This window comes from Hemicordylus capensis, chromosome 3 (assembly GCF_027244095.1).
Source record: "Hemicordylus capensis ecotype Gifberg chromosome 3, rHemCap1.1.pri, whole genome shotgun sequence".
Classification (NCBI taxonomy): Eukaryota; Metazoa; Chordata; class Lepidosauria; order Squamata; family Cordylidae; genus Hemicordylus; species Hemicordylus capensis.
This window is the reverse complement of record NC_069659.1, coordinates 38,600,619-38,672,707: the sequence shown is the minus strand read 5'-3', so window position 1 is coordinate 38,672,707 and position 72,089 is coordinate 38,600,619. Positions and strand designations below refer to the sequence as shown.

Here is a 72,089-nt window from a genome sequence, read left to right as displayed (position 1 = left end):
GGCCTGAGCTGGCAGTCTTCATCATTACATCTTGTGCTGGTGAGTTCCACATGTTACGCGAGGAAATACTTTCGTCTCTCTGTCTTGCACCTACGGCCAATCAGCTTCCCGCGATGGCTCTAAGTTCCAGCACTGTGCAAAACTTAACTATGGCGAAGCCCATTACGTACTACAGCCCATGAGCCATTCACTGGAATAATTTGTGCATACATGCACATAGAAGCACATCTTGAATTACTTCAGAGAGGGGGGGTAGTTAGGGAGAGGAGGTATCTTCGCCCCTGGCCGCTGGGAGAGGGGTGGAGCTGTGAGGCGCTCAGGAGCTAGGGGGTCAGGTTCTTTGGACCCATCCGCTCAATTATAGCCCCCCCCCCACACACCCCACTTCAGATCAGGGATTATTTATTTATTTATTTATTGTTGCATTTATATACCGCCTTTCATTAAAAGACAACCCCAAGGCGGTTTACAAAAGTTAAAACATACAATAAAAAGGCAATAAAACATCAAGCTTATATATATATATATATATATACACACACACACATACACACACACACACACATATAATACAGGCATAAAAACAATACAACAGATAAAAACCAAACTTTAAAAACCAGCTCCAAAAATAGCCAGCACAGATGCACAAAGACCAAGTTAAAGGCAACTAGTAAATAGCCACACCTGGAAAATGTGAGTGACAGAGAATTAGCACAAGGCCAGTTATAATAGCAGAGAATTTAGTTTGTTGGTTGTCCTGAATCTATTTATGGGAGCCTCAAATCCTTACTTACTGCAGACCACCAGGGATCTGGCCGGGCTTTCGAGTCTACTTTCCAGCCAGACCCTACTGTAAGTGGAGAAACGGTTCACCTTGACCCATTCTCTCCATACATCATTCATAATTGTATAAACCTTTGTTGTGGGGCGGGGGCCTGCAGGGAGAAGTGCATGCTTTCCTTCCATTTGTATCTTTGAGGGTCAGGTGTCCAAATTATATGATGATGAATATTTATATACCGCTCTTCAACCCAAGTTCCCAAAGTGGTTTTTACACACACACACACACACGAGGGATGGGATGCTGTGCTGGGGATGGTTAGGACCAGTTGCTCTCCCCCTGCTAAATAAAGAAGATCACCACTTTTAAAAGGTGCCTTTGGGGTTGATTTAGCGCGAATTATACTCGTGCTTGCTTGATCCCATCTGTATCCTGCCCAGACTGACCAGAACTGTTAGGAAACAAAATGAAAGGAAAGGACTCGTTCAGATCATGTTATTAATGAAACAGAAGAACAACAACTTCCTAGCCCTTGCAACCTCCTTCTCCCACCAAGCCCGCTGAAATTTTTTTGCCGTTCCGGAAAATGCTTGGAGTGGGGCTCTGGCGGATCTCCTCTGGAAGAAAACACGTGAGCATCCCAGCACTAGGCAGGGCCTCCATGCCACCAGTTTAGGGGCTCCCCTTTCGTGAAGGTGCTTTGCAGCTTTTCACATACACGCAGGTGGAAAGAATGAGGAATTCCCTCTCCCCTTTCCGGCCCTCTAGTCATCCTGTATGGAGGATAAAGCTGCAGACGGTGTGTTGACCGGTAAACGCCGCCTAGAGATGTACACAGATCAGGTGGTATAAAAATAGGATCGTTAACCTAACTAACTAAATCGGCCTCACAGCATCTCGACCGCGGCATCCCCACCGGTTTTCCTTCTGGTTTTCCTGCCTAGCTACCATTGGCCCGGGTTAGTTTGCAAAGCTTAGCTGGCCCCAATTTATATTAACAGGGAAGGCTCATGTTGTCCCGACAACCATAACACGAGAGACTCGGGAAGCCAGCGGCAATAAACATTCCAGTTGCTGTTCGCAAGTGCCTGGTTCGAGGTCCTGAAGAGATACACCATCCACAGGGAAGGCGGGTGGGGCGAGATCCGCAACTCAGTTGAGCGGGTGTACTTCCTTCCAAGCCTCTTTAGCCTCTTATCCCGGCTGAGAACCCCTGCTGTGAGTTCCAGACACTAAGTTTAAGCTTGTCCTTTTAATTTCAATGGAACTACTTTGAGTAATTTCCCTTATCCTGTCAGCCAGTAAATACAGTAGAGAGGGGTGTGTGTGTTTAGATCTCCCTCTTAAGTATATCCAACAAATTCCCCCCAAAGTGCTTCCAATGAGACTGAAGCTCGGTGATAAATCATCTGCCCTCAAGGTCCCGGATTCAGTTTCTGGCATCTCCAGGTAGGACTGGAAAAACGCTCCTTGGCAGTCAATGTGGACAGTGCTGAGCTAGATGGGTCCATGGTATATGACAGCTTCCCATCTTTCTGTATTTTTCTCTCTTCTACCCCAAATGTCTTTATTCCCCCTCAAAAAAATTTAAGTAAGGAGTTGGTCCTCAAGCTTTGCCTGCTCCCTGCATAGGCCAAAAGGCCATGAAGCGCAGGACGGGAGTAGTGGTGTGTGTGTGGGCCAGATAGGTTCTCTCAAATAATCAGGTGTGAGAAAAGCGACGCTTAGCACTTTATAGAGTTCATTTTAAGTATTCAGACAAAGCAAGTCACCTCTCAGTAACAATCCTGCAAGGTAGACCAGCATTATTCTTCCCATGGAGATGGGAAAAGCTAAGAAAGTCTTGCTTTACAGCCAGCTACTAAATTCTTGGCAGAGATGAAGCTTCCTGCTTCCTCCGTTCACACGTGCAACGCAAGCCTATCCATGCTTATATCATCAGTAGTAAGGCCCCCCAGTATTCACTGGGGGTTACTCCCAGGTGAGTGCACAGGACTGAAACCTTAGTCTGCTGGGCTTTGCACACATACTTAAGACCCACTGACGTTACTTCCGAGTAAATATGCGTAGGCTTGCGCTGTTTTAAACACCCTGACTCTTTAACCCTATGCACACTTACTTGGGAGTAAGTTGCTTTGTTACAAGTGGCTGAATTGATGAAGGGAATTACTCAGTGCCTATATTGCCCTTTTTAATTTAAATGGGAATACTCTTGAGTAATTTTCCCCATCATGTCAACCAGTAGAATTTACTTCGGAGTAGACTTAGAATGATTGGGTCGGCACAGCTGCAATGCTAAATGCATTTACTTGATTGAAACAGCTACTGAGCTCAGCTGGACCTTCTAGATAATAAACAGCCTCCACAGGATCTGTCTGCAGGTGAATTTGAGCTTCCAGTCCTGTGCAGAGTAATCCTACTCATTGTTACTCAGAAGCAAGTCCTTCTGAGATCAGTGGGACTTTCTTCTACGTGTGGTTAGGAGTTCAGCTCTTGAAACCCAAATGTTCCAATTTCATTGGGTGGACTGTCGCTGAAAGGTGTACAATAGCAAGCTATATAAATCATCTTTTGCTGAGAGTAGCAAGCCTTAGAGTTGCACAGAAGTGCTCTCCTGAAAAGCCCCTTGCCTGAAGAAGAGTGCCGTGTTGTGCACATCAAAAGCTTTGCCCCTTTGCAAAGCAAGCACACTGGCCTAAAATTTTCAACCAGCGCCAACCCACAAAAGCAAACTTGGGAACAGTAATCGTTAAATTCCGGGTGGGACGAAGCTCTGTGTCTTCAAGTAGCCGCCAAAGGCTAGCGTGGATGCGGGGGGGGGACCCTATTTCGGTGTAACGCATGCAAAAGACCCCGACGTCTCCAGGCAGGGATGGGGAGGGAGATTCCTGCCAAGCCCTGGAGAAGCAGCGCTGCCCGTCAGAGCAGGCGACATTGAGCTAGATGACCTGAAACACGTGTCCTACCTGCGGTGAAGGATAGACGAGAGTGAGTCCCCTTGAACTGGGTTCAGTGCAGACAATCGGCCGGTTCCGTGTGGTTCTGAATGAGCTGTGAAAAATTCCTTTCAGGGAAAAGCGCTTTGCTCAACACTGGAACTTTCAGTCACTACTGCTGCTAGGAATACTACCTGTACGTATATTTATATACCGCTCTTCAACCAGAGTTCTCAAAGCGGCTTACACAGAAAAATGAATGATACATAAATAAGATGAAACAGTTAACCTACAAGGCGCATTTAAAGGGGCTCCGTTTTGCTAGACCGTAAGTCCCAGAGACTAAGGCTGCCTTCCTAAGAACACATACTAGAGAAAGTAATCCTAACTGAATGCTTTGATTGACTTCCGAATAAATCTGTTCATTATCAGAGGTCATTTAACTGACTTCCATCATTTATCTCGGGGTTCTCAAGCTTAGGTCCCCAGATGTTTTCATTTTATTGTTAGATTTATATACCGCCTTTCATTAAAAACAATCCCAAGGCGGACTTTTTGGACTGCAATCCCCATCATCCCCCACCACAATGGTCAAATGGATGATGGGAGTTGTAGTCCAACCACATCTTGTGACACAAATTTGGGAGCCCCTGAGTTAAAAGAAGCATGAGGGTATTAAACGGATTCCAGATCCCGACCATAGTTATAAGGCAGTAGAACCCGCCGGCCCCGTCTTCAGTGAGGTTCATTTCCTTCATGCCTACTACTGCGACCCCCATTCTCCGCAGATTTGTGAAGAGAAGAATATTTCCCTTTCGAACTGATTGCGAAGGTGAAGGAGAGCTTCCTAGCAATAAAAGGAAACGTACTGACGCCCCGGTTACTGAACATCGGGGCATAAGACTTCACTTGCAAGGTTAGCTCCCTTGGAAAATAATAAAAATAAAAATAAATAATAAATAAACAACTTTATTAGTTAGTCGCCCCATAACAAATTGTTCTCTGGGCAGTTCAGGATTAAAACATACAATAAAAACACATACATTAAATCACAACAGGCAAAAAGAAGAAGGTAAAAAGAAAATACAAAATACAATACAAAGCATCTTAAAAACTCACTTTAATGTTAGCCAAAAATCAGATCAAATCTGAAAACCCGAATTTAGAAGGTCTGGGTGTACAAAAAGGTCTTTATCTGGGAATCAATGGGAAATCAATGGGAACAAATGGAAGGGGCACGATCCAGTTATTCATCACAACAAAGTTATCACTTTTTAAAATGTCCCATTGATTTCAATGACAGACTTATCCAACATAGAGGATTTAAAGGGGCTTACACCTATATCGGGCAGCAACGATAAAGGAAGATGCTGAAAAGGTATCATCTCACACTGCGCAGGAGATGGCCATGGTAAACCCCTCCTGTATTCTACCAAAGACAACCACAGGGCTCTTTGGGCTCCAGGAGTCGACTCGAAGGCACACTTTAACTTTACATGATGTGCCTGGTAGTTCCCTCTGCAGAATAGACCTTTCTTCCACCTTAGTTGCTCTGACTCTTTTCCCAACAGAGAGAAAGGTCACCCGGATAACTGCAAAGGCTAATCTCTCCAAAAGCAGAATCTCGTTATTTACAGAGGTTTTATAGATATTTGAAGTGCTTTTTAACTCCTCTCGTATAATTCTCACGGTTTCCTGGCGCAGAAAAATGATCCCTGCTCAGATATTATTGTCGGTTCCCCCAGGTGTCTGTACAGGTGTAAGTGTTTTTGTGTGAAGTACGGGGCCTGCGTCCAGTTTCCAAGCGAACCTGGGTAGGGGCCTCCTTCAATACAAAGTACAGCTAAGAAGTGCACGATGTACTCTGCTGCAGTTGTGTTGAAGGCAACGTGTGAACAGAGTTATGGGAGATCCACAACGTATTCTACGCTCTCCAGCGATTTGGTGCGACTGGAGTCAATGTGGAATCGTTACATGCGAACCGTGCATCCTATGTAGATTTACGCGGAAGAAAGCAATCAGTGGGACTTACTCTCGGGTAAGTGTGCAAGTAAAGCATTCCAGCTTAATGGAGCAGGGACATTCAGAAAGCCGCGAAGGCTCTGATAACGAAGACAAATTAAACCCCACACCACAATACTTTGGAAATGGAGAGGGGGAAATATGTAATGCAGACTTGATGCTATACTTCTCTAGTGCTGAGCTGTTAGGGTTCTTGGTATCCTCATTCTGAGCACATCCAATGTCCTTATTGAATCGTCTGGATTTAACTGGGGTTACTGCACAACAAAGGTAGAAAGAAGAAAGACAGAGGGTGATAATGCTTTTTGTTAAGATACAATTCACGATCTCGCCGAAATGGCATATTTCAACTCTCTTCTATTTCAGCGGGAGATATTTAAGCAGGTGCTTAACTCTTTCACTGAAATCGGTGGGGTTTCACCTTGGATGGATCGTGGCCTCTGTAAGACTTGACGCACACCTGAGCTGAACCGGGCCTGACAAAATAAACGTTCTCCTGATTTCTTGTTTTTCTCCAACCGCCTTGGACAACTCTCTATTCACCCAGATAAATATGTATTGCAAGTGTGGATATCTCATGCATGCTTCTAATATTAAAACTCACACGTGCAAAATAATAAAAATGTAAGCGCTAAAATTAGGAAAATGGGAGATATATTAATATTAGCCACCCTTCTTATATTCGCTTGCTATTTATATTCGCTTGCTATTTTCTACCCCTCCTTTCACGGCAAAAGGCCTCCCAAAGGCGGCTTACCCCCAAAAAGGATACAATTAAAATTAAAAGGCCAACAAAAACATTAAAATAAAAGCAAAGTTAAATCATTGCAGCTGGGAACATTGTCCACTCATACATGCAGTCCTACAAATATTAGTACATTGAGGTGTTGGGGGAGGGATCCATAGTTCAGTAGCAAAGCACATGTCCTATACACAGATATTCCCTCTCTCCAAAGCGATTCTGCGGTAAAAAGGCTGAGAGAGCTGCTGTCAGTCAGTGCAAACCGTAGTGGACTAGACGGACCCGTCGTCTGACTCAGCACAAGACAGCCTTCTATATTCATATAAGAGGTATCCTGATACCTCGATCGTTGTGAAATTATTTACCATTTCATGCAAAACATGTGGGCGATGTTTAATGGAGCGCTTGTGCCAACTGGTGAGGCAGTCAGGATCCTGCTCATCATTGGTCAGATCACCACATCCTGCAAAATAAAATAAAAAATGACCACAGTGATAGCACGGTGTCAAATTCTTTTTAATATAGTGTGATCCTCTTAATTGTGCCTACGACTTCATTCCTATGAACACTTACTTGGGAGTAAGGCTTAGTTCTAAATAACATAGGTAGGATTTCAACATAAATCTAATTTATTTAAAAAAACTCTCACTTCTGAATAAAGTTGATTAGAATGGAACATTGGAATAAATGAAACCCCACTGCCTGTGTATTGAATGAAGCTCCATATCACACTCGTTCCTTGGTCTAATGCATCATACATAACACTTGAGCACATAATACGATAAGGGTTGAACAGTAGTTTTTTTCCTGTGGTTTCCAAAGAAAACAGATCTGGGATCCCAAGAGGAATTAGCCGTTACTCGTATGGTAGGAGAGTGCAACAAGTTTTCCTACTACACTAAACTTGTCTTGACTGGGGGAAAAATTCTGTGCAAACCAAACGCTTGCAGCCCTTATCTCCCACATGTATGAGAATTGCACCCTTTGGAACCCACCCCCCTTAATTCTACGTTCATGCACACAGAATTTAGCACAATCTCTTATGACTATTAACCGACTACCGGTGGTGGTGGTGGTGAAGAAGAAGAAGAAGAAGAAGAAGAAGAAGAAGAAGAAGAAGAAGAAGAAGAAGAAGAAGAAGAAGAAGAGTCATTTTAGTTGGTTAATCCCCTGCCTTTGAACAGATTAATTGATCGATTACATTAAACATATAGGCATATCACCAAAACGCCAAAAGATGTGCCTTTTCAAAATACTGAGGGAACTGTAAGGAATCCCATTTTTAGAAGGAAACCCCTATTTGATTTTTTTTTATTATGAGAATGCTGATTATTCCCCATTATAGAAATACACCAGAATTGTGCCCTACGCTCAGCCCTAGCCATTAACATTTGCCCTGATCAAATAAAGGTGAGCAGCCTCAGGACATTTACTCGGAAGTAAGTCCCACTGAGTTGTTATTATTATTATTATTATTATACATTTATATCCCGCTCTTCCTCCAAGGAGCCCAGAGTACTACATACTTCTCTTTCACAACAACCCTGTGAAGTAGGTTAGGCTGCGAGAGAAGTGACTGGCCCAGAGTCACCCAGCTAGTATGGCTGAATGGGGATTTGAACTCGGGTCTCCCCGGTCCTAGTCCAGCACTCTAGCCACTACACCACGCTGAACTGACTTCCAGATGTTTGTGCAGGAGGAGTTTGAGTTTAGGTTCATAATCTACCGAACAAAGCTTGATTTCAGCCCTCATTTTTCATATCATATATTTATATTTTGGTTGCTTACCCACCTGGCAGGAACTTTGACGGAGGAGGGAATTTAAAGAGAGAGGGGGCAAGCATTGATAGGCATAGAGCAAGCAGGTGGTGAGCTCTATCAATGAAGCAGGCAAGCCAGGGGTTCTCAAAAGTGGGCGCCCAGATGCTGTTGGGCTACAACTCCCATCATTCTCCAGCCACAATGGACAAAGGTCATTATGCCCAGAGGTAATGGGAGCTGTAGTCCAATAACTACAAAGCCCAAATTATGACCCCCCTGTCACGGATTCTTCAAAGCCCCCCAAGTCGCAACTCAACTGGACCAACTAAGACCGCTTCCAGCAGGAATCGCTCCTTTTGGAAAGCGACGATGTTTCTGAATCTTACCAAGAGCAGGAGAGCGGTGCACCTTTCCAGGATCGCTCTTTTTTGAGCTCCACAGCAGCAGAAACATGCTTAGAATTCCAACAAGAATATTCTGGCAGTGGGCAGAGAGCGAGATTTAAAAGTATGCCTTTATTAAGCCGGGGGTATTTGACCCTAAACCGGTTCACACCATAGAACGAAGCACCTTGGGGGAAATAATCGCTGGAACTCATTTTCCACATAGAGGTCTTCGGAAGCGAGGCCATCAAGCCTCCCTGGAAGTCAGTTCCATTGTCTTTAGTAGGATTTCTGCTTTCTTTCTCCTTCTTTATTCACCCAAAGAAAGAAAGAAGGCTAAATATGGATATCTGAGTATATGCATGGAGTTCTTTCCCAACTGTTTCCCTCTTAAAAAACAATTCGATGTTTCTGGAAACAGCTTCATCAAGTTCGGGTTTTAGCGAATATCCAAGCAACTGGGATTCCAGAGTTGTGAGCAGATAGCCTGTGTGAGTTTGCGAGGAAGCCAACAGACCGATCCTAACAGCATTTACTCATAAACAAGTTTACTCATTGGTTTCCACCGGACCTCCTTCCGATTAAGGACTGTAGACTTCAGATGCAAGTCTAGAAAACTCAGAGACAAAACTCTCGGAGTAAGTTTTAATATCGTCTTTCAGATATTATCCAGTAATATTGTCCCAGTTGTTGTTTTGACCTGGGAAGAGCTCCTTTCACTTCAGTGGAGCGGACTTTCATCCAAACAGCTGAGGGTTGGGTTTTGTGTTCTCTCTCTCTCTCTCGGGTGGGTTAGGAACATAGCCTATAGGAAGCTGCCATACTGAGTCAGAGGGACTAATGGCCCATCTAGCTCAAGGCAGAAGACTTTCCCAGGCCTACCTGCAGATGCCAGGACTTGAACCTGGGACCTTCTGCGTGCAGACCAGATGCTCTTCCTCTGAGCAACACCCCGTTGAACGTCAGCATTTCACCTAAGGGGATTGGGAGTGGACTATCTCAGGACCAGAATCTGTTGTTCATTCCACAATGTGAGAAATAATAAAGAAAGGTGATACTGCTGAGCATGTACAGGGTGCATTCTTCTTCTCCCCACACAATAACGACTCCGGGACAGGTGCGTGGCCTGGGGGGGGGAGGGGGTGCTGAGCCCCGGCTGGTCTCTAAAAGAGTCGACCCAGCTCATGCAAGCTAGTGCGGAAGCAGGCCCTCCTTCAAGGGTGCTTCCTCGCGCAGGCAAGCATCGGACCGCAGAAAGCAAATCTCTCCCTCTCCATCCGCTGCAGGGCTCCCTTTCAATTATCCAGTTGTGATTGTATTGTGTTTGGGGCATGATATCATTTGAAACTGATCACATACTTGGTTTTGCGATCCCCGCTGAGAGGCGGAAGATCTGGCAGGCCTGCAGGCATCAAACAAATAAGCTCTCTTTTACCCGAAGGAAGGAGCGGGATGTTTGACATTAAACACCCACGAACGCAGACCCCACGTGCAGTCGCGCAGAAGCCTGCGGGGGCCCCTTTTAATACAAGGTGTCGCGAGCTCTGTCCGCTTAATGGCCTCGTTCCCCACTTTATTGCTTCATGAAATGCACTCGGTCATAGATCAGCTTTGTTCGTGCTTATCGGGAGAGTCGATTACATGGCCGGGTTTTCTAAGCCTGCGGTAAGCCTCTAGTCAGGGGAGCGGGGCACGTGTGGATTGCGGGGGGGGGGCCTTAAGGAAAGCTCTAAAGCTTCCCCCTTTCACCAAGCCACAGGGAGAAAACAAATCCGAGAAAGAGGGCCCCGCGCCTTGACCGCCGCTGTGTCTCAGTCGAGGGGAGAGCTGAGCGCTCCAGATGATCCAATGCCCAACGCGAGTTCTCCTAAACTTACGTGCAACCTGCACATTGACTAGGATTCAGTGGTCTGAGACTTGCTCCCAAGAAAGCGTGCCTAGCTATTGTGCCTGGCCGAGGTCGGTGTCCACTCCTGGCGACCAGAGAGCACAGTGGTTGTCTTTGGTAGATTACAGGAGGGGTTTACCATTGCCATCTCCCGCGCAGTGTGAGATGATGCCTTTCAGCATCTTCCTATATTGCTGCTGCCCGATATAGGTGTTTCCCATACCAGCGGGAATTCGAACCAGCAACCTCTTGCTCCCTAGGCAAGTTACTTCGCCGCTGTGCCCTTAGGTGGCTAGTAAAGTAAAGTAAAGTAGAGCCTTCACGTCGCTTGGCTCCTGGCAACCACAGAGCCATGTGGTTTTTGTTATTAGAATACAGGAGGGGTTTACCATTGCCATCTCCCTCACATTATGAGATGATGCCTTATCCTTATTTGGGAAGTCAGTCTCACAAACGTCTAACAGGAAATCCTCGCCTGTAAGTCATGGTGGATTTGCTTTTCTTTTTTTTTTAACCACTTCCAGCACTTAGTTGAAAAGAGATATATCAATATTTGTAGTAATAGTAATAATTGTTGCAGGTACAAGATGGGATTGGTGGGAAGCAGCCGATGGACCCGATGCAGGGGTTCTCAGCCCTGAATTCTCAGATGTTGTGGGACTACAACTCCCATCATTTCCAGACACAATGAATTGGGGGGGGGTGATAGGAATTGTAGTCCCACAACATCTTGGGACCCAAGACTGAGAACCCCAGTCTGATGTAATAAGGTAAAGACTGCCTTGCTGGTTCAGGGGTGACACCTCGTTCAGCTGTTCTGCTTCCAAGAAGCTCACAAGCTGGAAATCTAGTGTTCAGATGTACACTGTCTCTGAAGCTTCCCCCTAGCTATTGGATATTTTTAATTACTTTTTTAAAGGGTGGTGTACATTTCTTCCCCGTGTTATCCTCATCACAACAGTGCTATGAAACAAGTTAGGCTGGAGACACATTGGCCTAAAATCCTCTCCAAGAAACCTCAAAGCAGAGTGAGGATTTGAACTCAGGTCTCCCTGTTTCTAGCCTACAATTACTATACCATACTGGTTCTCATGACTTAATTTTTTTAAAAAAAAGAGGTTTATTGGATGCATTTTTCTACCTCCCTTTTTCGCATGGCTCCAGGACAGTGTACATAGCAATATGAATGTATGGTACTAAAAACATCAAATTACAAAAATATATAAACCATACAGTGAATAAAAGCATAACGACAATGAATAAAACAGTCCAGAGGCAATTGACAGTCACACTCTGAAGACAGAAAGCTTGGGTAAAAAGGGCCATTTCCGCACACTTCCAGAAGGCAGAGAGAGTCAGGAATACTACCGGTCTGTTCTGGGAAGGAGTTCTACAATCCAGGGGCTACCATGAAGAAGGCCCTGTCCCTGCTGCAGGTGGGGAAAGATGCCTGCCTAGGTGCTGGAGCAGAGCCCTCCTAGCAGAACTTGTCAGGTAGATTCAGCTGAGATCTGGTACCATAACTTACACAGGTAGCTGCCTTATATCAAGTCAGTCCATTGGTCCATCTAGCTCAATCTTGTCTACTCTGATTGGCAGTGGCTCTTCTGGTTTCAAACAACAGTTTTTCCCAGCCCTACCTGGAGATGCCAGGGAATGAACAGAAGAACAGCCCTGTTAGATAAGGCCCAAGGCCTCATTCTAACCTACTTCACAGGGCTGTTGTGAGGAGAAACTCAAGTATGTAGTACACTGCTCTGGGCTCCTTGGAGGAAGAGCAGGATATTAAATGTAACAAACAAACAAACAAACAAACAAATAAGGCCCATTGAGTCCAGCATCCTGTTTCACACAGTAACCCAGCAGATGCCTGTGAGAAGACTGAGAGGGCACACCTTCTCTCTTGCTGTTGCTCTCCTGCAACTGGTATTTAGAGGCATCTTGCCTTTGAGGTTGAAGGTGGCCTATAGCCACCAGACAGCCATTGATAGGCCTGTTCTCCATGAATTTGTCTAAGCGCCTTTTAAAGCTATCCAAGCTAGTGGCCATCACCACATAGAAAATTCCATAGATTAATTATGTGCTGTGTGAAAAAGTACTTCCGTTTGTCGTCCCTAAACTTCCTGACCTTCAGTTTCATGGGGTGACCCCTGGTTCTAGTGTTGTGGGAGAGGGAGAAAAATTTCTCTCTGTCCACTCTCTACTCCATGCAAAATTGTATACACTTCTCTCATGTCTCCCCAAAGTCAACTCTTTTCCAAACAAAGGTGCTCCAGGCCTCTGATCATCTTGATTGCCCTCTTCTGAACCTTTTCCAGTTCTACAATATCCTTCTTAAGATATGGTGACCAGAACAGCATGTAGTACTCCAAATGTGACCACACCATAGGATTTTTATAGGGGCATTATAATATTTGCATTTTTATTTTCAATCCCCTTCCTAATGATTCCGAGCATAGAATATGCCTTTTCCACAGATGCTGCACACCAGAGTTGACACTTACAAAGAGCTCTTCTCCACCACAATAAACCTTTCCCTTTTAGTCAGTCCCTGACAGCTCAGTCCCCATCAGCATATATGTGAAGCTGGGGTTTTTTGACCCAATATGCATCACTTTACACTTGCTTACACTGAACCTCATTTTCCATTTTGTCTCCCACTCCCCCAGTTTGGAGAGGTCCTTTTGGAGCTCCTCACAATCTCTTTTGGATTTCATCACCCTAAATAGTTTAGTGTCATCTGCAAATTTGGCCACTTCACTGCTTACCCCAACTTCTAGATCATTTATGAACAAGTTAAAGAGCACTGGTCCCAGAACAGATCCTTGGGGGACCCCACTTCTTACTTCCCTCCATTGTGAAAACTGTCCATTTATTCCTACACTCTGTTTCCTGTCCCTCAATCAGTTACCAATCCACACATGAACCAGTTCCCTTATCCCATGACTGCTAAGTTTACTGTAGAGCCTTTGATGGGGAACTTTGTCAAAGGCTTTTTGGAAGTCCAAGTATACTATGTCGACTGGATCACCTTCATCCACAAGACCTCGAAAAAGTTAGTGAGGCAAGACTTGCCTTTGCAGAAGCCATGCTGTTTCTTTTCAGCAAGAGCTGTTCTTCTACAGTGTATGCTTAATGTTGCCCTTAAGTATGCTTTCCATCAAATTACCTGGAACAGAAGTTAAGCTGTAATTTCCCAGATCACCCCAATCCCTTTTTGAAAATCAGAGTTACATTAGGTACTTTCCAGCCCTCTGGTACAGAGCCTGGTTGTAGGATCAAGTTACATATTTTTGCTAGGAGATCAGCAATTTCACATTTGAGTTCCTTCAGAACTCTTGGGTGGATGTCATCTGGTCCTGGAGATTTGTTAATTTTTAGCCTACTTTCCACTAGGCTTATGAGATCACCCGGCATTCTGTGCATGTGTCCATCCGTGTGCCCTATTAACTTTGCAATGTCTGGATGGACCAATATGTACAAAATCAGGTACAGTTGTAGGGACATATAGGGACACCTCAATGGCATAGTTTGCGATGATGTCACCCACCCTGATCCAAGGTGGCAGACACGTAAACTTTTGAGGCTCAAGTGGGCGAACTTGTGAACCGCCTAACTGATTTTAACGGTTTGGGCCCGGGGTATTTCAGAGACCGCCTGCTCCCAAGGGTTGCTGCCCGCTTGACAAGGACATCTGAGGAGGCCCTGCTCTGGGTGCCGACAATGAGGGAGGCCCGGCTTTCGTGCACTCGGGACAGGGCCTTCTCTGTTGCTGCCCCTAGACTCTGGAATGCTCTCCCGGTGGCCATTTGTTCCTCAGACTCCATCACGGCTTTTAGAAAGCTTTTAAAGACTTGGCTTTTTACCCAGGCTTTTACGTGATCGTTTTTACTGCTGCTTCTCTGTTCTTATCTGTTATCTGTTGTCATGTTTTTATGCTTGCTTATATGTTTTTAGCTTGATGTTTTTATTGCTTGATGTTTTTACTACTTTTATTGTATGTTTTAATTTTTGTAAACCGCCTTGGAGTTTTCTTTTAACGAAAGGCGGTATAGAAATGTAAAAATAAATAAATAAATAAAATAAATTTGAACCAAATTTGCTACCACTGTAGGCTGTACACACCTAATGGTGTGGTGTGTGATGTTGTCATCCACCCCAATCCAAGATGATGGTCGCGTGAATGTCTGAGGCACAAGCCAGCTAATTTGTGGACAGTCTAAACCCATTTGAACCAAATTAGGTACAGTTGCAGTGAGTGACACACAGGGTCAACACCTCAATGGCATAGTTTGTGATAATGTCATCCACACCTATTCAAGATGGCGGACGCATAAACTTTTGAGGCGCAAGTGGGCTAAGTTGTGAAGTACTTAACCAATTTGAACCAAATTTGCTGCAGCTGTAGGGACACATAGGGACACCTCAATAGCATAGATTGTGATGATGTCATCCACCCCAATTCAAGATGGCATACACATAAACTTTTGAGGCTCAAGTGCACTAACTTGTGGACATTCTATCCAAATTGAACCAAATTTGCTACAGCTGTATGGACACATAGGGATGCCCCAATGGTGTCATTTGTGATTATGTCATCTACCCCGGTCCAAGATGGTGGACGTGTGAACTTTTGAGGTGCAACTGCACTAACTTGAGGACTGTCTAACCGATTTGAACCAAATTTGGTACATTTGTAGTGAGTGACATAGAGGGACACCTCAATGGTGTAGTTTGCAATGATGTCATCCACCACAATCCTAGATGGCAGACTCATTAACATTTGAGGTGCAAGAGATCTAACTTGTGGACCTCAAATTGAACAAATTTAGTCCAGTTGTAGAGACAGTGAAAGGAAAGTAGGCTGATTAGTTCTTATTAGAACAATTTGCTAGTTTTTCAAAACGGTTTAGAACATTCTTTCTATCATCTCAAATTGTTCTTAGCTGGGACTCGTTGCATACACAAAGCAGGTACCCTGCCACTGAGTTATGGTCCCATCCCCTGATAGGTATTTGGGACCACACAGTTTAGAGATTTAAAGGTAGTAATCAGCAGCATCTTGAATTGTATGCAAAAACCGATGGAATATGGAAGTCCCTCAGGGACTGATGAAATACATGCACCATCAGTACCCTGTGATGTTGGAATTTGTCTCTGTTCTCACAATGATGATAACAATAGAGGAAAGCGGGAATTCAAGCTGGGCATTTTCCTGCTTTTGTGTCAGTGAGAACCCAGAAATGTAGGACTTGCAATTTGGCCCAGCCTACATCAACCCCAGAGCAGCCTCTAGAGATCAAATCCTAGTTCATCGGACTGTGATCAATAGGGGTGTGCAGAACTGGTTCGAATTCAGCCGAGTTAAAGTTGAACTGGCCCCATTTATCCGAGTTAAAGTTGAACTGGCCCAATTTATCCGGTTTGAACTCAAACCAAACTGGCCTCAAAAAAGGTGGCTGGTCCAAGTTAAAACCAAACTAGGCCCGCGCATAATTATGGACTGGTTTGACCCAGTACAGCAGGCTATGTTTGTAAAGGGTGTTTTTGATTAATAAATGTATGTACGATTGCAACATAATTTGAATCCTTGTCTGTAGGCCAAAAATCACAATCCATTTGCTTGCCAGAAATTGACTGTGTCTTGCGGTTTGTTAAGCCCCTCTGCTCCTAACCCTCTTCCTGGACAACATTTATTACTACTAGCAGCATTTATCATACAAGAAGGATAGATTAATATTTCCTTGGAACCACTCAAGACTTGACTCTCTGCTAGGGTGTTAGCAACTGTCAAGGAAAACAAGATTCTGACATGCTTCTGTCCTTCTCACAGAGATCTGATATGCAACTATTCGCTTAGCCGTGCATTTTTTAATGGCATGTGTTAAGAGGGCAGCACAAGGGCTGGTTCCAAAGCTGACCGCACTAATCTTCCCACCTGCTCATTAAGAAATAATGCTTGCATTTGCCAATAGCATAACAGGGAATTAGATAACTATATTTAAGGAATATAACCTCCATGGCTCTCAGTCTCATGATAATTTTTACCACGCTGGATATCTTTCTTGGACTATAAGTCAAAAAGAAGTCTAAAATGACTCACATAAACCAGAACATTTGAAATCCATCCTCATTTATAAAAAAAGTCACACAAAATGACTCCTAGGCTTACAAAGATATGATACATCACTTGACATAATTTATTATGATCTTGTTTGAGTTTTCGTGTTTGATAACTCAAAAAGATAAAAAGAACAAAATAAAATTTAAAAAAACCCAGAACTCCTGGGGACACATCTACACTCCAAGAGACAAGTGTCAGTGCCTTCTGTGCCAGTGTTATGGTTTCTCACACAGAGAATCCTGGGAATTGACAGCCACAAGGAATACAATTCCCTTTGGAAAGGAAATTATTAAAGCAGTTGAATTTTATGGGGTAGACTTCTTGGTCCTCACAGTTTCCAAGTGCTTTGGGGAAAGTTTTAAACCACTTTTATCCCGGTTAAATGTATCTTTTGGATGCACCCGTTAAAGTGTGCTGAATAGCATACCTTGACGGAATTCATTTATCTGTCATCCCACATAATACTCATATCCGTTTGTAGATTGCAATATCGATTGACCTCGTCTTCTAAGAATTTTGCTCGATCGTCCAAGCTGCTGTTGACCCGTTAGACATGGCAATACAGATCTCTGAATTATTTCCCCAGCACTATGACCGCCCAAACCACATTAGGTTTGATTTTGTTTTAATAGGAATCAGGATGGAGGTGGACAGCAGGAACATCAGGAACCAACTTTGCAAAGGAGCATAAATATCAAGGGCCGGCTTCTCTCGGGTCAGAGAAAAAGAAGTTGCTAATAAAACGGTTCGCGAACCGGTCATTTAATTTCAGATTTAATCCGTTCCCAGCTACGATGGCAAGAATTTCAGACAATATATTCACATCTCTTGATCCCTTTCATAAACTAAATGGCTTGTTTGTGTTCTGGAAACCCTGCTTGCAATTCCCCACTCATTTCCTCCAGAACAGCTCTGTTCACATCAATGGGATCTGCTTAGAGTTGGGTGAGCGTGGACTCTGGCTTCTGTTATCTGGTTTCAGTGCTGCTTGTTTGTTTTTAAGTTGTACGGATGGAGAGACCGGGGCATTTATTTCGATTGGTTAATTGGGTTTGATTAATAGGCTTAACGCGAGACAGTTGAGCGTTTAATAAAGGGCATCGTTTGACTGTCCAACAGGCATATACACAGGATACCCAGACACCTAAATTGATACGTGACTGTATATCCACACGTACTCAAAAATCGATTCTTTCATCTCACAAATGTCGCCGAAATCTTAATGATAAGGCAGGCTACAGTCTTACACATACTTGCCTGGAAGAAAGTCCCATTGGAAGTCAGCAGTATTCTTACCTCGTGCGCGACTGTGCGTGTCTGCTCGACTCGAGTGTGTGTTTCTCACGCATGCACTGAAAAACCGTGAAATGGGGGGGGGGCGACTCCCCTACAGACTATTCGTGTCATTTTGTCGTTCTCTACCACGCGGTTGGGGGTGGTGGTGTTCTTTCTCCCTTATGTTTTCTGTACGTAATAAAAAGGACACGATCCATGAATTCGTATGTCCGATTTGGATTAAGAAGTGCGTAATGCTTGATGGTTCGCGCATAACAATAAATGTATGTGCGATCAAGCCATCAGCCGAGACAAGCAAGGTTGCGTTAAAGTGGCGAGATCTGGCTAGATTAGATCTGATCTCACTGTTTGCCTGCTTTTTTCTCTTTAGTTGTGTGTGTTGTACGTGTGTGTGAACGGAGGACAAACACTTTATGCAACTGACAAAATGAGTTCTAATCACGGGAGTTTATACCACAATCAATCTTGTAGTCTTTCAGGTGCCACAAGGCTCCTTTTGTCCGGATCGTGCCCTTAGTAGTATCTCTCCAGGGCTTCCCCTAAGGGCCTCAGAGCGCTTCACCTTTGTGATCGCCGCTGACGCTCCTCCTGAGACGGCTCTTGAAGGTCGCGAGGCTGGCGCTGCTGTCAGCCAGGCTGGAGTGGGAAAAGGGGAAAGTTTCCACCACGGGCAGTTTTATCTGTATGAACAAAAGACTGGGTGGCTGTGTGTATAAAGAGATGCAAATACCCAGCGCCTCCTGCATTGTTCCTGGCTCAAGGTGAAAAGTTAAAGCATAAAAGCAATGAGTGAATCTGATGGGGATTGCGGGGGGGGGGGGGGGGGGGCTGTCGCATCTTCAAAGGGCAAACTGTGTCTGCGCCAGGATGCACTGGAGGGCGAAAAGCGAATTCTCATATCAAAGTGACATTTTCCTATCTCCTTTACAGAGGTCAGGAGATTCGGATCGTGCTTCAAATGTGCCCGAAGCTCCGCAGTTCATGGGTTTAACAAAATTAAACCTAGACTTGGATGTTGTATCTTTTCCTCCCGTTTATATTGGGTCAGTTGGAAATAATAGCTTCCGTTTGCAACTCTGGTTTGTGATAGCGAGAAGAGAATAATTTTCTTTTGGTCCCTTGGGGAGACTAATTTCCCCCAATGTTCCGCGTTGCAATTGTAGTCAGCTACTGGGTTTCTTGATTTTCGAGTATAAAAATATAAATTCAGATTAGTCTAAATTGGTATATTATAATCTTAATCTGTACTTATTAAATCGCAGAGAGATGAGTATGCTGGGCGATATAGAAATATTTATTTATTTGATTTCTATACAGCCCTTCCAAAAATGGCTCAGGGTGGTTTACACAGAGAAATAATAAATAAATATAAGAAGATGGATCCCTGTCCCCAACGGGCTCACAATCTAAAAAGAAACATAAGATAGACACCAGCAACAGTCACTGGAGATACTGTGCTGGTGGTGGATAGGGCCAATTACTCTCCCCCCTGCTAAATAAAAGAGAATCATCACGTTAATAGGTGCCTCTTTGCCAAGTTATCCGTTTTATAAATAAACCCGCATTTAAGTGCATCGGTTTAGATTTAAATGGTATGAAAACGACAAGCAATTGACTTCCTTACCCTTCTACTTGCCTACTCTGATTCTGTCTCTCATACTCTGTTTTCCCCCACCTCTACATCTGTTTAATCCAGCTGACTCGAAAATAGATTGATTCTATTTACAAGTCTCGACTTCGGATGCTTTTAAAAAGAAAGCCCACTTTTTCCCACGATCTTAAATATGGATAGCTTCAGAGAGTAGACGGAAGCCAATAGAATTGATTTATCAAGTATCAGCTCAATGGCCTTGCACAGGGGGAAATGTAGAAAACAAACCCTCATTAACTTTTAACAACAACCAAAGCATATGGCCTCTGATGAGTCCAATTATTCCTGGGTGTAGTCCATTCGCAATCAAAGGGGCTTTCCTAAATGTGATCAGGTTCGCAAGCTTGATAAGCAGGAACACTTTTCGACAACCCTAAAGAAATTAAGATAATCCCTTTACGTTCTGAATTCACTTTTTTTGCCCCTTGCCTCCTCTTCTCCTTATCCGGGATTAGGCTGGCGAATTGGTTATTAACGAGTAAAGGGCTTTAAAATGAGAAGGCAGCACCTTTCTCTTTCGGGAATCCTTGGGAGTCTATAAAGAGATTATGGACAAATTTTAAAGCGCTTCTAAACTTAAATCTCCCCCTCAAGCCAACAGAACCGAAACATGCTTTGGACTGGACATTTCTCTGTTTAAATAGGTAGGCAGTTTCTGAACCTTGTTTAGTTTGAAGGCCTTACCAGATCTTACATTTGTTAAGTTTCTTAGACCTGCTTAACATGGAAATGTAGGACTACCCGCCCCCCCCTTTTAAGGTGCTCTACTCTTCCCAGATCTGGCTACCCTTTGGTGTGTTTCCATGTACCCACCTTGTTCCCCGCTCCCCCTCCCTTTCTTTCCCTCTCGCAAGTTCTTCGGATTCAATTCTTTGAACCTGTGATTGGAGGTTAAAGTGCACCAGGTTCCAATGAAGGAAGGAGGAGGAAGCTCTTAAACAATAAAAGCCTGAATATGTCGCTGTGATCAGGTCGCTGCCCTCTCCCTTATCTTTTTAAATGCAAATCTTCTTCGGGATATATTACCCCCGCGCCTCTCTCTCTCTCTCTCTCCCTCCCTCGCTCCACGTCACCTGCCCTCGGTGGTGGGCCTGGCCGGGCCATTCCTAAGAGAGCCTCTTGTCAACAATCGCTCATCCTCCTCTGCGCAGCGCTGCTGGCTGGCTTGGCCGAGGGAGCCGGCGGCTCCCTGAGGGACGAGGCTCGGCTCCTCTGCGCCTGGAGACAACGGCAGCCACGGGGTGGGGGCCGATCCCCGCACCCGAGCCCAGCCCCCACCCCGGCCCCCAGCAGTATGTGGAGAAGCGTCGCTCGTCTCCGGCCACCATGTACGTGAGCTACCTGCTGGACAAAGAGGGGCCCTCCATGTACCCCGGCTCGGTGCGCCACGCAGGGGGGCTCAACCTGGCCGCCGCCGCCGCTGCCGCCGCCGCGCAGAACTTCGTGGGCAGCCCCCAGTACACGGACTACGGCGCCTACCACGTGCCCGCGGGGATCGGGCTGGACAATGCTCAGTCGCCTGGCTCGCCTTGGCCCGGCGCTTACGGCGCGCCCCTCCGCGACGACTGGAACGGCTACGGGCAGGGGGCGGCCCCGGGGGCGGCGGCGGCGGCGGCTGCCAGCGCCATGCACGGACCCGCCGCGGCAGGCTTGGCCTACAGCCCCGCCGGAGACTACCACCCGCACCCGCACCCGCACCACCACCACCCCGCTCAGGGCCCTCCGGCGCCCTCCTGCGGGGTCCCCCCTTCCGCAGGGCTGATGCAGCCTCTCAACCCGCCGCCCGGCTCGGAGCAGCTCTCGCCTGGTGGCCAGCGGCGAAACATCTGCGAGTGGATTCGGAAACCCACGGCGGGGGGACCCGGTAAGGCAGAAAGGCAGGCGGCGCCGTCGGGGGTTGCGGGCGGCGGCTCTCCTCCCAAAGGAGAAGCCCCGAGCGGCTGAGGGTTGTTGCCTGGAGCTTGCACCTTCCCCTGGAGGGTGGGAGGAGGACGAGGACGAGGACGCAGATCTGTCCCTTTCACCCGCGGCGGGGCGAGGGCAACACGCTCTGCATCTGCCGAGAGGCGCGCTTGTCACGCCTTTTCCTTTGTAGGTCCCAACCGAGGAGAGAGAGCTCCGTTGTAGGGGCTGAGGTTTCGGATTGCCGAAGGCTTGAGCGACCCTCTCCTTAGTGGGGGACTGACAGCAGGCCACTGGGGTCCCTGCAGGGGGACGCAGGGATCTCTTGGGCCAGTCCTTCGGGAGAAGGGGCTGCTGCTGCTGCTGCTGCTTAGACACAACTCTGCTCCGCGGACTTGAAGAAAGGAGCCCGCGCCGTCGCCTGCGTTGCGCAAGAAAGGGTGACTCAGGCCGACCCTTAACTCTGTGAAGCCGGAGCACGCGCGTCTCGGCAACCCAGTAGTAGGCTGTACTGGTGTGTGCTTAGCGTCCGGCTCCCTTGCACCGGTGCAAATATGCCCCATTGAAATGACTAGGACTCCTTTGCTGCCAAGTCAGCTGGCGGGGTGGGTGGGTGGGTGGCGTTCAGTTTGCCACCAGCCGCCTGATGATCGTATGCGCACAATGTTCAACTGATTAAGATTGAGTTTACTCTCGAGTAAGTGTGTGTGTGTGTTTAGGATTGCCTTCCTTCGATTTATAGGAGCCGGTCGGAGCTTCGATTTATACGCCGGTCTCTTGGCATTTCTTGGCGCTTAAGGCAGCAGTCCTATGCACACTTCTGCATGCAAGTAAGCCCGGTTGAACTCTGTGAGGAGTGGACATGCTTAGGATTGGGCCCTTACATGAGCCAGGCTTGCACAGTTAACGAGGCTTAGGTGTAAATAGGTTTACTATCCAAGCCCACTCGGTTATAAAATCGGCTGATCGTTCTCCAAAGGGGAATAGGAAACAATCCGAGAGCAAGCGCGTTCTTTCTCCCTTTGGGTCACGATTTTGGGTGTAAAGCTGCAATCCACAAACCGCAATCCACAAAACTAGAATAACTGTCGGAGGCGCCCTTCTGAAGTCTGGGATGACCACGCCAGAGAGGACTTATCCTTTAAGGGCGCGCTCCGGGGCCATTAAAATCAATGGATGCTTTGCCCTTAATTTCAAGGAGATGTGGATCCCAATTAAAATCTACCCTGTGGGGACGTATTTGTGGTTTGCAGGCCTATATCTTTCACGAATATCCTGTGCAGAGCTTCCTGGAAGTTGGAAGTAAATTTAACGGCGGCCAGTCCAGAAGTACTTGTTCTCCACACATTCAATGTGTTCAAGATCCTATTGTATCCAGGGCACACGAGCAACACGGTCCCTAAAAGTTCTTTATTATAAGCAGTATTCACAAGAGTTGGGTTTTCTTTTGACCAGTTCTCTTCACAAATCTCAAGTGGCGACGTTACAGCGACCTAGGCAGGAGACCTGTGTTGCCTTCGGTGGCCTGGTTTGTATTCTTGTTAGGCGAGTGCGTTGGCTGATCGTACAAAACTATAAATCTCAATGGAGACAGGCAACTCTAACCCCCGAGTCGGCCACACGGAAGCATGTGGGCACTAAAACTGCCACTCTACAGCCAGTTCCTGGGAAATCCGTTCCATGGAGATGAATGTATGTACGAACAAATGAATGAATGAATGAATAGACTTCTATTTATTCATTCATTCATTCATACATACATACACACAGCACCCCAAACTTCCATCTCTGGGCAGTTTACAGCAAAATAAAACAAATTTAAACCTCAAAACAATTTAAAACCACAAGTCTAGTTGAGGTTGGATGAATAAATGAGTCTTTAAAGACTTTTTAAAAGTTGTCAGAGTGGGAAGGCTCTTATTTCAGCAGGGAGTGCATTCCAGAGTCTCGGTGTAGCCACCAGACCAGCTGGTGGCAACAGCAGACGGACCTTGGGGCTCATAGTGAAGAAGAGCTTCTCTTGAATACCCAGGGCCTAAGCTGATAAGGACTTTATAGGTTATAACAAACACCTTGTATTTTGCCTAGAAACTTATTGGTAGCCAGTGTAGTTCTTTTAATACAGGGGTAATATGAGATGACCAGAGAGCAATCTGATTGTTGCATTCTGTACCAACTGCAGTTTCTGGACTGTACAAATACAGACACACATAGAGTGCATTGCAGTAGTCGAGTCTGGAGGTTACCAGCATATGTACCATTGTTCTGAGGTCATTTATCTCAAGAAACAGATACAGCTGGCATATCAGCTGAAGCTGATAGAAAGCACTTCTGATCACTGCCTCAAACTGAAACACCAGGGAAAGGCTGGGGTACAGAACTACTCCCAGATTGCATACCTGTTAATCCTGGATAAATGCGACCCCTTCCAGTATTGGAAGATCAAAATTCTCGTGAGTTCTGACCTGCACAATAAGTATAGATTCAGTCTTCGTTCATTATCCCTCATCCAGCCTATTGCTGCCTACAGGCAGGCATTTAAGGACAGGCCTTCTCCTGATGATATTGACATGTAGACATACATTTGGGTGTCATCAGTATACTGATAACACCCTGCACCAAATCTCCTGATGATCTCTACCAGCAGTTTCATGCAGATGTTAAAGAGCACTGGAGACAGTATGGAGCCCTGAGTGATGCCATATAAAAGTTCAGATTTTGAAGAGCAACAGTCTCCAAGCAACACCATCTGATATCTGCCTGAGAGGTAGGATCAGAACCACTGCAAAGCAGTGCCTCCCACCCCCAACCCTCACAGACTGCCCAGAAGTATACTATGGTCAATAGTATGGAAAGCCAACAAGAGGCCTAAAATGACCAACCCACTCCCTTTGTCAATTCCCGGGTTAGGAAGTCTCCATCAGCCCAGGCTGACCAAGATAGTCTCCACCGAGTAAAGGTAAAGTGTGCCATCAAGTCCCCCCATAGCCTGCCAAAAAGCCAGTTTGAAATGGATCCTTCAAGACTGTCTGGAGCTGGGAGGCCACCACCCTCTCAATTACCTTGCCCAGCCATGGAAGGTTGGAGACAGGCCTATAGTTGCTTAATTCTGAGGCAGCCAATGCAGGCTTCTTCAGAAGAGGTCTAATACTTGTCTTTTTCAGCGTGCTTCAACCTTGGGAGAGCAAGCAATGCAAAATAAATCCAAGCAGCGTGGCTGGCAGGACATGGCCTCAAGGCCTTTGAAATCTGTACTCTGGAGTTCTTGTTTCCAGCAGTGCCTTTCCGTTAATAATAATAATCAGCAGCTTTTCTGTTGCATTTTGGGTATTCAAAGCAATTCACATTCATGGTACTGTAGTCTTCAGAACAACTACCCGAAGTAAATTAATAGCATTCTAACTGAGGCGGTCTGTAATCTTGGAGAGCGTAGATTAGCCGATAGGTGTTCCCATGCAGCTTCACAGAACTTAGATTCCTCTTCTCCTTTGCTGTTGGATGTTACAGGCATCCATCCGGCCTTGCCACCGCACATCCCAGAGGTCAGGAAAGGGCTGTATTCCAGATCTGCTAGGGTGCAAAACTGGCGCAGTGGGCGGGGAGCAACCCCAACGCAGAGTTAAATGCGTTTAGATGTCTTGCAACAACTGAAATTTAGGTTTCAGTCCACACTAGGCCATTAACTGAGCTCGGTGGGATTTACTGCCATGTAAATGTGCATATATAAGCGGTTTTAACTCACTCGGGGATTGTGTCCCTCTGGGAGACTCCAGAATGGAAGAGTCGAAGGAAGGGCGCAGGCCCCTGACTGAAATTGCTCAGAGCCAAGGCGGGCCAGGCTGGCTCTGGATTCCTAACGTGCCAAGCGGCTGGGGATTTGTGAGATCGCGGAGGAAATCCTCCGGGAGCAAGGATCACGACCCGCTTGGAGCGCGAAGGGCCTGAACGGCAGTGTTCTCTCTCTCTCCCCGCGATTTTTGAACCCGGGGGGACCGGAGACGCGTGTGTCGCCGCCGGTGGAAGATCCTACTGAACGCCACCTGGCCGGCGTGTCCTGCGCCAGAGAAAAGGCGAGCGTAGAATAGGAGGATTTTCGAGGACTTCCAAGCGCCACGATCTAGGAATGATATTAGTTTTTCTTAGGGCCAGCCAAAAGGACCCTACACTTTTGAGCCGCTAGGAGAGCTGCCAGTTTCGCTGCAGACGCCGGGTTGTTGTTGGAGGAGGCTTGCTTTGGGACCTTTAGTGTATTTGTAGGAGGCGACCTAAAGAAACCAAACCCCTTACTGCGGATCTTGGTTCGCATTTCCAATGACCCCCCGGATCACTACATAATTCGCACAAACGGGGCCTAATTCTTTAATAGGGAAGGCTGCGATGCGATTCCAGGCCAACATATTCGGAGAACAGTTGAGCTCAATGTGACTTATTTATTCTTTCTGTCTGTCCTTTCAGATTTTTATACTGCCTGCTCTCTCTCTCTCTCTCTCGGAGCTTTACATAAAATTTACTTCCAAGTAAATCCGTTTAGAACTGAAGTGTAAAGTATATTTCAGATCCAAGCCAAGCAGATTCAGACACTTCGAAGCTAAACGTCACTTAAATCGCTTGAAATTCAAATTCTTTTGCTAGTCTTAAAACAGTGACTGGCATCCTAACTAAATTACTCGACGGAAGTTATGTTGAAAGCTTAACTAGTCCTTGAGAGTAACTGCTGAGAAATAGTAACTGCCTTAGTCTGGATGTGTCAGCCCATGTGGAGAAGAAGGTTCCACGGAACTTACTCTGAGTAACGCCTGTAGGACTCTTGAGTTTGGTGCGCTGGTGGGGACAAGGCTGGTCAATTATGTAGAGATTCACTGAGCAAGTTTTTGAAGTTCAGGATAAAGTCAGAGGTCAGGTGAATTAAAGTTCCGTGGGTTGCTGTCCCAAATATGCTGAGATGGAAATACAATCGAATTAGTTGATAAAGTTCATTTACCATCTCGTTGTCAGATATATTAATTGCTTTAATTTTTTTCTCTTTTATATTTGCCTTGAACAGACTGTTTTGTTTTTATTTTTGAAAGGCAGAGTTATGCGAATTTGTTCTGATGCAAGACATTCGGGAAGCCTTCACTCTCGTTGTCACATGTTAATTGGGCGCCTTTTACTCGGAAAGTAGGTTCGGTTAGTTTCAGCGGCCCATGAATCCTCCGGTTGCTGCTTATAGGGAAGGTCTCGATTCTAAGCCAAACATACTCAGAGTCAGCAGTACACTTGGAATCAATTGCTAAGGAGCTTCGTCCACAGGGAAGTGTTTTTGTGCAAACTCTTACAATGAATTGGAATTTGGAGCTTTGCAAAAAGGCACTGAGGTTTCAGTGAGGCTTGCGCAGAGCAACTTCCTGGAGACTATTGCCAGGGTGTTTTGCTGAAAGGCATGCTGAGGATCGAGCCCCGCAGCTGGATGTACATTTGACTAAAATCCTTGTATTTTAAAACCGATATAATCTTTTTCTGAATTTCAATGGGTCTGAGGTCAGCCTGAAGCCAAGTTCTCATCGATACCTATGACTTCAGACTGTGAGTGAAAGCCTCACATAATTGAATGCTCTTTCATTTTAAAATGCTTTCATGCAGAAAACTTGCATGTCAGGGAGCAAATTTAAATTTAAATTAATTTCATTCCTGTATGAAGGAGCATTCCTCCATGTGAACCTGAAGGCTGAAACGATGCAGCCCCAACCAGAGAGAAAAGTGTGGTCCAGTGTATAACTCGTACAAATCCCAGCCACGATCTGAGGGCACATGGAATCCTTATTAAAGCTAAGCAGGTCTAGATCTGGTCAGCGCCTGGATGGGGGGCTGTTTGGCAACTCCAGGACCTTGCCTTGAACTCCATGATGGAAGAAAGGTGAATTATATATGAATAAATCATTTTTCCAGAGCAAATTCTGTTTGTGCATCATGATCCTCGGGAGACCCAAGGTCCCTGGGCGCAATCTACATAACTGAGCATCAAAATCCATCCATGTGAGTGTAGAATAAAACAGGCACTGCCTGTTTCAGAGAGCGTGTGTGCTGGTTGCAGGGCTAGTGCCTGATCACTCCGTCCTCCAGCTGATGTCCGATTCCATCCTTAGTGGAAGTGATGGCTTCTTGCTGCAGCTGCCCAAGGCCTGATTACAACCACTTAAAAGATTTTTATAACCAATTATGGTCCTATAAATCATCGGTTGATGTGTGGTTAGTTGTGCATTGGTTTCTGACTCACTGGGTGCATAGCTGTATATTCCCACCTCCAGGTTGCAGCCAGTTCCCCTTGCTTCTCTCCCTGGCCCTGCTAGAAATAATAATCCCAGACCAGGAAAGGGCTCAGGGTAGGGAGGCTAGGAATTGTTCTGCCTTGTTGTCATGACTAAGGCTCCTCAAATCCAGGTGGGAGAGGGATGAAGGTCTGTTTGTTTATAGAAAAGGGACCCATTCTGGGTACAAAGCAGGGTTGGAGTTTGATGAGATTTATAACTCCTATTAAAACAAGGCTGCATCTAACAGAACATCCCACAAAGTGTACCAGTGCAGTGGAGAAGTGGCCATTTCTGATGCTTTCCCCCTACCCAGGAAGCCCTCTCTGTGCTACCCCAAAAATGGTCCCTGAAGGTTGTGCAACCCTTGGGAACATATTTTCAGGTGATGCAGAAGGCTTCCAGGGGAAGGGGAGGCCATCAAAAATGGCCACTTCCCTGCGGCAGTTGGTTGGGAACTTCTGTTAGACTGCTCTCTCCTTGAACCAGTGCAGCATTGCTCTGTATGCCATTGCCACCCATTGTCTCTGGCTGCTGTAACACTACTGAACTTACTTGAGAGCAAGTGCCATTGGGCACAGTGGGCCTTACTTATGAGTAAACTTACATAAGCTCGCTGTGCAGCAGCTCTAGCAATGTCTGTTAAAGTAGGATTGTTATTCACCTGGAAGGGAAGCACTGTAATGCTTCCCATCCAATGAGCATTCAGGCTAGTAGAGGTTTCTAGAGCTCTCTTCAGATGTAACGTTGTACTGGAGTTCAAATGTCTGCACCTACATACATGCTTTTTGTGTGAATGGCCACACCTGTGTTCAGTGAGCCTGGCCGCAGTCCTCCTGAAATGTAGGATACAGATAGGATTAGGGTGCTGCTGTATCTGCCTTCAAGGTAACATGTGAATAACTGTACCTGCATACAGATCTGTGTGCACTGTACATGGATTGCATAGGCTGAACCTAAGCTGTGAATAGGACTCCTATCTCCCAAATGAAGCAAGAGCTGCTTTAAATCTCACCTGCAAATAGGGGTTGCATCAGTCAGGAAGTCCCCAGTTAAAATTTGGACTAAGCCATGACCTGGCAAGGTGATCTTAGATGCGTTGCTTCCTCAGGGTTGCCAAGTCTGACTGAGGCTATTCCTGGAGATTCCCCTCCCTAACATTGATTTGAAAGATCAAACCATTAAAATCTCCAAGAGGGCTTTTGGTTATCACCTGGAAATTGGTGCCAGTTCCCAGAGACTCCAGGAGGATCATGGTGGGTTGGTTTAGGCTTTGATCTGCAACAGGAGGATAACAATACCGACCCATCTTGCAATGTTGTAAAGCAGGGGTGCAGATCCACCCACAAGTATTTGAGGAATTCCCATTTTACTGAACCCCCCTCACAAACCTAATTGCCCATATCTCCCCTCTAAAGTGTCTTTCCTCACCTCAACCCCCCACCCCCATTGAGGAGTTGCTCCTCAGGCTTTTCCTTTATCATACAGCCTTGGAATTTTAGACAATGCATGTGAACATTTTGAGGGGCATAATCCAGGCAAAAGGAAGCGATTCCAGCAGAAAGATTTATGCACATGCCTCATTCTCACCGCTGGAATCCAATGCAAGGCTTCGCCAATAGAACCCCTCAAACATGAGGAAGTATTTTTTATTCTTGACTTCTATGGCTATAATCCTATGCTAGGGAGGCAGGGCCATTGAAATGAGTGGGGCATAAGATCTGAAACAGGCATAAGACTGACTTCTTCCTGGGGGAATAAAAAAACATTTCCCCCCTGTGTGTGCCTACTTGAATTTAAACCTGTTTAGGTTGAGGTTCCAAAACAATGGCTGGCTGAGTTCACATCATACATCCCTCAATCCTAAACTCAATCATGGGAGAGTAAACCCAGTGGTACTTTCTTCTGTGTTAATATAGTGGGGTAACTCTGTGCAGGTGGCATTAGTCAAATCCTAGCTCTCAGTTCAGAGACCCCCACCCCAAATATGGGATTACTGCCCCACATAATATTGAAAATCCAGGGTGGGTGAGTGTGTGAAAGAGGTGTGTGTGTGTGTGTGTGTGTGTGTGTGTGTGAGTGAGTGAGTGAGTGAGAGAGAGAGAGAGGGAGAGAGAGAGGGAGAGAGAGAGAATAGCATGTGGTATGAACTCTCACTACAAAGTGTTTTATAAACACTTACACCCGAATCCAAAGCATGTTACTTAGCAGTCAGTCCCACTGAGTTAAATGGGACATGGCTTAGTAAGTGTGCTTAGGGGTTACGCAGCATTGTATTGGCAGGGGTGCAGATCCCCCTCCCCCCCAGCATCCCCTCCTATTTTATTAATTCCTCCTCCTATTTTATTCCCTCCTATTTTCCCCTCCTATTTTATTCAATTCCTCCTCCGCACCAAACCTAATAGGGCCCTATTCAACCCCCAGCACAGACTTCCTCGACTAGTTGTTGCTGGTGTCTACCTTATATTTCCTTTTAGGGACAGGCAACCATCTTATTTATTTTTTATGTAAACTATTTTGAGCACTTTTGTTGAAAAGTAGTGCATAAATATTTGTCGTAGTAGTAGCAGCAGCAACCCACATCCCCAAAAGTGTATTTTCTCCCCACCACTACCACTGCTGGGGAAAGAAAAGTTTGAGAAATTGCTCCTCAAGCTTTCTGTCTGCACCCCTGAGTATTGGTATCTACTGGTGGTGCCCTCCAAAAAGGTTGCTCAGAAGAAGAGGGTCCCATTCTCCCTTACTCAGTTGTGATGTTAATCTACCTCCTAGCTCGCCCCTCCTCTCTCTCTTTGCAGACCCTCATCTGTCATGGTGAGGGGGCTTTAAACCCATCTCCCTTTGATATACACCTTCCTTGCTATTGTTTATCTTTTCCTTGACCGGAAAGGAGGTGGAGGGAGCAGAAACTTTAGCAGTCAATACTGAAATCTGCCATTCTCCTCTCATTCTCTCTCCTTCCTGGGAGGGGGAAAAGGGGCTATGCCAGAGTGGGAGCAGGTGGGGGGGGGGTTGTTGCAGAACATTAGATCAGCAAGAAAATCTTTCGTCCCCCTCCTCAATAAACCAATCGGCTGCCTTGCTCCAACGGGTGGTGATTTTCATGTGGCTCCTTTTAGGAATCGAAACTTTGGGATAAATAGAGATGCATAGATTTAAATAGTAATTTAAACATTTAAAGAAAGGTATTTAATTTTAAAATACTGCAAAAAAAAATTCTGTATTTAATTGTAAATAGTCACAATCCATTTTATCCATCAGAGGAAGAATATTATAGATTACTCTTTTATTTTTTACATTGGCCTGTTAAATATTTTAAAACGGTTAGCTATTTGAACACAGCCCACCGATCACAACTTCTGGATTGCATTTGCACCCATCATGTTCTATTTTCCGTTGCTTGCCCAATTTCTTAAGGTTGATGACTTTCGCCCCTGGCCAGCTCCTGTGCCTGTCAGTTGTACGTCAGACAGAAATTCAGCTGGCAAAGTCTTTACTATCACTGGAAGAGAGCCTGGTGTGTTAAATGTTGACCTACAACACAACAGGTGTGAAAAACTGATTTATAAACCAATAAACAAACCCAGCAGTTAATCCTGCCTTGGATCGTTTGTCTTCTGAAGTGTTCTTACGGTCAAGAGTCATGGCAGCCAATAGAAGATTAAATCACTGGGGCCCTAATCAGACATTATGCTGTGTTCAGATGTCTGTACACACAAGTTTTTGTATGAACACTGTACCTGCATTTATTTTAATAGTCAGCTTGTCTACAGCCTCTGTGCATGGTATAGATAGGAAGTGCATATGTAACATTTTACTACCTGTGAGCAGATTTGTACCTATGTACACTGTACACAGGTTGTACATTTTTTTAACAGAATCTGACCCACCACCAGCTGAAGACAGAGGAGTTGTAAGGATTACCAAAAGAATGTGAAGCACTTTGAACTGTCAAAAGTGCTGTAAAAATGTGACCCACTTGATAATGCATGCCTAATTGTACCTGCATACGGTACCTGTACCCAGCACTGATCATAACATGTGTATAGATAGGGCTTATGTTGGTTTCATTGGTGGGATCGTGCAATTTGTGGTCATTTTCTACATTGAGAGCGGGCAGGCGAGTTTAGCCTCTCAAGAGCCCGGATTTTTAATTAGCCATATTTGCATCCCACCGAACATTCCTGTAACGAGCTGAGCGGGCAGTCGACATGCAGTTGCTGTCTTACTTAATCAGATCCCGGTTCATAACCTCACCAAGGTGCCGCAGCAGTCACCAAAGAACAGCTAAGAAGCTTCAAAGCTGCGAGCTGAATGCCGGTCTTTCCGGTCAAAAGTCAAACACGCACTCCAGCTCACAGAAAAGATACTCATGGAAATTATTATTATTATTTTTACATTTATATCCCGCTCTTCCTCCAAGGAGCCCAGAGCGGTGTACTACATACTTGAGTTTCTCTTTCACAACAACCCTGTGAAGTAGGTTAGGCTGAGAGAGAAGTGACTGGCCCAGGGTCACCCAGCTAGTTTTCATGGCTGAATGGGAATTTGAACTCGGGTCTCCCCGTCCTAGTCCAGCACTCTAACCACTACACCGCTGGCTTGAAATGCAATGGGCACATACTCAGAGGTTCTTTTCTTCTCCAAAACCAGGATATATATATATATGTGCGCGCACACACGCACACACACACGGAGGGGCAAGGATTCCTGGTGTGAATTAAACCAGGAGTGATCTTCAAGGGAATAGGCTGCATTCTTTAATTACTATTTATCTGAATCCAAGATTAGTCCCACCGTCCGCCCAAGTTCTTTGATGTTAGATAGGGGGGTGGGGCCGGCAAATTTGCTATCGGGGAAATATGAAGTCCTCGCTCAGTGCCAGCTTCAGCCCCTGGCATCTTCTTCAGTCGGGCTGGGAAAGCCAAGCCTCCTGCCTGCAGCAGTCCTGGAGAGTCGCTGCCAGTCAGTGTGGACAACACTGAGCCAGATGGCCAAGGGTTGGACCCAGTAAAAAGCCGCAAGTTCCTAGGTCCCAGTGGATGTAGCCGGCCTTGCTTCAGGGGTTGTCTTCAGTTCAGCACCCTCTTCCTTTCGGGTCAATAAGGTCCTGCTGTGAGGAATAGCTGTATGGAGGACCGGGGGAGGCCCGCGCGGATCTCTCTCCCCGCCAGCCCCCAGCCCTTCTGGGCTGAACAGGGGATGGATGGTGGGTGCTGCTGGCCCGGGGAGCTCTTCTTTCCCACCACCGCCTGGGTCTTCCTGCCTGGGAGGAGGAGGAGGAGGAGCTGCTGTCTCCATGCCCAGCCAGGCCTTGGAGCCAGGCGGGCGGGGCTCCTGGTCATCGGCACCCCCCGGGGAGGGACGGAGGGATGAAAGCGGCCGCCGCCGCCATTTGTTCAGGCGGGGCGAGGCAAACAGACGGCAGGGGCGTTGCAGCCGCGGAGGCCCTGGCTTTGATAAGATCGCCTGGCTTGTTGTCCTGCATTGTTGGCGACGCTGCTCGCCATTCAGCGGCTCCGGGGCCTTCTCTCTGATCCGCCGTGTAGCCTTCGCCAGGGAGCCTTTGTCGCTGGCCGGCGGGGGAGGAGCTCTGGGCCTTTCCCTTTGTCTTCTCTTCTACCTGACCCCAGCCAGCCTGCTGGCCATTAAACACCTACAGGCAACCAGCCACCACCCGACGCCTCAGATCTCCCTTCTATGGGGCTGGGGAACCAGTTCCACAAGAAGCAAGCAAGCGAGAGGGCCAAGGGGGGTCTGGCTCTGAAACCCCAGGCACCGGGGTGGGAGTCGCCAGGGGTCATCGTCTCATCTGGGTGGGGAACGCTCCGGTGTCCGTTCCGAATCCCGAGTGCGCGGATCCAAACAGAAACGGAATGATCATTCCTAATTCGAAACAACGGCGCCGCACCTCCAAACTTTTCCGCAGTTAAAAGGCGCTGGAGGCTTTGGGAGTGGGGAGCGCCGGCTGACCTCCGGACTAGTAGTATCTTTCAGGAATGACGCTTAAGGGCTTCTTCATTTCAGTAGGACTACTCAAGAGTAACTTAGCCTGGATGTCCCTCGATGTGTTTTCAAAATTACTGGATTTGGCAAATTGATGCGGTGTTGGATCGCTTACAATATAGTTCGGTTTTTCAAACTATTTTTAAAATGAACAGTATCCCTCAAAGTTAATGTTCAAAATAAAATAAAAAATAAATAAAAATAAGTAGTATTTTATTATAAATGGTGTAAATCGATTCCTGGCCAAAATGTGTATTTGGATCTACCCTATTTGAAACCAGCTGTATTAAATTATTGCAAGTTGTCCTCTCTGGCACCAGAGATAATGACTCCGGGGATTTCTCTCTTAGTCTTCTCTGGTTCCAATGCTCTGGCAGGTCGAAGGGCTACTTGGAAGTTATAGGTACTTATGTAAATTAAGGTTACTTCCAGTGTGCTTAGGTGTGACTCCTGAGTAAGTCCTACTCTTGGGGTTTGTTCCAGACCAAGCAAACACACTCCACACCCCATTATTCATCATTTTTATTATGATTAATTATCCTGAGATCCACTGAAGTTACTTTCGAATTTAAGATGGGGTTCCACCTATGGTTTACATTTATAAGGCGTAGTGTTTAGAGTGGTTTAGTTTCTTTGAAGTCAAAAGGGCTAAAAGACTGATCCATAACCCAGATAGGCAAATGTGACTGGATTTAAGCCAGTTTAGCCCTGTTGATGTGAATGGAATTAACACTTCCACCCTAAACAAGTACTTGGAAGAAAAGTCCATTGCTTTAGGTGGAATTTGGGGCAGGTCATCTTAAATCACTTTAAATATTTAACTGGCTGTATATTGGGCTGTTCATAGTCAGCACAAGTACTTGGATTTGAAATTTAATTTGTTTGTGGATTCTTCAGAGGCCTTGCCTGGAGGACTATTATACATTCATACATGGGTGTTCAGAATATACAACTATATATTCATGTGCATACATGGATGTATAGAAATCATATTTGTTTGTTTGATTGATTGATTGTTAAGTTTATATACTGCCTTTCATTAAAACAATCCCAAGGCGTTTTACAGCAAAATTTAAAAACAAGATGGTAAAAAAGACACAATTAAAATATTAAGTGAAAAATATTAAACAAATCTGATTAAAAATTTAAAACGAAAGCATAAAAGCAATACAGACTATAAAGAGCAGCAGCAGAGAATCAAATAAATGCCTGGGCAAAAAGCCAAGATTTTACACTTTTTCTACAAGCTGTGATGGAGACTGAGGAGCGAATAGCCACCGGGAGAGCATTCCAGAGTCTGGGGGCAGCAACAGAGAAGGCCCTGTCCCGCGTGCATGACAACCGAGCCTCCCTCATTGTTGGCACCCGGAGCAGAGCCCCCTCAGATGACCTCGTCAAGTGGGCAGTAACCACTGGGAGCAGGAGGTCCCTCAGGTATCCCATACATACATACACGGATATGGGGTGGGGGGAGCTGTGGGAGCAAATACAGTAGTCATGAAATGCAAGAAGGGCAACCATGTTACTCTGTCACAGCAAATGTGCACAGAAGAGTCCTGTGACATTTGGAAGGCTATGGGTTTTATTGTGGAGAAACATTTGTGGATAAGATCATTTTGTAAATGGTTGCTGTGCTTATCTTGTACATATCTGAGCGTTGTGTATGGATGTGGCTGACATGCAGAGCAAGAGAGCAGCCTAGCAGAACTTTCCAAATGACTGCACCAGTGCAGTGGGGAAGATGTAATTTTTGATGTGCTGACCTCTGTGCCCCTCAGAAATATGTCCCCAGGGCTGCATAACCCTCAGGGACATATTTTCAGGTGGCAAAGAGTGCTACTTGGGAAGGGCAGAAATGGTTACTTTCCCACTGCACCCCACTGGGAAGTTCTGTTAGGCTGTTCTCTTGCTGCATGGGGCGTTTCCTTGCTCTGAATGTCAGTCTTGCATTTCATGGTCTTTTTGCCTGTTTATTATTTTTTATATACCTCTCTGCCAAAGGAGGCCCTTTCATGCATTCCTGGAAGTGGGCTCTTACAAATATTCCCTTCATTATTTATTTATTTATTTATTTATTTATTTATTTATTTATTTATTTATTTATTTATTTATAGCTATGTATATAAAAGTTCGCTATGTATATAAAAGTTCGCTTTGGGAACTTTTGTTGAAAAGCATATAAATATTTGCCATATTCATATGATCTTAATACTCTTAAACAATTATTTTGTTTTCGTACTATTAGAAAGAGGCAGTACATCTTTTCCTCCCCCCACCCCGCAGGGTAAATTAATATTTACCTCACCATCACCACCACCCCACACCAAACAGCACAAAGCCAGTGTTAATAAATAGCCGGTGTATGTCTATTCAGGAAATGTCCGTTTCAAAAGGCACTCTACTGTGTGATATTTGGTTTAAAGAGGAAATAATAAATTTGGCTGTGTGAAATGTGAAGACCTCTTAATGGCAAAACCAGTATTGCATCCTATTTTACTACTTAATCTTTTACATTGTGTCTGTATTACTTATTAAATGTTTATCTTGTCCTTCCTCTAAGGAGCTCAGGAAGGCATGCATGGTTACCTTTTCCATTTTATCTCCACAGCAAGAGAGTTAGGCTAGGTGAAGATTAGGTGAGTGGCCCAAGGTCATCCCGTGAGGGTGGGTCTCTCTGGTTTTTAACCTCCATGCTAACTGCAGTAGCACACTAACTTTCTCTCTCTTTGTACTGGTACTTTATATAAATGGATGGAGTCCCCTTGTTTTACAATGGATGCAAAATATGTTCAACGCGGGGCGATGCATGTTAACTCTTTCTCCCATTGAAATAAATGGGAATTAAAGGTGCCAAGCTTGGCCAGATAAAATTCTAAATGTACTTAAGATTTAGCTGGTGCAATAGTTAGAGCATCACTTAGACCAGAGAGACCCTGGTTCAAATCCTACTTAGGCAAAATTTCACTGAAATCATTGTGACTACTTGAGAGGGAAAGTGTTTATTATTGGGGTGTAAATTGACCTCACTTAGTTATTGGTACGTCAGTCCCACACACCTTCCCTTATATGTTTGGGATAGAGGGAGAAATGTTAAATCGTAAAGCTTACAAATGTATATATTTAATGACACTTAATTGACATAATTCACGTTGCAATTCTCCCGCACAAGCCCCAGATTAGCTACAGTGCTACTGCACTTTTCCTATTCATTTCACTAGGGCTTGCATAGGAGAACTTTGCTGAGCATGAGGGCACACTCCAGCCAAACTTGCACATGTTTCAGTCCCATTCCATTAAGCCAAAGAGTTGAGCAGAGGCTTAAATCTCTCCTGCTTTAAGCAATGGGCCTTAAAAGCCCTTATGTTTGGCTGTGATCCTGAGCACATTTCCTTGGAGAAGTAGCTTCTCTTGATATCAAAGGGACTTTGCTCCAAGAAGTGCACATCATAACAGGCCATGGTATAGAGTGCCATATTCTAATATATACACACAAACCAAGCCCCTCCCCGTCCCACTTGCATTGGTGTACGTTTGGCTTGGGGGCCATAAACCCAGCAGCTGCTTGCTTTTTACAAGCGTGCATTGTTGGAAAATCACTTCCTCTTCAAGCCAGACATTTGAGGGCATATAATTCAAACTAGGAGGAGGAAGGAGGAGCCCTTCAAAATAGTTCTGGGGTGGGGGCTAACCAAGAGCCAGGTTTTTGGAAATTAAGTGCTGAAACCTGAAAATATATTGACCTAGGAAAAAACCCTTCTGAATTAACATTTTCTACTGGTGTTTTGTTCCATTGTCTCTAGAAGCCCTGATTGCTAGGCAGGGTTGATTTGATTTAAATTACGATTTAAATCACTACACAGAAGGACTCAATTTTAATTTTTAAATCACAATTTAAATTACTAGTCAGGAAGATTCCATTTAATCATCATTTTCTATAAAACTACATTCTTGTTGTCTAATATAACCTTATTTAGAGATAGATGTAGGTTTCATGTTTAGAAGTACACAATTCTGATAATGTTTTTTTCATTCGGGCAACCAAACCTTTCATTTCATTGTTGTATTGTTTGCATTTTGAAAACATGCCTTTCTTACCCACAGATACAGGAACTTACAAGCCACCTAATGGTGCAGTGGGGAAGTAACTTGCCTAAGGAGCAAGAGGTTGCCAGATCCTTGCTGGTATGTTTCCCAGATTATGGGAAACTCCTATATAAACCCCTCCTGTATTCTGCCAAAGAAAACCACATGGCTCTGGGTGGTCGCCAGGAGTTGACACATACTCGATGGCATAACTTTACCTTTAGGGAGGATAGACTCCAAAAAAGTGTCCTCAGGACTGCATGAATATGTTCTGTCCACTTTTGCTTTCACTTTCCATTCCCCTCCCCTCCCTATCCCACCATGCATTTATATCCAGATTGCTCCTCTTTGCTCAGACTCCCTCCCCCCATATCCTCTATTCATTTATTGACTTTCTTTGTCTTTGGACTTTTGTGGGGTGGGGAGCAAGGGCTTGGCTCTGCGTGTGTACGCTGCCTGTACACCACCTGCAGAATAGGACTGGTCAGGTCTGTTATCCCTCATCCTCATATACTGCTGTTAACAAGTTCATTGTATTTAATTACAAGTTGTGATTAATATTCAGGATGGTCTCTTTCACCTAGGTTCTGTATGGTTTTGTTTTTTTTAAACCCATTGATTTTTATCAACCCTAGGAGCTATTGGGCATTTTTCATCTCTAGCCAACTGGGCAAAGAGACACCATTTAAAGAAGAGGCTTTCTTATAAGTAGTGATGGAGAGACACACACAGAGAGAAACTCTCTCTATTCTGCTCAGTATAGTTCTGCAAACTGGGCAAGAACAACTTTTCAACGTGGTGATTCTCTTTATAATTAGCAGAAGAGCAACTAGCTCTTTCTCCAACCCCAGCACAGCATCCCACCACCAGTGGCTGTTGCTGGAGTATCCCTTATGTTTATTTGTAGAATGTTAGCTCTTGGCGGCGGGGACGGGGACGGGGATGGGGGCGGTGGCGGCGGGGGGTTTGTTGGGACAGGCAACCATCTTATTTATTTCGTATTTATTTTTGTATGTAAACTGCTTTGGAAACTTTTGTTGAAAAGTGGTATATAAACAGTAGTAGCAGTGTCTCTCCACTGGCTGTTGCTGGTTTCCATTGTGTTTCTTTTTAGGTTGAGAGCCCTTTTGGGATAAGGAACTATTTCCCTCATTCTTTTTGTTATTTAAACCACTCTTGAGAACTTTTTATTGAAATGCTACATATATTGTTATTAATAATCCTCACCATACGAACTAGGCTCTTGCAGAACCAAGGAGAGATCCTCCAATACCTTGTCAAAAAGAGTTCACGACAGAAATGATGTTGCCATTGTGCTTGTTTCACTGACCTGCATTTCTCTTCTCCTCAGTGAAAACCAGAACGAAAGACAAATACCGTGTAGTCTACACAGATCACCAGCGACTGGAGCTGGAAAAGGAGTTTCACTACAGCCGCTACATCACCATTCGGAGGAAAGCAGAACTGGCAGCCACGCTGGGATTATCAGAGAGACAGGTCTGACTTTGCCCTGTTCTTTGCTCCTATAGAATGTTGGAGGTCCTTGCATCTCTCTCCAGTCTCTTAGTCATGGGGCTTTAGTTTGGAACCTCACAAATGACCAGTGTGATTCACTAACCAGTTAAACTAGGTTGCTTCCATTAAATAAGCTTCTTCATGCCTTTTAAAATGCAGATCTTACTGACAAAACTGTGGGCCTCTCTTTGATGGTTTTTCAGATGCATATCTGAGATAAAGGTATGATACAACTTACAGCTCCCTGTTGAGTATACGCTAGATGGCAAAGTCAGGACAGTTGCTGTGGAATTTGTGAAATGGCTAGGCTTAAATTATTCGTTGTCATTTGTCAATCTAACTAGCATTTCCCGAAGAGGTTTTAAATCTGGGTTTGCTTAAATTCCTCTGCAGGGCTACTGTTGAACCTACACATTATTTAGACAGTACATTGGGTTTCAGAATTGTGTTCTATCCCTCATTAATGACACTGGCTTCCAAATTTTGTATCACCTGTACAGATATTCTTTTAGGTCATATGTTCTGAGGTCGAGTTCTGTGGTGGTGGCAGAAGGCATGGCTGGATGGGAAAAGAAAAGCTGCAATCCACTTGTTGTTGACATAGTAATTATCCCACTACTGTAAAGTCAAAAGGACTGCTCTGGACTATGTCAGCCATTTTAGTGCTTCTATCACTTCACATTATAGGTTTTCCGTGACCCTAATTCTCCAAGAGAATGTCATCATTTCAAGCCAGCATGGTGTAGTGGTTAGAGTGCTGGACTAGGACCGGGGAGACCCGAGTTCAAATCCCCATTCAGCCATGATACTAGCTGGGTGACTCTAGGCCAGTCACTTCTCTTTCAGCCTAGCCTACTTCACAGGGTTGTTGTAAAAGAGAAACTTGAGTATGAAGTACACTGCTCTGGGCTCCTTGGAGGAAGAGAGGGATATAAATGTAAAAATAAATAATAATAATAATAATAATCATTTAGGCCAGGGGTGTCAGTGGAGGGCCTGATCCCTCCCACAGAAGATACCCACTGACCAAACGCACACTTTCCCACTAAAAATGTCAAGTTTAGCACTCATCAGACCCATAGTGGGGGGGGAGGGACTAGGGTGAGTCAAGCCCCCCCCCCATTTTTCTGCCCCTCAAGTTTTTACAAACAAATAGTTTTAACCTGCTATACCACAATGTAATGGAGAGCAATAAATGTGGTAAATCCTACCCCCATCTTTTTGTGTGTGTCCCCCACCTTTTAAGCTAGCTACAGGCCTGGCTCCCACTGAATTTGATGCCTAACAAGTCATTCCACTTTACGCATTAAAATAGAAAAAAAAATCAGTTTCCCCCCTTGCAATGTTTAAAATCATTAAATATTTAAGAAACGCTGGTACAATAACAAATAGTTCTGTCCACACACATTTGTCTGGCTTTATTCTTCTGAGCTAGTATTTCTGTTCCTCAAAAGCTAACTATCAAAATAGGGATATGAGCACTTATCCCAAACAAATACACACAGAGTAGCCATAAATATGGTTACATAATTTGTGTGGACAATAGTAGGGATGCTATGATCTGCATCAGGATCCTTTAAAGGGTCTTCTAAGGCCCCGAGGCCTTATGAGCAGAGCTGTCCTTAGAGAGCCCTGGTGGGGTGTGGAGCTCGGGGCAAATCAGCAAGTGTGGGGCCCCCTTCCAGTTAATTCTAATGGGGGATAAAAGAGTGGGGCCCGGGGCGGTTGGCCTTCCTGCCATGCCCTATGGACAGCCCTGCTTATGAGTGGCAGCCCTGAGCAGGCCAATGAGAAATAACAAGGATGTCTTTAATCAAAGCTTCAGGCAAGGGTCCAGCAGCCTCAGAACAGCTTTCAAGTGTCTAGTGCAGGGCTACTCAACTTCAGCCCTCCTGCAGATGTTGGCCTACCGTCCCCATAATCCCTGGCTATTGGCCACTGTGGCTGGGGATTATGGGAGTTGTAGTTCAAAAACAGCTGGGGGCCCTAAATTGAGCAGGCCTGGTCTAGTGTCACCTCTGGAGCATATGGAGCCAACCATGATAAAAGGGCCTTTGAGTATGCCAGAATTAATTTCCTCACTCTCAACTAACTGCAGACATATTGGGAGGGGGACATTCTCTCTCTCTCTCTCTCTCTCTCTCTCTCTCTCTCTCTCTCTCTCTCTCAAACACACACACACACACACACACACACACACACACACACACTCGCTTTTGCTTTTGCTTTTAGGCAACCTTGTGCTACCCAAATAGATGAAAAGAGGAGACAGAATCCATCACTGTAGTCAAAAGCTGTGATAGACAAAAGGTTTGCTTGCTTTGCATAATCTGATTGGGCTTTCTCCCTAGTACATGGTTTGAGGACTGTATTTTTAATTCAAATGGTGGTTTATAGGACCTCCAATGGTAAAATAATTGTTCCAGAAGATCCTTGGGGTATCTCTAGAGAGACTTCAGTGGAATGTTGTTAATGCTGTGTTGGAGTTGTAAGATTTGTGGCTCCAAATCACAGACCGAGAGGTTGCATTCCGGAAGCAAATTAAACCCTATGAAATGAAATGAAAGTTATGTTCAACAGTCATACAAGAAGTGCACAGGGTACAGAGGCATAGATCTGTACACAGATACAGTTATTCACACATTATGTTGAACACAGCAGTACACTAGCCCTATTCATATGCATTATTTTCAGCACTTGTATGACTTGTGTACAATGTACACAGGTAGAAATCAGTCAGGACTGCTCAACTGTGGCCCTCCTGCAGATGTTGGCCTACAGTTCCCATAATCCCTGGCTATTGGCCACTGTAGCTGGGGATTGTGGGAGTTGTAGTCCAAAAACAGCTGGGGGGCCTAATTTGAGTAGGCCTGCTTGTACACAGTACAGCTATTCACACTTCCTATCTGTATTCTGCATATAAGAACATAGGAAGCTGCCATATACTGAGTAAGACCATTGGTCTATCTAGCTCAGTATTGTCTTCACAGACTGGCAGCAGCTTCTCCAAGGTTGCAGGCAGGAATCTCTCTCAGCCCTATCTTGGAGATGCCGCCAGGGAGGGAACTTGAAACCTTCTGCTCTTCCCAGAGCGGCTCCATTCCTTGAGGGGAATATCTTACAGTGGTCACACATCAAGTCTCCCATTCATGAATGCAAGTATAGTCATTCACACAAAAACATGTACAAGTGTACAGACATTTGTACACTTGTACAGCGTAATGTTTAAATGGGGCTCCAGTGACCTGGTGAAAATTTTCCACACGATGTGGGCAATGTAGAAATAATTAGGTCTACGAAACCCTTTTAGGGGTGCTACCACCCTCCTTATTGTGTGCAGGGCCAGACAACAAATTTGTATCACCACAGAATGGAACTTTGGCTTGTCTGATCTGGGAGGCTTTTCATGACCTCCGAGAGTTGCGGCGGGAGTTGTTTGTGCTAACTCAGTGCTGAGAAGGCCTACTTGGCATATGCTCAGAGAAGCACACTTTGTTGCATAATTAAATCACATGTATAGTGAGAGCCAGCATGATGTAGTGGTTAAAGTGTTGAACTAGGACTGGGAAGACTTGAGTTCAAATCCCCATTCAGCCATGAAACTCACTGGGTGACTCTGGGCCAGTCACTGATCTCTCAGCCTAACCTACCAGACAGGGTTGTTGTGAGGATAAACATAACCATGTACACTGCTCTGGGCTCCTTGGAGGAGGAGAGGAATATGAATTTTAGAACAAACAAACAAAATGTAATGTTTTGGCTTAGGTGTGTATAAGCCATGAGCTGGAAATTTCCTGATTCAGATCTCCTCTCTGCTATAAACTCCTAGGTGGCTACAGGTGAACTGCTTTTTTCTCAATCTCTCATCTGTAAAATGGGATTATAATACTGATTTACCCTTACAAAGCTATTGTCGGGATTGCTGCAATAATGTGTATGAAGCACATTGAGTATCTGAAGTGCTATGTCAGGGTTTCTTAACCTTGGGCCCCCAGATGTTGTTGGACTACAACTCCCATCATCCCCAGATATGGTCTTTGTGGCAGAGGATGATGGAAATTGTAGTCCAGCAGCATCTGGGGGCCCAAGATTAAGAAACCCTGTGCGATGTGACTGCTAAATATTTACATAGGACTATTCACACAAGAAAGCTATTCTCATGAGCAGCCTAACTCAGGCTGGAGCAGCCCAGCCTGGGTTAGGCTACTCGTGTGCAGCACCAGGATCGAGGCCGATCCCGGTGCTGCCACCTCGCACAATCCTACTCTTAACCCCAGCCTTTAGCCAGGGTTAAGGGTGCGAGTGTGCTCTTAAACCCAGTGCTGGGGTCTTGTGCATGCAGCCTGAGCATACACAGAGTCAGGTGCCTAGAGCAGGGTTTCTTAACCTTGGCCCCCAGATGTTGTTGGACTACAACTCCCAGAATCCTCAGCTGCAATGGCTTTTGCTTGGGGATTCTGGGAGTTGTAGTCCAAGCAACATCTGGGGCCCCAAGGTTAAGAAACCCTGGCCTAGAGTGCCTGACCGACCCCGGGGGAATCCCCCAATGCACTGCGCTCCTCGTGCAGTAGATTGAGGGATTCCTGGAGGCCAGGGAAACAAGTCCTAGCCCCCAGCAATCTGCACTACACAGAGCAGCATGGGTTGTGTGGGCATGGGGCGGCGATGCGCCCCAGATTTGCCAGGCGATCATCTGGAGGGATGGTCAGTGAAACCTTGCCTTCCCCCTCACCACCTGCCTCGGTAGCAATCATGAGCATCTCCAAGATAGGGCAGAGAGAGATTCCTGCCTGCAACCTTGGAGAAGCCGCTGCCAGTCTGTGTGTAGACAATACTGAGCTAGATGGACCAGGTATATGGCAGCTTCCTATGTCCTTATGTGGTGCTTTCTACAAACATCTGTCCACAAAATTTCACATTTTCATGTGAATGTCTATACATGCATTTATTTTAAAAATCAGTGTAGGGGAGTGGACCCCATGCATATGTAGAGTGCAGATCACACTCTACAGTAGTAGTATATATGCTACTACTACTACTAAATTAATAATAAACTTTATTTGTTCGCCACCCCATAACAAATTGTTACATTGAAAGTAATGTGTGAATACCATATGTGCAGATCAACAATTGTGTGCGCACTCTTCACAGCTTGTACACACATTGAATGTAATGTGTGAAGAGGGCTGTGGGTGACTTGATTTAAGTGCTTTTGGTCTTTGTGGAATCTAGGCATGCCTGGGTTATGTCTAGGATGTCATTTAGCTTTGTGGTGTAAAAGCTTAAGTCCAAGTGCACTTGTTTTGTTGGCTTGCACTAGCTTATTGGCCTGCTTTGTATACCAACACGCCCAGGAGCAGGGTGTATTTGTCCCATTTTACTTATCAGATGAGGCATTCTAGCTTACCCATTATATCTTCTGTGGGGAATGTGGAATCTACACCTTCCTTCTCAAAGTCCAAGAGGCTTGCATTTCTGAGTACCGCTCCTGTTCCGAGTGTCCTTGGGCTTCCTAGGTTTCCTGGAAATTAATTCGCTCTGAGTCAGGCTCCCACAGTGAGTAATGGGTTTGCTTTTTCCTGTCACTTGCATAAGAGCTGGCCTTTCGATGGCTGCATTGATTTCTCTAGTACCATTTGGTAATGAACACTCCAAGGAGTCAGCTAATCCCTAATAGGTCCCAGCATTTTGCTGATGTATTTTAGGCACAAAGCAGCGATATTCCCGTTGCCTTGCACTAAGGGTTTCATTAGACTTTCCTCTCCTTGAATACATGTGACTCTTTGGGGGGGAAAAACCAATTTGCCACTCTGCCAAAATAGCGATTAAACTGCTCCTTCTCCTCGATTCCTGCTGAATGAGGAGGAGGGGGTGGAGTTATGCCAAACTGCTGATAAGGTAGGACACGTTGCGCTGCACAACGCAATGTGTGTTGATTCTTGGGCAAAGACCGGGCAGTGTACTTGGGTGGGACTATACAAGCCAACCCTGCCCCCGGGCTGACTCTCTTGCCATTTCAGCTGGCATAAAACCTGGTATCAGTTGAGAGAGGCAACAAGCAATCTGAGTGTGGCACTCTTTGCAGCTCTTGTGCTGATGTCAGGCAGGTCTGTACAGTTTGTGACCAGGAACTGACTGCATCCCTCCAACAGGACTGGCCATGCAGAACTAAGATGGTCACCTAGGGTGCCAGGTTTTCGGGGTGGGAGGGCACCGTAGCTCCCTGGATGGAAGTTTTGCTGGCAGGGCCACCTCCTAGCTTATCTCTGGCTAGGGTTGCCATATGCAAGCTTCCAAAATCTGGGTGGCTTAATGTGCATATTATGCAAATATTATGCAAATAATGCTACAACTTTGCATTATTATTATTTTATTTGACAGATTTGTGTACTTTCCCCTCCTTCTCTGCCTTCCCATGTGATCAGATCCAGAGTAAAATCTGGGCAAACATAGGAACATAGGAAGCTGCCATATATTGAGTCAGACCATTGGTCGATTTATCTCAGTATTGTCTTCACAGACTGGCAGCGGCTTCTTGCAAGCAGGAATCTCTCTCCGCCCTATCTTGGAGAAGCCAGGGAGGGAACTTGAAACCTTCTGCACTTCCCAGAGCGGTTCCATCCCCTGAGGGGAATATCTTACAGAGCTCACACGTCTAGTCTCCCTTTCATATGCAACTAGGGTAGACCCTGCTTAGCTAAGGGGATAAGTCATGCTTGTTGCTACCAGAAGACCATCTCTTCTCTGGGCAGCGTATATGAAATCTGTGTAAATCCGGGTGGAATTTAGCAGTCAGGTGGAGGAGCCAAAATCCGGGGGCTACCCTAAATTTGGGGGGACATGGCAGCCCTATCTCTGGCTTGCTTTCCTTCCCCTCCCTCCTCAGTGGGCTCTGTCTCCACCCCCTCCCTGTCTGACTCCACTATGTGTCTGCTGCGGCTGCTCAGGGAGGAGCTTCCATCCTGGTTTCTCAAGGGTCCACACGCCCCAAACAGGAAGTAAGCGGTGGGCGCGGCTGTTGGCTTGGCTGCAGTCTGGCCTGGTTGGTCACAGAGGGAGGCTCCTTGCAGCGCCATTAAAAGCTGCCTCTCCGGGAGACACAGAGTTTAGTTGGCCCTGAGGATTGCCCTGCTTGGCCCTGAGGGGCCTGCCTTGCTGAGGGGAGGGAGGTGGTGGCAATAGAGGAAGGACAGATGGCCATCAGGCAGGCTTCAAGCTCCTCGGCTGTTTTCCTTCTTCCACTGTATCCCCAAACCATAGGAACATAGGAAGCCGCCTTATACCGAGAAGGGGCTTAGTAGGGGAGAAGGGACCTGTGTTCGCCCCTCTCCCGGCGGCGGAGTAAGGGAGATAATGAAGAAAATCGGGAGGTGTGGAGCTGGGTGGCTGTTAGGAGCTGGGGACCCCGGGTTCTTTGAACCCATCCGTTCAGTTATAGCGACACCCCTGATACTGAGTCAGGCCATTGGCCCATCTAGCTGAGTATTGTCTACCCAGACTGGCAGCGGCTTCTCCAAAGTGGCAGGCAGGAGTCTCTCTCAGCCCTATCTTGGAGATGCTAGGAAGGGAAATTGGAATCTTCTGTATGGAAGCATGCAGAGCGGCCCCATCCCCTAAGGGGAATATCTTGCAGTGCTCACACGTGTCGTCTCCCATTCAAATGCAAACCAAGGAGGACCCTGCTTAGCAAAGGGGACAATTCATGATTGCTACTACAAGTGTGGCTCTCCTCCCCAAACAGGGTAGCTCCCCAACCGGCACAGGGTAGTCACTCCCTGGTCATCTGTGTGGGGTGGTCATTTGACCTGGCTCAGGTTAAGGTCAGGGCTCCACACTTCTTGGCTGTGGGCAGTGATGTAGTCACAAATTAAGAAGTGCAGGCATTCAGTATGACAGCCTCCATACTTGCACCCACCCTGACAGCCATGTCCCATGGCCACGCCTATCCCAATGGCCACACCCCTCACTTTGATAGATGCAATAATTTGGAAGGTTCTGTTACAAGAAGTCAATCAGGCCTGCTCAACTTCGGCCCTCTTGCAGATGTCGGCCTACGATTCCCACAATCCCTGGCTATTGGCTACTGTGGCTGGGGATTATGGGGGTTGTAGTCCAAAAACAGCAGGGGGGGGGTTCTAAGTTGAGCAGGCCTGATTTTGTAGCTACTAACTAGGGAATGTACTAGAATGAATCAGTGCATTTCAGTGGGTGTTTTCCCTTTCCTTCATTTTAGGATGTCCTGACCAGAGTTCTCTCTAATTTTTTTCATCTGTGTGTGGATTGAATTTTGTTCTGGGTGGGAGTATCAAGGCAATTTGTGCACACATGCATTCAGTGACGCGTGGGGCCTTTCTCATTCAACCTGAGCGGGATCGAAAATAAACTGAGCAGACATCAAAAATACTTGTGCGCACTCCTTAGAGGGAACACTGGTCCTGACACTAGTCCACCGTAGGAAATGCATGTTGGCAGTCCCAGCTGCAGTCCATGGCATCATCTCCAAGAAAGGCTGGGAAAGACTCCTGCCTGAAACCATGGAGACAGTGTTCCCTCTTACAGGGATTCCCAGATGTTGTTGACTATAACTCCCAAAAAGTAAAAAATAAAGCTGTGCCATCAAGTTGGTGTCGATTCCTGGCGACCACAGAGCCCTGTGGTTGTCTTTGGTAGAATACAGGAGGGGTTTACCATTGCTGTCTCCTGCACAGTATGAGATGATGTCTTTCAGCATCTCCCTTCCTATATCGCTGCTGCATAGTCTGGGAAACATACCAGCGGGGATTCGAACCAGCAACCTCTTGCTCCCTAGGCAAGTTATTTGCCTGCTGCACCATATTCCCTAAGTAAAGGCTCTTGCAGCTGGGGATGCTGGGAGTTGTAGTCTACAACATCTGGGAATCCGTGTTAGAGGGCACACTGCATGGAGAGCTGCTGCCAGCCAGTGTAGGCAATACTGAGCTAGATGGACCCAGGGATTGACTCAGTACAAGGCAGCTTCCCATGTTTCCAAGATAGGAAGAATGGTAATAAATGGGTGGAACAGCAAGAACAGCACATTATTTCCATGTAGACAGCCAAAGGCTATGCATTCCTGCTGAGACCCTGGAGAGAGAAAAATACCGGGACTGCGTCCCTGCTGCACTACACCACTAGCTGTGGGGGGCGCCAAAGTCAAACTGCACCTAGGGTGCCAAAAACCCCAGGGCTTGTCCTGCTTCCAGGCAGGTCCATCTGAAGGGGGGGCTGGGGGGGGAGGAGTCATTCAGGGCCCCAAGTTTACTGTTCCCTGCACAGAAGTGCAGGACTCTTCTGGTTTTGGTAGAGCCAGAACAATACTAGGGGGACCCTGCAAATCTTTCTCATCTTGGGCCCTGCAAATGCTAGAGACGGTCCTGTCTCCAGATGCCTGGAAACACCCCCCCCGCCGCCCCCCCTGCTTAATCAGTTACAGTCAATCAACTAAAAGCACCATAGATGGTTGATTGGCTGTGTTGACCTTGGTGAGTCACGGATCATGCAGGTTTGAATGAAGGCCTGAGTTTGTCACTTTGGAGCCTGATCCCCTGCATACTTACATGGAAATAAATTCTACTGAGCTGATGGGAGAAGCTATTCCTAGGCAAGTGTGCATAGGATCACACATCCCTATTGGTGTAGACTACATCTGGGCAGAAGGTAGATTGAGAGCTATGGGTAAATCTTTGACAAAGATTTCTGACTTCAGCTGTGAATTAGGCCGTTGAAGTGAAGGAAGTTGGGGGTGAGGTGGGGGGGAGACCAGGAGTAGATTTTTGTATGAAAGGACTGGGAGTTCAGTTTTGATACTGAAAACAAATTCCTAGGCTGAATGGGAGAAGAGCTGGTCTTGTGGTAGCAAGCATGAATTGTCCCATTTGCTAAGTAGGATCTACCCTGGTTTGTATTTGAATGGGAGACAACATGTGTGAGCACTGGAAGAGATTCCCCTTATGGGTAGGGGAGGTCTGGGAAGAGTATCTGCATGCTTGCATTCAGAAGGTTTCAAGTTCCCTCCTTGGCATCACCACATAGGGCTGGGATAACCCCCTGCCTATAACCTTGGAGAAGCCACTGCCTGTCTGTGCAGACAATACTGAGCTAGATGGAATTTTATCTATCTATCTATCTATCTATCTATCTATCTATCTATCTATCTATCTATTATTCATCAAATTTGTACACCGCCCCAAACTTTCGTCTCTGGGTGGTTAACAATAGCATAAAGCCAGTTAAAAACATATACCAAAAAAACCCAAAAACTTAAAACAATTGAACAATTTAAAAATAAACCAGAGATTAAAACCCAAAAAAATTAGGAAGCTGAGAAAGCTTGGGCGAAGAGATGATGGAATGATGGTTTGACTTGGTATATGGCAGCTTCCTCTGTTCATGTCCTCGGATGCACCCTGATCCTTAATTCTAAGGGCACCTTCACAAATAACAGAGGCAAATAAGTAGGGAGAGACTGCTGGTTCCCCGGAGGTAAGCGCACACTCCTGGTACTTCCTGGTACTCTTCTGTGTCATTTGAATATAGAAATTTTAGGCTGCCCATGTTGAGAGCAGTCCAGCAACTGCTGTCCAACTTCAAATGTTGGTTATAGATGTTGGGCTCCCAACACTGGCAACCCAACACTTCCAGGTTCAAATTACACAGAGGAAGCAGAAGTACTGGAAGGGCATGTTTGCCAGGAACTAGCAGTTCCTTCCATTATATGTGAAGCCACCCTATGTGTCTGACACCCCGCCCCCCCCCCCCCCCGAGCTGCTACTTTGGAACTGGAACTCCAGCTGAATAATGCTGCACTCCTGGGGTCTTCCTACCTCTGTTATAGAAGAATACCCCTGCTTGCTAACTGGAACACAGGAACATAGGGAGCTGCCATATACTGAGTCAGACCCTTGGTCCATCTAGCTCAGTATTGTCTACACAATATTGGCAGCGGCTTTTCCAAGGCTACAGGCAGGAATCAATCTCAGCCCTATCTTGGGAGATGCTGCCAGGGAGGGAACTTGGAACCTAGATGCTCTTTCCAGAGCGGCTCCATCCCCTAATGGGAATATCTTTCAGTGCTCACACATCAAGTCTCCCGTTCATATGCAACCAGGGCAGACCCTGCTTAACTAAGGGGACAAGTCATGCTTGCAACCACAAGACCAGATCTCCTCTTCTGGGCAAAGAGGCACCTTTAAAGTGTTAGTAATCTTCTGTTTAGCAGGGGGATGTCAACAGTCTCTGTTCTTCCCAGCAGAGCATCCCTTCAGTGGCTATTGCTGGTGCCTCCTTTGTGTTTCTTTTTAGATTGTGAGTCCCTTTGCAACAGGGAAGAACTTTCTCTTTACCTTTGCTACATAAACCACTTGGAAAACTTCTTTGTTCTCAATATATCTTCTAAATAATAACAATATTAGACTAAGTTTAGGAATGCTGGAACATGTGTTCTCTGCCTTTGATATATGTGTGTTTTAATTGGCAGATTACACTACAGATTTCAATTTAATTACTGTCTTTTGTGTTAACATATATCATTATTGCTCAATGAATTTGTAATGATCTATTCCTAGAATAATAAAGCTGTTTGTCAAAGAACTAATGAGATTCATGCTGAATCAAAATGCCTGTTTGCTTGAAATGGTTAATCTGGATAGCTCACACAGAATCGTGATTTTCATCCTTGAAAATCATGAGCAGGCTCTTTTAAACATGAGGTGCAAGCCAACCAAAGTAAGCTAGCTTGTTCGTTTTCCATGAGAAAGTTAAGCACATGTCTAAGGTTGTATCTAAAACCAGGAGTCCCATCACTCTTTGAGTGGGCTGATTTTCCCTCTTTTTCTTTGCACTGCAATTGACAGACATAGTTGTCTATGCTTCAAGTCCTTGTTTAACCATTGGATTTAACTCTCCAGGGATTTTTATACACAGCAGGTTTTACCGTGAGTTTACTGGGAGGCTTTACTGCGAACTCGAAGTTGTCCCAAAAAACTGACGCAAATAGTGGATTTTTTTACCCAGGATATAAATTGGGCTACACTCTAACGTACAGTGAAAAACCCGAATTGTGTGTGAACTGCTCCCTGATAACTAAGAGGGACTTGGGGGTAAAGCTGGCCAATATGTGAACACATCCCCTCCATTCCAGAGGAGATGCAAATTAAAGGGCTTTAAAAGTCCAGTGTGGAAAACTTCCTGCTGTTGTTCATCTATCTGCCTTCATTTTTAATGGTTTAAATCACTGTTTATTTTTTATGTGGCTAGAAGTTTATTTGACACTTCTTTATTGGGTGTTGCTTAAACACACACACATACACACACACACACACACCCCTTCAATTGATTTTATTAAAGCTGCAAAACTGCTCCAGGATTTGGTAGAGGCAGGGAGTAAGATCACACACCAACTAGATCAGGGTTGCACAACTTGGACCCTTCAATGTTGTTGGACTACAGCTCCCATCATCCTCAACCACAATGACCAACCATGAGGGATGTTGGGAGTTGTAGTCCAATAGCAAATGGAGGGCCAAAGATGTGCAGCCCTGAATTAGATAATCAGCTCAATGCACAAACGACTTCTGCTTCCAACCTGCAGCACCAGTTTCCCCTGAGTTCAGTCTGGGAGAGGAATGGGCACCTCTGCCACATTGTGGTGAGTGCATTCCCAGAGTAGAGACACTGTTTCAAGCACTGTTTTCAGGAATGTCTGAATGCATCCTAACTCTTCCCCATGGAAATCAATTGAATTTAAAAGTCCTTCACTTAAGCCAGCTTGACAAATAATAATTCAGAGTCCTATTCATTGCATTAAGAAGATATGAACGTCATGATATGCGTATGAAGTGTCATCCCAACAAGAGGCACTGTTTTCTCTCTCATAACATTCTGAACACACAAAGAGCTGAGGCCTGAAAACTGTTATCTTCCTGCTTTGAAAAGGAGAACTTAGATTCTCAGGAATTTATTATGCATCCACCCTCTTTCTACACAATTCTCCCTCCCTCTCCTTATTGGGGGGGAGGGAAGGAATTTTCCCTTATGCAACCGAATCCTCTGCATATTTACTAGAAGTAAGCCCAGTATATTCAGTGGGCCTTATCCACCGCTAAATGTGTACAGGATTACAGCCTTAGCTGCAATTTACAAAGTACATGCTAGGGACCAATCCCATTGATATGAATAGGACTACTCAAGAGCAACCTTAGCCAAGCATGAAATGGACCAACGGCTCCCCAACTGACCAGCACTTACTTTTGTTATCCTCTTCCCCAGGTAAAAATCTGGTTTCAGAACAGGCGGGCAAAGGAGAGGAAGATCAACAAGAAGAAGATGCAACAGACTCAGCCGGGTGGCGTGCACAGTGGGTCAGAACCTATGAGCCCAGTCTCCTCCATGCAGCCAGGGACAACTGGCTCTGGTCCTAGTGGAGCGGTGTTGGGTTCCACTGGCCTGGTGCCACCCACAGCGCAGTGACGGTAGCTGGAAGGAAAGACTGAATAGCTGGGGATTCCTGCTCTCCTCACTGAAGGGGGAAGCACATGTGCACCCACCAGTCCCTGGTGGCCAGGGCTGCTGCCCCCTCAAAGAAACTGATGGGGTGAGGACATGGGCTCTCCTTCCCGTCTGTGTGCTAGGATGGACTTCCCTATACATTGTCACACTCCAGCCCTTTGCTGCATGTTTGTACACAATGCACTGTGAGCGACCCAAGTTTTTGTTGGGATGTGGGAGGGAGGGGAGTTGATTTTTTTTTTAATAGAAAAAAATTGCTTCATTTCCACACTGCGGGAGGTGCCCTGTAGCTGCCACTTCTCCACCGACCCTTCTCTTCATGATGAAAACGGCGTATCTCAGGGAATTGGGCCCGGAATGCCTTGCTGGTTGCTGTTCTTGTTTGTTTTTTTATGACCAATGTTGTTAGGCTAATGATGCATTTTAATGGGAGAAAAGCAAGGGGATAAAATTAAAGCATATTTCTCTTTTGTTTCCTTGGTACCGTAAATATACCCAAAGGAGGACTATTTTGCCTTACAGCTCACAGGAAGATAGGGAGGGGCCGAAAAGCTCCAAAGCAAATTACTTGTAAAAGGGCTCCAATCCAGTGGGAAATGGTCTTGCTCAGGTCTGATGGGATAGGCTGATGGCCACCCAGATCTAGTTTTATGTGCGGTGTGCTGAGTGGTAGCAGAACTCTATGGAAAGAAGGAACTCCATTTTGAGTAGCAAGTGGGACTCAAGTTACAATTGTTTTGAAAAGGAAGTTGCAAAAATGTTCACAGTAGGGCAATTCACACGACTATAAATTGGATGGGAGACAAGTCCTACCCAGTTTCGGGAGCTAGACATGCTTCCATTTTGTCACCATATCTTAAATAAAAACAAAGTCAGAGTTGGGGAGCCTGATCATCAATCAAGGATGAGTGCACCCTACCCAGTGCCACCTAGATACTGATCGAGGTAGGTGGGGGAAACATCCTACCCAGCTAGGGCTTGACTGACCATCAAGATCCCCACCTTTGACCTCATTTTTATCTAATGCATGATGGAAAACCAGGAGCATGCCCAGCTCCTGAATGAGGGTAGGAGGTTTATCCCAATGACAACCATGTGAACTGCCCTTGTGTGGGCAAAAATGTTCAGTGTAAGGAGCAATGTTACCTGTAAAAGGGATTCCCCAATGTTCCCAAACTGCAACTCCCAGAATCCCCAGCTGCAGTGGCCTTTGGCTGGGGATTAGAAGTATTATTTTGAATATTCCACTTTTTAACAAAAAGGGGTTTACATTGAAAAAGGAATAAGGACAAGACATTCATTGAGTTTATTAGACTTCATACATAAGTGCAATCCAGAGAGTATTTGCAGTCTAATCTATGCATGTCTATTCAGAAATAAGTCCCCTATAAATTCTGAGTAATTTATATGATCAGGCTGTTGATGTAATTATGGTTTCAATCCTAAACATATTTACTTGAAAGTAGTTATTTGGAATTTATTGGCCCAACTGACAACCTTTTTAGGTTTAAAGCAGTTGTATTTGGTGTACAGGTTGGTGTTTATCATTTTATTTTAAAAGCTTCCAAACTGCTTTTCCAACCAGCAAATGCTCATGGTAGCTTATAATAAAAAAAGACAGAAGGCAGTGGGAAATGTTTGACTAGAATTTCAGTTGTGTTTAGAAGTACTCCATTTATGTCTGTGAAGCTACCTCCAAGTAAATGTCAGACTGTGATCCAAAACATACTCAGTTGATATCAAGGGCCATTAAAAGCTGTGGCATTTATTTATTTATTTGAAGCCAATGGCTGGGATCCATAGACTTTTTAGACATGCCTGAAGCAAAATTATTGGTTTTCATTTGAACATCAGACCCTTTGGTACCAAATGCAGCTTGCTGTGTATTATCAGTGGCGATGGCTTCTGTTTGAGACATGTGAACATGAAGACCCCCTAGACCAGGTTCAAATCCCCGCTGGTATGTTTCCCAAACTATGGGAAACACCTATATTGGGCATCAGTGATATAGAAAGATATAGCGATATATGAAGGTACAGAAAGGCATCATCTCATACTGCATGGGAGATGGCAATGGTGAACCCCTCCTGTAGCCTACCAAAGACAACCACAGGGCTCTGTGGTCACCAGGAGTCGACACCAACTCGACAGCACACTTTACCTTTAGACCAGGGGTAGGCAACCTTGGCTCCCCAGCTGTTGTTGAACTGCAACTCCCATTATCTATAGATGCAATGTGACTGGGGATGATGGAAGTTCAACAACAGCTAGAGAGTCATAGTTGCCTACCCCGACCCTAGACTGAACTAATGCAGGTATTTGGATTCTGACTAATATATTCAGGATGAAGTAGCTGCCATTATGGGGGATGCCTTTGCCTTATAATCAGATGTTGTGGTTGTATACTGTATTACACATTTGCCAACGTTACAGGCAAACTATAGGACTAGCTTTCTATACATTTGATAAATCTTGCCAAATTTGAGGTTGACTGGTTAGATTTTGGTAAAACTAAATTAGATCTTTGTTCTGGTTCAAGTTATGCAGACCTGAAAATGACATGGTCCCTGTGATCTATCCTGAACTTGAACCCTAGTCTCACCTCCTCAGAGGTAAGTTCTACTGAAATCAATGGGTCATCTACATGAGAGTGTAGGATGGCACATAACTCTCGCTGAAATAAGATTTTGCAAAAACAAAAACCCTTCAAACTAATTCAAAAACAAAACATTAAATTTAGGGTTGTGCACGAATCGAGATTCATGCGCAGATTCAAAGCACAGAATCGGCACCTTTGAAAGTGAGGAGACCAGGTCCTTACCTGCTCCTCTGCTACTCCATGCAGCTTTGTGCTGTGGAGGCACGTCCCCTAGCAGCCCTGGCGTGGTGGCCAGTTGCCTGGTTAGCATGGTTGCTGACCACACAAATGGCTGTCACACATGTGCAGAGGCCATGTGTGCCATTGCTGCATGAGGGCTGCTGGGGGGAGCACTGGCAGCATGAGGCTGCACCAGGAAGCTGTGTGGAGCAGCAGAGGATCTCCTCACTTTTAAAGATGTCAAATCTGTGCTTCGAATCTATGCACGAATCTTGATTCGTACACGTGCTAAATTAAAAATTCAGAACTCCATTTCAAAAGTTTTGAATTTGGAAAAGCTGGAAATACGATTTTGAAATTCAGCCTCAGAGATCAGGCAAGAAATAAGACTGTAATTCCAGGTACAATTACCTGGGATTAAGTGGCGTATAACTCAGTGACACTTAGGAGAAACTACATGTTACACACACGTGTGTGTAATGAAATGCCGGAGGCCACTTCTGTATATAAAAACAACTTTGTGAAGATCCAGTTCTGAGCAGAGAAGTGTTGAGGTTACATAACCTTTTCCTGCCTGCATTCTTCTACTCCCAAATTTCCCCCAGTGTGCTAACCCTTGCAAACATCCATCTGAACTGTTGAGGTAAAAAGCAGCTGAGGGAGAACTGGATTGGGAAAATAACTGGTTGGAGAGGGATAAGGCAATCTTCACATGATACTTCTTTGCAAACCAACCAACCAACCAACCAACCAACCAACCAACCAACCAACCAACCAACCACCACCCTAAATCATTTTGAAGTCATGTGCACCTTTGGGGCTCTGAAAATGGCACCAGGAGTGGTGGCCATAGAGCCCTGACTGCAGCACTGCCTCTCTACTGCCTGTACAGTGCATTGTGGGATGTAGAAGGACTTCCTCCTCCCAATCCCACATCAGGCAACCGCCACCGTGCTGGTCATGTGGGTGCAGGAACAGCAGTGCCCTGAAGAGGAGCAGATTAGGTGGGGAAGGTTGGTAGGCTCCTGCCTCCCACCTAGCCCCAGTGGAATTGGTCATGTGAACCAATTACAATGTGTCATGTGGGCACAGGATATGAAGCCATAGCTCGGTGGTAGAGCACCTGCTTTGCATGCAGAAGGTCCCAGGCTCAGTCCCTGGCATCTCCAGGTAGGCTCCTGCCTGAGACCTCGGAGAGCTGCTGCCAATCAGTGTAGACAATACAGACCTAGGTGGACTAATGGTTGGACTCCGTATAAGGCAACTTTCTATGTTCCACTATGTGGTAGCCTGATTTGCATGACTTCTGATCTTCTGAGGGGAGAAGAGTCTTTCACATCAGATCATCTTGCATAAGGCCCCACATGAAGCACTCACATTACCCATAGCATGGTGGAGGGGCAAAATTTCCTCCCAAAATTCATTGGCCCAGTAACTGTCAGAAGCTGATGGGGTTGAGCTTTCGATGTAATATTGTAGTCCTAAAGGAAAGGTGTTCCATTAATTTCCATGGCTCTTGCTTCCCAAAGACTATTTATTTTAGATGTCTATCCTGGTTCTCATCAGGGATGGCAAAGCAGCTTACAGATACATAAAACCCAATACAACAATTGCATTGACAAACACAGAAGTAAAATCACAGCAGCAGAGAGAATCGAAACACAGTGCAATCAGTGGAGCACAGAGCAAACAGGAAAGCTGAAAGCTGCAGGCGGCGCAGCAGTCGTAGTCCTCAACTTGTTTCCTTGAATATGAAGCTCACTGAACTTGGAATAAAATATCATTGAAATCTGTACTTGCAAGGCAGTGGTTCTGTGAGTGGAATGTAAGTGGGCTTAACCCCAAACTCCTCAGTTTAGCTGTGCTGTGAATTGTGCTATATTTATGTACAGATTACCTTAAGTGGTGCAGCAGGGAAATGCTTGACTAACAAGCAGAAGGTTGCCGGTTCAAATCCCTGCTGGTATGTTTCCCAGATGATGGGAAACACCTATATCGGGCAGCAGCTATATGGGAAGATGCTGAAAGGCATCATGTACTGTGCGGGGCGGGGGGAGGCAATGGTAAACCCCTCCTGTATTCTACCAAAAGAAAACCACAGGGCTCTGTGGGCGCCAGGAGTCACAGTCGACTTGGAGGCACACTTTACCTTTATGTACAGGTAGACATGAAAAAGGGCCATAGTTCAGTGGTAGAGTGTCTGCTTTGTATGCAAGAGGTCTTGGGTTCAATCCCTTGTATCTCCAGGTAGGGCGGGGGATGACTCCTGCCAGGAGCCTTGGAAAGCCACTGCCAGTCTGTGTGGGCAATTCTGAGCTCAATGGACCAATGGTTTGACATAAGGCAGCTTCCTACGTTTCTAAAGGCAGAGACAGCTGAGCTGAAGGCTTTTTGCCACCTTAGAGGCTTTCCCCACACAAAATGAGAAAGCATTTCAGCAGCCTAGATCAGGGGTTCCCAACCTATGGACCTCCAGATGTTGCTGAACTACAACTCCCAGCATCCCCAGTCACAATAAATTGTAGCTGGGATGATGGGAATTGTAGTTCCACAACATCTGGAGTGCCATAGGTTGGGAACTCCTGGCCTAGATAATGTTGGAGTGGAGTACACCAGAGGTCCCAGGATGTTGTACTATAACTCCTACCAGCCACATGCCTTTTGGATGGAAGTTGTAGTCCAACATCTGGGGACCCAAGGTTAGGAGCCCCAGGTGCACACTACATTTGGGTCCTGAGACACATCTGGAAACAGCATAAAAGTCCAGAACCATGCACTATTTCCAGGAGAATGACTCTCAAACTGTGCCACTCCAAATTCCACTTGGTCTACCTGTACAGTAGAGCCAAGCCTGAATGCATGTCTTATGTGTGTGGATTGGAACAAATAAGAGGGCACCAGTGTACCGATAAAGAAGAGATGCCAAACCAAAGATCCTGATCATGAGTATCATGAGCAACTGTGAAATCCAATTATACAATCATTTATTCAAAAAGCTAAGACATGCCTAGGTACTGGAAAGCAAAGTCTCTCCTGGGACTGGGGAGGGGGTGCTAGGCAGGGCAGGTGATGGGTGGAGCCACAGGATGTGAGAGGTGGAGTCAATTGTAGGCAGCTACAGAGGTGGAGCCAGGACTAGGTGGGTGCCTTTGAAATAACTGGTAAAGTTTAGATTTGTAGCTAACAGGTGGGATCAAAGTACAAACATACAAGCACACAGATCTCAATTGCTCAACAGCAGAGATATAGAGAAATATGGAAAAGATCTGTTGATTTATAGTGCTTAACAGGACTACAGTAGTGTGTAGATTTGTATCTAACATGGCAGGATCAAAACAAGAACACACAGAGAGCAAAAGAACTGTACAAGCCACAGGTAAAGCACAGACCAGCTACAAAAGGCTGCTTCTGTGGAGAGTATTTATTTAAAATATTTATACCCTACCCCTCCAGTACAATGTATTCTGAAGTCATCCAGTACAAAATGTACAACACATTTTGAAGTCTGCCTGCTTATTTCAAAAATGAATATTACTACTACTAATAACAATATCATTATCATCAAAAACACTCTGAGCCAGAGTGGTACAGTTGTTAGTGTTCTGGACTAGACTGAGGAAATCCAAGTCCAAATCCCCATTCAGCCATGAAACTCACTGGGTGACTCTGAGACAGTCACTTATCTCTCAGCATAACCTTCCTCATAGGGCAGTTGGAAGGAGAAATGTAACCATGTGTACCACTCTGGGCTTCTTGGAGGAAGCACAGGCTATACATGTAAAAGTAAATAAATCTATATAAGCCACAGGTAAAGTAGAGACCAGCTACAAAAGAACAAATGCATTCTGAAGTTACAAGGGCAGCTCTGCCTGCCTATTTAAAAAATGCCTACATAAATAATAGAAAAAATGCAGGTTTTTCAATGACGCTTGCTGCAGCTATGAAACATCTCCTATAACTTAGAGGACACAATGGGAAGCAATGATGCATGGGGACACCCTCTCCCTAATGGTGCCCATCCTAGCAAGCAATGAATGTTTTTTAAAAATAGAGATCAATTTCTTAATCCTTGTCCAATGAACCATAACTGCCAGTGGACATATCGATGTTACAGATACTGGCCACAATCCAGAGAAACACCTGGTTAGCTGTCTGCATAGCAAATGGATTTTAAAAATTATTTTCCTTCCAACAGAATTCATTCCTTCTCTACACAACACCCACATGGAAAGCCATTTCAGCAATTCTTTCAAAAGCAGTTTGGACTCCATGCATATGCCCTAAAAGAACCTTTTGGCTTCTTATGCCACTTTAAGTGGCGCAGCAGGGAAATGCTTGACTCACAAGCAGAAGATTGCCGGTTTGAATCCCCGCTATGTTTCCCAGATGATGGGAAACACCTATATCGGGCAGCAGCCTATAGGAAGATGCTGAAAGGCATCATCTCATACTGAGTGGGAGGAGGCAATGGTAACTCCCTCCTACTAAAGAAAACCACAGGGCTCTGTGGGCGCCAGGACTCACAATCGACTTGATGGCACACTTTACCTTTATGCCAGTTTCTAATCTAATTAGACCGGTCTTTCAGTTCACTGTTCCTTCCAGTGTTTTATGGCATGTCATTTTGGGAATGGCCATATTGCTGTGCATACTGATCAGATCAGAGAGCAAGGGAGAGAAAGCAGAAGTTGCATTCCTCCCCTCCAAATGCACACAAACAAAGAAGCCAGCAAAAGATCAGACCAGCCAACAGCTAGCCAGCCTACCTGCTCTCTAATCAAAATGGTGATTTGATACTTCTGAGTAGCTAAAAGAAAACCCCACCCTCTGGGCACTCTGATTGGCTGTCTGAGGTGTCAATCAGCCTAATTCCTCTCTGGTTGTTTTCCTGGGACTGCTCACTTTGCAAAAACAAAAGTGAGCATGCCTATTGGTTCCTGCCTTATTAATATTAATATTTAAAAGAACTGGGGCTTTTCATTTGTTCTTTGAGGTCATTGCTACCTTTGCCCATCTCACAACCCTTAAAGCAGCTGCAGGCAAGAGCAGCAGGGAACAACAGAGGGAGGGAGTAGGCACACAAAATGGAGGCAGAGACAACATGGCTGACAGAAATTTAAGGTGTGTGTTTCCTAATTTGCTCATAGATAAGATCCACCTATGGTGTGAATCAGTAGGTATCTTTTACTTGCAGGTTTTTTTTTTTAGACTGTGGCCACAACCTTGTGCATGCTTATCTGGGAGTGAGTGCCATTGACCACTGTGGAACTTATTTCTGTGTAATTATGCACAGGATTGCTCTGCACAGATTGATCCAATCCCTTCATCTGAAACAACAGGGGGAAAGCCTATATCCACCATATTTACTTTCTATATCAACTATGTAGCCAGCATTTTCATCTGTGTTTCATGGGCTACAGTTGCTACTTTTAAGGAAATCTTTATATACACCACTCAGCCACCCACCCCACACTTGGGACATATATACTAACAGTGGCTTTGAAAGCTCATTTACACTGGTGGCACCTGTCCTGGCAATGCTGGTTACAGCTATGAATATAATGATGTGTGTGTGTGTGTGTGTGTGTGTGTGTGTGTGCGCGCGCGTAACTCACAGCTATTAGTCAAAATGGAGTTTGTTTCCTCTAGGATGGAATATCAGATTAGTTATTCTGGTATTCTAGAAAGATACGGATCTCTAAATGTATCCTTCCAGGGGCGGAGCCACCGTTGGGCAAAAGGGTTCAAAGAAACTGGGCCCAACCTAGCTCAAAAATGGAGCTGCGCAGCCCTGTTCGGGAGTTGGAACATAGGAAACTGCCATATACTGAGTCAGACCATTGGTCTATCTAGCTCAGTGTTGTCTTCACAGACTGGCAGCGGCTTCTACAAGGTTGCAGGCAGGAATCTCTCTCAGCCCTATCTTGGAGAAGCCAGGGAGGAAACTTGGAACCTTCTGCTCTTCCTAGAGCGGCTTCATCCCCTGAGGGAAATATCTTGCAGTGCTCACACATCAAGTCTCCCATTCAGTTGCAACCAGGGCAGACCCTGCTTAGCTAAGGGGACAAGTCATGCTTGCTACCAGAAGACCAGCTCTCCTCTCCTTCCCTTTAAGGCATGGAAGAGCCACTCTTGGCTGCGCTGCGAATGCGCAGGGCTCCATTCGGGAGCCAGACCATGCCCCCCCCATGTCTGACGTCAGGTGTGGGGTGAGTGGGGCCGCTGCTGTGGCTGGACACGGGCCACAGGTGGTCTGGCTCCGCGCCTGTATCCTTCAATTAGTCTCATCAATTCTTCCACCAAGACTGCTTTATTACGCAAAAATAAAATACCAGATGTTACAAGTTAAAAAAAAACCAGTTTCAATGTAAAAACACCATTGTCAGTTGCTTACCAAACCAAGTATCACAGCAGTGGTTAAATTCATTCCTCTTAAAATAAGCAGTAGGCAGTGAAGAAAGGGAGCAATATACTGGCTGTAACAAATTAACAATTACCAATTAAGGCAGGGAAGACAAGGGAGGATCACATACAAGTTGCAACAAGGAACAATTAACCCTTCAAAGACTAATAGCTAAAGTTTGGGTGTTATAGAAGTTATAAATAAATAAATAAAATTTCATAACTGAAACCATCTCCCTCTTAACATCAATATCTGGTTTTAATTTTTCTATATACCTTGCCTCCTTAATTTTACGCTTCTGCTAATTTCTTTCCATCATCAACACAGTTTTCTTAGTTCCCACCACTCACCCAGCATGCCCCTTCTTCATGAAAACACTGAAACCGGTTTTGTTTTAAACTTGCAACTACTGGTATCTTATTTTTGTGTAATAAAGAGGTCTTGGTGGATAAACTGCTTAGAGCTAATATGTAGCTAATGTTTGTGCTATTTCTAGGAAAACAAAAGTCCTGAGCAGAGGAGAGTCCACTTACAGGAATGGGCTGTAGCTCAGTGGCAGAACATCTGCTTTGCATGCAGAAAGTCTGACGTCCAGTTCCTGGTGGCATCTCTAGGGACACCTGCCTGAAACCTTAGAGAGCTGCTGCCAGTCACACAATACTGAGCTAGACAGACCAATGGTCTGACTCAGTAGAGGGCAGCTTCCGATGTTCCTAGCTAAGAAAAAGCTACCCTTAGAAAAGGTAGCTCTAGTCTATTTTTAGGAGGGAAATAGCTAAAAATAGCTCCTCAATTATTCAGTAAAAGATGAATGGTAGATTTCTTTCACCAGTGTAAAGTTTACATCTGCAGAACACACTTAAGAGTTCACTCGGGATTAGTCATAGGCATAGCAAAGATTAGGCATAGGCATAGCAAGATAGAAAAAGCATTGACACTTTTGAACTTTGGTGTTGGAGAAGACTTTTGAGGATACCATGGACAGCCAGGAAAACAAACAAATGGATCATTGAACAAATCAGTCCATAATTTTCACTCAAGACACAAATGGCCAGGCTCACATTATCATACTTTGGACACATTATGCAAAAACACAGCTGCCTTGAGAAGTCTATAATGCTGGGGAAAGTTGAAGGAAAGAGAAAAGGACAACCAGCAGCAAGGTGGATGGATTTGATTACGACAACAATGAATGCACCACTGAGAGACCTTAAAGGCCAAGTTGAAGACAGATCATCCTGGAGAGAATCTATCTATGTGGTTGCTAAGAGTCAACACTGACTTGACGGCACTTAATCAATCAGTCATAACAAAGAGTCTCGTGGCACTTTAAAGACGAACATATTAATTGTAGCAAAAGCTTCCATGAATTAAACTCCACTTCATCTGACAACTGATGAAGTTAGCTTCTAGTCCACAAAAGCTTATGCTACAACATATTTGTTAGTCTTTAAGGTGCTACAAGCCTCTTTGCTGTTTTTGCTGCAACCGACTAATACTTTTATCCCTCTGGAAGTCATAGTTACTTTATCGGTATACCAGTTTCCCATCACGTCGCACTCATAGCAGTTCACAACAAAAATAGCAGGGCTGTGCATAGAACCAGATCAGTTCTGGATGTGATGCAAGCCATATGGGGGCATTTCCCACCAGAAACAATTCTGTTGAAAAATGTCCCTGAAATTGAAAATTATTTATTTATTTATTTATTTAATTCATACCCCACCCAGACTTATGTCTCTGGGCGGCTTTGATGCAATGCCGCATCAAATGCCTTTGATACTATGCTGCTTCGAATCAGCACCCCATCTAACGGATTGAAGAATCATACCTTTCCTGAAGGTCCAGCATTCCCAGGAGAAAGCAGCTGCCCAGAAGGCCGTCTCAATGCCAGTGACTGAAATTGCCCCCTTCCCCTCCATCTTCGCCCCTTAGAATTCACTAAGGCAGGAAGCAGAGGCATGACATTGCATCCTTTTCTGGGTGCATCATTGGGATGGGGGGAATGGCTGCACCCTGTAATGAAAGGGTCAGAAACATAGAGACAATGGAGCAAGGGAGGGATGAGCATACTTGGGCCATGGGGCCTGGGATATCTGCCAAGGTGCCCCCGCACAACCCATGGGTGCTCCTTGCCAGCCCACTCCCTCATTTCTTCCCCCTGTTGCTGCAGCCGTGGCAAAATTTCAACCCCCTCCTCCATGTTGCCACCTTGTTTTTGCCTTGTTCCCCATGCCCTTGCCCTGCCCTCCTGCCATGGAGGCTGGGTGCACAGGTACCCAGGGAAGGAAAGCGTGGCAGTCCCCTTTGCTCTCTCCAGCCTATGAAGCACTCCCTTTGTGCTGGTTGGATCCAATGGGCATGAAGCAAGTGCTTCGCGGTTGAGGAGGGTGTCACCATGCTTTCAGCCATGAGGATAAAGGGAGAGGGGATATGGCCAGTGTGCGTCTGTACTCCCAGCCTCCATGGTGGTGGGGGGTGGGAAGAAAGAGGCAGAGGTAAGTGGATAAATGCCTCTGCTGCAGCTGCACAAGCAGAGGTACTCTTCCCCCTGGACTTCCGGGCGGAAGTCCACATCCTCCACATCCTCTGGGGTCCCCAAATCCTCTTTAGTCTGTCCCGGGTAGTGTGATCATTGTGCTGCCAGCTTGCACTGCACCTGGCAGCCGAGCCTGACTGTGACCTGTGCCGGGCGGCTGAGCGTGACCTCTGCTTTACCGACAGAGGAGGGAGTGGGGGGGGGAATGATGTGGGAGGGGAACAGTGTTCTCATTTTCCCCCATCTCTGTGCAGAATGAGTTTTGTTCTGGGCAGCATCATCAAGGCAGTGTGCATTCAGAGTGGGACCTTCCTGATTCAACCTGAGTGGGATCTAAAATGAACTGAGCGGACATGAAAAAATGTGTGAGTGCACATATGTGCACATGCCTTAGAGGGAACACTGGATGGGAATATGTTGTGTGTTGAAATGTGGTGTTTGTTGTTTTTCCGTGTAAACCGCCCTGAGCCATTTTTGGAAGGACGGTATAGAAATCGAATGAATGAATGAATGAATGAATGAAAAGTTTGTGCTAATGCATATTTGCATAAACATACCTGTTTTATATGCTTACATTCTTGTGAGCGCAGTTGCTGTTTGTGCCCTCAAGAACCCACGTGTTAAAAATACGGTGTGTATCTGTGTGTGTGTGTGCGTGTGTGTGTGTGTGTGTGTGTGTGTGTAGGGGGATGATTACTTGCAGGAGGAGGGGGTCAGCTCCAAAGGCCTTTAGGTCCAGGCTCCAAAATTCCCTAGGTGTACCTCAGTGCACAACACCAGGAGGCAGGAGAAATGCCGGCAGTGTGGAGGGAAAGAGAAACATGGCAGCAGCAGCCTGTCCCTAGGCCGCTTGCCACCCAGTTTGCTATATGCCCTGGATGTGCAGCCATCCCATCCCATCCCATCCCACCCTCCCAGAAATGCACCAGGAAAAGCACACAGTGACATGATGATGTTGCTTCCTGACCTAATGCATTCTAGGGCAAGAAGTCAGAGGGAAAGGTGGCATTTTGGATCACTCTGGCTGTCTTCTGTGCACCTGCTTTCTTCGGGAAACACCAGATCTTCAGGAAAGCCCCCTACCTCAAAGTATCAAGCTGATACGAATTTATTGATTGAGTGCTATCCAGAGACTCCTAATGATCAAGAGCATGATTTGATCATTAGCAGGATCAAATCAATCCCAATAATGAGTGCCATGCATAGCCCTAAAAACAGCAAGCATTATAGATACATCAACAACTATATCACTATCCACAATGTCTCAATATAAAGAACAATTCCAGTAACATTTAAAGGTAAATCATTAACCATTATTATGTACCATATCAACAAATCTTAAATAGAATCGACACTCAAAAGGCCAATCAAAATAATTCATATTAAACCAAAATTAAACAGATCCAGATTTGCAGTAAAAATTATATATCTACTCCAGAATGAAATTCTGCACTCAGCAGTAATCCCTAACCAAAACCAGATTAGACCATATCCATCTCTCCTAAAAGGCCAGTTAGTGAGTCCAATTGATTGCGAATATCCCTGTTGCTGGTGATGTTAGGCTGAGGTGAATTTAATTCGAAACCCCTTTGAATTTGATTTCTGTAGTCAGAGAGAGTCTGTTCAGACATGCAGCCAAGAACGGGCTGAGACAGCCAAGCCCACTCTCGCCTGTGCATGTGAAGTCGTGTGAACGGCTGCCGGAGGCACCACAGCAACAAACCCGCCTGCACAGCCAGGTTAAGGGGGCCCTTACTCCCTTAATCCCATTTCCCTGCTCATGTGCAGCGCCGGCTGCTTTTAGCCAATGCTCAGCAGTGATGGGCACCCGCCCATCACTACTGGGATACCCATAATGCACCACACACTCGTATGGTGCATTATGGGGAGCTCAAAGGGCCGGGAGGACGCATCCCATCCCCCAGCCCTCTGTGGTGCTGGGGGCTGCCAACGATTGTCTGGGCGGGTGATCCACCCACCCAGGGAGCAACGAGAGATCGTCTGCAGGGAAGGAAAGTTTGAGCAGCCTTCCCCTCTTCCCTCCACCAAGCCCTTCTCACTGATCGTGAGAAAGGGCTTGGGGTATGGCTGAAGATCAGTGGCAGCCCAAGACCCCAGCATACCTGAGGCAGGGTGCCAAATGCCACCTTCCCTCCACCTGCTTGTGTGCATGGGTGCTGGGGAGGGGTGCCAACCGGACAAGGAACCAGAGGAGGTGGCAACTGAGGACCAGTACCAGGGTGGCTCTTGGTGAAGATCTGCCCTGATGGTAGTGGGAGGTAGGCAAAAATGAGAGGCAGGTAAGGGAGCAGGGAGCATCTTGCCACCGCACTGGAACATAGGAAGCTGCCATATACTGAGTCAGATCATTTGGTCTATCTAGCTCAGTATTGTCTTCATAGACTGGCAGTGGCTTCTCCAAGCTTGCAGGCAGGAATCTCTCTCAGCCCTATCTTGGAGATGCTGCCAGGGAGGGAACTTTTGAAACTTTCTGTTCTTCCCAGAGTGGCTCCATCCCCTGAGGGGAAGATCTTACAGTGCTCATACATCAAGTCTCCCATTCATATGCAACCAGGGTGGACCCTGCTTAGCTAAGGGGACAAGTCATGCTTGCTACCACAAGACCAGCTCTCCTCTACAATGAGGCTATTCACTGGCACCCCAAAATCCTACACCTTGATTCGACCACCTTGCTTTCCCTCACAAAAAGACCACCTCTGCGGAAGATTTAAATGGTGATCAACAGTATTCTCCCAGAATTGTCTCATCCAATTTCTGTACTCTTGTATGAAGATAAAATGGGACTGTTTGGGTTCTATAGCATTCTTTCTGCTGTGGAACAGAAAGAAGTAGGAAAGGCCATCGCTGGTGGCTCACGTACTTTGTATACAGATGGTTCCCGATTCGGTCTCCAGCATCCTTAGTTAAAACATTCTCAAGTAGCAGGTGAAAGGAAAGACCCATGCCTGATCCCAGAGCTGCTGCTGATTAGTACTGGGCTAGACAGACAGTTATCTGACTTCATAAGAAAACTTTATACATTCAGCAGTCTGTAATAGACTACTCTAAAATAAAGGGGATGGTTTTTCTAAAAACCTTTTCAGCGTTCTACACGGACTCCCAATATTTGGGAGCTAATTTTGCCTGTGATTACTTCCGGGGTGAGTGCATATTCCAAAAGAAAACTGAAGTAACATCATGTATACATAGATGTATAAAATCCCCTTATCTTAGCAGACCTTTCCTGCAAAGACATGTATTCAGACATCATATGTTGGTGAACAAGGGAAGTTAATTCCCTCGAATTGATCCAGTTTGTTGTTGTTTTTAACACAGTATTCAGAAGACCAGCCTCTAAATACTCATGAAGAATTAGGGCACACACTACCAATCAATTTCAGTGGGTGATCCCAAGTTCTAGAATTTTGAGAGAGGGAGAAAAACATTGATCTCTACCCACTTTCCCTTTGGAAAATTATTTTTCCTAACCCATGTAAACTTGAAAAGAGGCCGCGCATAGGAGAGGACTTTGCCTTCTACTTTCCTGGTACCATATATTATGATTTTGATTATGCTCCAAGCCAAGGTTCTGCATTTGAAACAGTGGAATTAATGCCTCACTTTCTTATATTTCCTCTTATGTCAGAAGGCAAGAAGAGAGCTAGTGACTCAAGGCAAGGTTTCTCATGTTTGTTTAAAAAATCATATTTTGTTAAATGGGATCAAGGGAACAGTTCATTGTTCCCTTACACTTACCCCTTCCAGGAGAGTTGTCTGAGGTGGCGGGGGGGGGGGTGTGTATCCCGTAGAGGTCCCCCCTCCCCCTGCTGGCCTCCCTTATTCCTGAGGTCACACAGAGGCCTATTGTACAGGCGCAGCGGCCTCCAAAATGGCCACTGTGCCGAGGGGGGAAGGCTGAAAAGCGGCTGAAGAGCGGTCAGCGGGGGGGACTCCATGGACACCCCTCCAGCTGCCTCAGACAACTCCCCCAGAGGGGGTAAGTGTAAATTATTTTTAATTTTTTAAAAACAAAAAACCTCACAACCCCCCAGGGGAGTTTGGTCCAGGGTCAGACTGAACAAGTGGTGGTTCGGTTTGACCCCAAATAGTTGAACCGAACTGGTTCGACGTCAAAGCTGTTTGCACATCCCTCGTGGAAGCAGCAGAGAGCTAGGTGAGGCTAGGAGCTCTCCCCCATGTGCAGTGCAGGTGCCTCCACTGCTGCACTTCCTTTGTGGAGGAGATCATGGAGGAGGCTGGATGCAGAGGCACTCAGTCCCTGGACTTTGGGGCCGAAGTCCAGGGCCCCCCCAGTCCCTGAGGGCCCCCAAATTCTCTTTAGTCTGTCCTGGGTGGTGTGGTCGCCTGGTGGAACACGAAGATGCTTAATTTCCAGGAGAGGAGGGCCCTCAAAAGGCCTTTAGGTGCTGGCTCCAAAATCACCTAGGTGCACTCTGGCAGGATGTGCATAACTTGACAATTGTACACTCACAATTGAATGTCTAACTGGTCCCACTCAATGGCATTAATACTTCTGAGAGAACAGGGGGCAATATGAAAGTTCTACCTGTGGTGTCACACATACAAACCATCTCCACTTGATGCTGCATTTATCAAGTGATGAGCATTCATATTTAAACCCAGCTTATGTTGCACTATGGAACTTACAGTAAGTCCTATTCACACATTATGTCCAATGCACCCATAGGTATGCATGCACAGTTCTTCACACATTATGAAACTGCCCAGAGGCGCAATTTTTGGGTGGTATAGAAATATGTTAAATAAATAAAAAACAAAAAATACACTTCCTATCTGTACCTTGCATTTGAGGGCCTGTGTCCAGGTTCACTTTTAAAATGAATGCACCTACAGTCATTCACATAAACACATGTACACAGACATCTGAATGCAGGTACAATACAATGTCTGAAAAGGGCTTTAGAAAACAGGGCTATTTAGCATAACAGTGTTAGCCTAAGGTAGATAATGGTTGTCAAATTGGTCGCAGCAGATCAAACAACATTGTTTAGCAGATCAGGTTAGATTATGTTATTTATCACATTTGTATCCCACCTTCCTCAAAGGAGATCAGAGAGAATACTCTGTCCTCAATAACAACCCTGGTCCACATTCAGTATTCTATCCATTACTCTTAAATGGACCCCACAGAATTCTTCATCAGACAGGAGTTCTGCAACACTGGAAAGCTGGCATACTTCTATCCCAAGCAAAGTTGGCTTAATAATAAAATGTAGTACTTTATCAACTTCCTATTTTCCATACACATACTGTAGAGTAAGTGCTTGGTGGCATATCTTACAAGCTTAATGCCTGGATACAGGTGGTATTAATATGGGTATCATACCCACAGTTAATAATTAAATGATCTCTAGTAGCAGAATTGAATTTGAACTAGAGCTCAGCCCTGGGATCTATGAAAAGACGGACACCTCACAGATACAATAGGGTTGGCCTCAGGTTTTCCCCACGCATGTGAGATGAGATTCAGTAGGGGAAGCTTTCCTGGGTGCAAGGGAGGAAAACTTCGCCTGCTGGATTTTCCCTTCTTAAAGGCACACGAACAATGCTAGGAAAAACAACGCGGTGATGATTAAGAGGCAGGGCTTGAAGGGCACCCACGTTTTTTCAGGCACGCTGGAGTCCCGGCATCTCTTTAAAAAGATATTAACCAGAGCCTAATAGCGGCGAAGGACGCAAAGGACGACTGGCAGGTTCCCTCCGTTCTTCTGGAAGCCGCTGCAGCCACACCCCGAGCCCGGCCTGCCCCGAGGAAGGCTCGTGGGCCTCGGTTGCTATGGAACGCCGGTCAATAAAGCCTGTTTGGATTGTGGAGCGAAGCGCAAGGTCTGTTTGCTTAGTGGTTAGAGGTTCAAAAGTCGGCATTGTCCCACTGGCAGCAGGCCGGGGTGGGGGGAGGCGAAGAAGGCAGCAATCTTCCCCCTAGCAGGGGCCGCTGCAAAGCTCCTCTGGAGATGACAGGCGGAGGGCAAACCCAGGCACAAGAGGCTGGAAGCGTGCAGTCAGTGCGGATCTAGGACGGCCGCTTGGGAAAGGGCTAGACGCTAGAGTAAAAGGGCAAAGCAGGCCCCAAGCGAAAAGGCTCATGGGATATAGGACGTGATGTAGGTACAGCTAGGTAATTTTGGAGCCTGCCCCACCCGGCTGCAAGTTAAGCATCAGCCCCGTGCACAAGTGATGGAGGCAGTATTTTTAACATGTGGGTTCTGGAGGGCACAAACAGCAACTGAACTCACAAGAATGTAAGGATATACAACGGGTAAATTTATGCAAATATGCATTAGCAGGAACACTTCAAGTCACAACTTAACATAATGAATTCCCATTCTGCGTATTTCTTTCTCCACTCCCCGCTCTGTCTCTAAAGCACCTGGCCCAGGTCATAATCACACTCCGCCTCCAGTGCAGTGCGTGCCAGAGGCAACACCACCACCCAGGACAGACTAAGGAGGATTTGGGGGTCCCCAGGGGGTGTGGAGGCACGTCCAGGGGTAAGAGTGCCACAGTGTGGGAGTGGCCAGGCTTGTGTCCTGACCTGAAGTTTCAACGGACCTTTTATTTAGGGTCTTCGGGGAAGAAGGAGTAAGAGAGAGTGAGGGCCCAGAATCAAGGGAGTCAGCTATTTTCTGTTTAGGTAAGAGAGTTTTGCTATTGACTCCTCGGGTGCAATCAGGATCTGCTGGCCCCTGAACTGCCAGGTATCCTCCAGACCCTCCAATAGGCTCTGATGCTTCTACTAGACTCCACCTTGCCCACCCCACCCCACCCCACCCCACCCCCGACCTATAAGGTACCACTTTGAAATCCCAGACTCCATCTTCTGAGTCTTGGGATCAGGGCCTCAAGAGATCAGCAACCCCAAGTCACCTGCTTTATGGAAGCCAGTTTCCAACCAGAAAGCTGCATTTCTGTGCATGTTTATCTGAGGTCCTGGCCCTAAAATAAAGTCTGTGTGCTGGTAGGAATAGAGGAAGCTGCTTTCTTCTGGGTCAAACCATTGGTCTATCTAGCTCAGTATACTCTACACCAGTGTTTCTCAACCACCGGTCCCTGGACCGCTGCCGGTCCCCGAAGGGTTGAGTGCCGGTCCCTGACTGGGAGTCAACCCCCCCCCCCTGAAATCAAGGCACTCACTTCCTCAATTTTGCACATGGCACGGAAGAGGAAGAGTATCACGGAGGCATGGGACCCTTCTTGTGCCTTGCCTCCACGTGCTGCTGAGATCTTCCTACAGCTATCTTATTCCCTATCTTTACAGCTTCAAACTGTATGCGATGCGGGGGCATGGAGGAAAAAGTATGGCAGTGGGCGCCACTTGAAGGGCTGCTGGTTCTTGCATGCTCATTGTTTGCAGCCAAAGGTTGGTTGATTGAAACCCAGCTGCCT

General features: G+C 45.8%; 1 protein-coding gene across 1 annotated transcript; it reads left to right on the top strand.

The window, feature by feature from the left end:
- The first annotated feature begins 20,569 nt into the window (after positions 1-20,569).
- CDX2 (caudal type homeobox 2) lies at positions 20,570-54,616 on the top strand. Its single transcript, XM_053305018.1, has 3 exons — positions 20,570-21,448; positions 39,214-39,359; positions 52,662-54,616. The coding sequence occupies exons 1-3, from the start codon at positions 20,911-20,913 to the stop codon at positions 52,860-52,862; spliced, it is 885 nt and encodes a 294-aa protein (XP_053160993.1). The 5' UTR covers positions 20,570-20,910; the 3' UTR covers positions 52,863-54,616.
- The last annotated feature ends 17,473 nt before the right edge of the window (positions 54,617-72,089 follow it).

Coding starts and splice junctions, on each gene's coding strand:
- CDX2 (XM_053305018.1), top strand. CDS start 20,911: ATGTACGTGAGCTACCTGCTGGACAAAGAGGGGCCCTCCATGTACCCC. Junction 21,449..39,213: donor ACCCACGGCGGGGGGACCCG/GTAAGGCAGAAA, acceptor TCTTCTCCTCAG/TGAAAACCAGAACGAAAGAC. Junction 39,360..52,661: donor TGGGATTATCAGAGAGACAG/GTCTGACTTTGC, acceptor CCTCTTCCCCAG/GTAAAAATCTGGTTTCAGAA.